This window comes from Oryx dammah, unplaced genomic scaffold (genome assembly GCF_014754425.2).
Source record: "Oryx dammah isolate SB20612 unplaced genomic scaffold, SCBI_Odam_1.1 HiC_scaffold_15, whole genome shotgun sequence".
Lineage (NCBI taxonomy): Eukaryota > Metazoa > Chordata > Mammalia > Artiodactyla > Bovidae > Oryx > Oryx dammah.
In genome coordinates this window covers 25,691,765-25,763,853 of record NW_024070199.1, presented here as the reverse complement: position 1 = coordinate 25,763,853, position 72,089 = coordinate 25,691,765, and the positions used below count along the sequence as shown (strand labels likewise).

The window sequence follows — 72,089 nt, the reverse complement described above, 5'->3', positions numbered from 1 at the left end:
GATCATATGTTATAAAGTTAAAGAGCTTTATAATCATACTATAAGAGAGAAAACATTTGGGAACTTAAATCAGTTTTCTAAATACCACTTCAATTAATGAGATAATTACAGCTATAATTCCTAATTATTATAAAATAATGGCATCTTTATATCATATCTAAAATAAAACTAATCCCAGATGAAGTAAAGATTTAAATAAAGGGGAAAAACTCAAAGCACTAACAAAGATAATACATAAATAAACCTTGAGAATCTAGAGGAAACCTTCATAGTGACTTTTTAAAATTATTTTAATGTAGTTATTTATTTATTTTTGGCTATGCCAAGTTACATGTGGGATCTTAGTTCCCCAAACAGGGTTCAAACTCTGGTCCCCTGCAATGCAAGTCCAAGGTCTTAATCCACTCAACCCTCAGGGAAGTCCACATGGTGACTTTTGATATCTGGTATTGTGAATCTATTAATTTTTACTTCTCTAGATTATCTTGGCCATTTTGGAATCTCTCTCCATTTGAATATACACTATAGGGTCCTTGTGTCTATAGAATAAAGTACAGAGATTATATTTAGAACTGCATTGCATCTATTAACAATTTGAGGAGAATGTGTGTGCTCAGTGGCTCGATTGTGCCCAACTCTTTGCAACCCCATGGACTGTAGCCCCTCAGGCTCCTGTCTTTTCCAGGCAAGAATACTGGAGTGAATTGCCATTTCGTCCTCCATGAGATCTTCCCCGCCCAAGGATCAAACCCCAGGGACGGAGATATCTCTGGTGTCTCCTGCATTGGCAGGCAGATTCTTTAACACTGAGCCATCTGGGAAGCCGTTGAGGAGAAAACAATTTTTAAAATCTACAGAATTGCAAAGTAAAATAAAAAATAAATTAATTAATTAAAAAAAGAAAAAAAAGAAATAACTCCAAAAAAAAAAAAAATCTTGTCTTTCAAGCTGTGAAAGTGAAAGTATAAGTCACTCAGTCGTGTCCGACTCTTTGTGACACTATGGACCTGCCGGGCTCCTCTATCCATAGGATTCTCCAGGCAAGAATACTGGAGTGGGTTGCCATTCCTGTCTCTGGGGGATCTTCCTGGCCCAGGGATCAAACCTGGGTCTTCTGCACTGCAGGTAGATTCTTTACCGTCTGAGCCACCAAGGGACACCAAGCCATGAGCAATTTATAATCCATCATTTCTTCAGCAACTTTTACATGTCTCTCAAAAATGTTTTGCAGTTTCTATTATTGTGGTCTTACACATCTTTGCTTACTTTTAGATCCGGATCAAGTTTTCTCAACCTCAGCACTATGGACATTTTGAGCAAGACAAGTCTTGTGGGGAACTGTCTTGTGCATTTGGAGATGTTTAGCAGCATCCATGACCACCAGACACAGACACAAGTATCAGAGACAATCAACAATTTCTACAGGCATTTTCAAATCGCAGTTGAGAGCCACTGACTTAGATATTTAATAAATGTTTGCCCTTTTAATTAAATTATTTTAATTGTAGGCTAATTACAATATTGTGGTGGTTTTTGCCATACATCGGCATGAATCAGCCAAGGGTATACATGTGTCCCCCCCATCCCAAACCCCCCCTACCTCCCTCCCCATTCCATCCCTCTTGGTCATCCCAGTGCACCTGCTTTGAGTGCCCTGTTTCATGCATCAAACTTGGACTGATCATCTGCTTCACATATGGGAATATACACATTCCAATATTTTGAACCTAATCATACATAAACAAATGGACACAAATAATAAGTTCATAAGCTGTTTATACATGAATTTGCAGAGCACAGATTCTCTTTGATATATTACTATATGTTGTGTGAATATACTACAATTTATTTTTAATTCAACTGTAGATAAGCATTTAAATAGTTTCCAATTTTGTTTATTAAAAACAGAGCTAAAATATTAGAATATATGTTTTGTGTGTATGTATATATGAAATTTTCTTTGGCAAAACTATATATAATGTATCATGGTGGTAGTATAGTCGCTAAGTCATGTCAGACTCTCACAATCCCATGGGCTGTAGTCCACCAGGTTCCTCTGTCCATGAGATTTCCCAGGTAAGAACACTGGAGTGGGTTGCCATTGCCTTCTCCAGGGATCTTCCTATCCCAGCGAAGATCTCCTGCTTGGTGGGTGGTTTCCTGCATTGCAGGCAGATTCTTTACTGCTGATCCACCAGAGAAGCCCCCATGATGTATTACATATAATATTATATATTATATGTTATACAAGGGCTTCAGAGGTTAAAGCGTCTGCCTCCAATGCGGGAGACCTGAGTTCGATCCCTGGGTCGGGAAGATCCCCTGGAGAAGGAAATGGCAACCCACTCCAATATTCTTGCCTGGAGAATCCCATGGACGGAGGAGCCTAGTAGGCTACAGTCCATGTTATATACTGTAGGTTATATATAATATCTCTTCCTTTCAGATACACATTTGGAAATGTATAAACATATACACGTATTTCTATCAGGTATATACCTAGGAGTAGAACTGCTGAGTCCCAGGGAATTTTCATCATCGTTTTAGTAGATTCTGCCACAGAGTTTTACCCGTTTATCCTCCCAGTGTCAGTGCATGAAATTTCCAGTTGTTTCACATATGACCATCATTTGACGTGATTGGTCTTTTTCACTTTGGCCCTGTTAATGTGTGTGAAGTGATATTTTATTGTGGTATAATTTTTCTCTTTCTGATGAAAACTGAAGCTGAGTATTTTTTAATTGTTTGACTTTTGGATGATACTATCCTTTGAAATGTCATTACTATCTCTCATTCTTAAATTTATCATTTCTTTTATTACAAAGATTCATTAAGAGAGTGAAAGACAAGCTGCAGGGTAGGAGATAGTATTTGTAATACAGATAATTGACAAGGAACTTAAATTCAAAAGAAATTATGCCAGCAAATCAATAAAAATGGAAAGCCACCTCTCAACTTTGAAAACTGAGCAAAGAATATGGATCTGCAATACACAGTTGATAACCCAAATGGTCTTAAAAATGATTAAATCATTACTAGTTAGTGAAGAGAGAAATTTGAAGATTGGAATCAATACACACACTCTACCATATTAAAAATGGATAATTAATAAGTACCTACTGTATAGTACAGGGAACTCTTCAATACTTTGTAATGCCCTGTAGCATAGAATCCTCCTAAGAGAGTGTACTTGAGCAGGAGTCAGGAAGGACTCCTTCCATCTCTCTGTATTTTAATTTCATCATCTGTCAATTGAAGATAATGCTGCCATATCCAGTTATCCTATAGAGGTACTAGGGTTGGTATGTGAATGAACTTTAAAGCCAAAGATGCTATTAATACATGGATGTCACATACTAATTATTGTAAAAATGCCCTTTGAATTTAACTCAGATTGAAATAGATGTGTCAAAAATACACAGAAGAACTATACAAAAAAGATCTTCATGACCCAGATAACCACAATGGTGAGACCACTCACCCAGAGACAGACTTCCTGGAATGTGAAGTCAAGTGGGCCTTAGGAAACATCACTATGAACAAAGCTAGTGGAGGTGATGGAATTCCAGTTGAGCTATTTTAAATCTTAAAAGATGATGCTGTGAAAGTACTGCACACAATATGCCAGCAAATTTGGAAAATTCAGCAGTGGCCACAGGACTGGAAAAGATCAGTTTTCATTCCAATCCCAAAGAAAGGCAATGTCAATGAATGTTCAAACTACCATACAATTGCACTCATCTCACATGCTAACAAAGTAATGCTCAAAATTCTCCAAGCCAGGCTTCAACAGTATGTGAACTGTGAACTTCCAGATGCTCAAGCTGGATTTAGAAAAGGCAGAGGAATCAGAGATCAACTTGCCAACATCCGTTGGATCATCAAAAAAGCAAGAGAGTACCAGGAAAAAAATCTACTTCTGCTTTATTGACTATGCTAAAGCTTTTTACTGTGTGGGTCACAACAAACTGTGGAAAATTCTTCAAGAGATGGGAATACCAACCCACCTTACCTGTCTCCTGAGAAATCTATATGCAGTTCAGGAAGCAACAGTTAGAACTGGACATGGAACAACAGACTGGTTCCAAATAGGAAAAGGAGTACGTCAAGGCTGCATATTATCACCCTGCTTATTTAACTTATATGCAGAGTACATCATGTGAAATGCCATTCTGGATGAAGCACAAGCTAGAATCTAGATTGCCGGGAGAAATATCAATAACTTCAGATATGCAGATGACACCACCCTTATGGCAGAAAGTGAAAAAGAACTAAAGAGCGTCTTGATGAAAGTGAAAGAGGAGAGTGAAAAAGTTGGCTTAAAACTCAACATTCAGAAAACTAAGATCATGGCCTCTGGTCCCATCACTTCCTGGCAAATAGATGGGGAAATAATGGAAACAGGGAAAAACTTTATTTTGGGGGGCTTCAAAATCACTGCAAATGGTGACTGCAGCCGTGAAATTAAAAGACCCTTGCTACTTGGAAGAAAAGCTCTGACCAACCTAGACAGCATATTAAAAAACAGAGACATTACTTTTCAACAAAGGTTCATCTAGTCAAAGCTATGGTTTTCCCAGTAGTCATGTATGGATGTGAGAGTTGGACTATAAAGAAAGCTGAGTGTCAAAGAATTGATGCTTTTGAACTGTGGTGTTGGAGAAGACTCTTGAGAGTCCCTTGGACTGCAATGAGATCCAACCAGCCAATCCTAAAGGAAATCAGTCCTAAATATTCATTGAAAGGACTGATGCTGAAGCTGAAACTCCAATACTTTGGCCACCTGATGCAAAGAACTAGAAAAGACCCTGATGCTGGGAAAGATTAAAGGTGGGAGGAGAAGGAGATGAAAAGGGATGAGATGATTGGATGGCATCACTGACTCAATGGACATGAGTTTGAACAAGCTTCAGGAGCTGGTGATGGACAGGGAAGCCTGGCGTGCTGCAGTCCATGGGGTCACATAAAGTAGGACATGATGGAGAGACTGAACTGAACTGAGCTGAGGATATTGCACTTCTACAGGCAACACTATTTCAGGCAGCACTGTCTAGATCATCCAGTATGCAAAGAAGAGACTAAGCTAGATGGAATCTGAAAAACTTGGCAGTCCCTTAAAAATCAAACATATTTAGAGCTTGGATAGCCCTTTAGAGGAGTGACCTAGAGCACACCCCCATCTTACCCTTGAAAAAAAGCAACTTCTGTAGAGAACATAGGCTTTTCCAAATACAAAAGGACATACTGCTTACTTACTGGGTAGAAATCCCACATGAGGCTATGTAAATGCATTATATGGAATCCTCTAATTATGATAATAGAGGAATTTGTAGTTCTGAAATAACACTGGGCAATGAATAGATCAATAAATAGTTGTTAAATATCTTTTTTAGTATGCTTTATTTACTTTAAATCATTGTTGGCATGCATTTTTAGAATAAGTCATTTTATTTTATTATTAATTTCTCCTTCCAGTTTTATTGAGATATGATTGCATATAGGTCTGGGTAAGTTTAAAGTGTACAGCACTGGTAGATAGAGTTGGATCCTAAGGTGGCCAGCTGGGGTTCTAGGGGGCAGAACTGTGTAAGCCAGGGGGTTGGCAAGGCTGGGTCCCTTGTCTTCTGTTGAATAGAACCAAGTCCTAGGGCAGCTTGGGGGCTCAGAGGGGTCTACTGAGGACTTGCAGGTGGTGGACCTGTGTCCCTATGAAACTGGATGGCGGGCCAGAAGTGGTATCAACTGGCTGAAGAGATGCGTCAAGTCCCAGCCACTAATAAACTTGAGGAAAGACTACAAAATGGCACTCGCCAGCATCGGTGTCCTCAGGGTAGAGTGAGCTCCCCCGAATGGCTGCCACCAGCAGGTCCTTGGTAGCTGGGTGAGTCCCACTTGTCTCCCACCTCTCCGGGAGGCTCTCCAAGATCAGCATTTGGATCTGACCCAGGTTCCTTTCAAGCTGTTGCTTCTGCCCTGGGTCTTGGAGCATGTGAGATTTCGTGTGTGCCCTTTAAGAGTGGACTCTCCATTTCCTACATCCTTCTAGCTCTCCAGAAAGCAAGTCCCATTGGCCTTCAAAGCCAGATGTTCTGGCAGCTCATCTTCCTGGTGCCAAGACCCCTGGTCTGCAGAGCTTATGGAGCTTGAAGTTGTAGCTTCTTGGGGAGAACTTCTGCAATTTTGATTATGCTCCTTTTTATGTGTTGCTTATCTGGGCATATGGGTATGGGTCTCCACCCCTTCTACACATTTCATTATGGTTCCTTTTTTACATCTTTAGTTGTAGAAAATCTCTTCTAGTTTTAGGTCACTCTGATCAATAATAGCTCTGGAGATAGAGGTAATTTTGGTATGCCAATGGGAGAAAATGAGCTCTGGGTCTTCCTATTGCACCATCTTGGCCAGTCACCTTTTTTTACACTTTTTTGCTTTTTTAAATTTTGTATTGGAGTATAGTTGATTTACAATATTGTATTAGTTTCAAGTATGCAGCAAAACAAATCAGTCATACATATATCCACATGCTCTTAGGAGGATTCTATACTACAGGAACACTACAAGCAAGCAAGCAAATAAACTTCCTGAGTAGCCACAGTTCATGTTTCACTGCTAACAAAGCCCACTGAGGCTTATTTCTGGGCAAGTTAATAGCCTCTGGAGGGTGAAGCGGAAGTGACATCAGCCCCCTTCCTCTGCCCCATGGGGACTATAGGAAGGAAGAGCCTACTTGCCAGAAAGGGAGGCTCCAGAGGTCAAAGCCTAAGGAGATTGCTGCCAATGTCTTCAAAAAGCTAAAAAGAGGATGGTGAGGCAAGAAAGGTGCACTGAAAGAGTTCAGTGACAAAGCCAAGAAAGGGCATGTCATAGGAGGGGGCCAGGGAACCTGCTGAGCTCAGAAAGGAGCCTCTACAAAGAACAGCAAAGAGCGTGAAAAAGCTGCGGCAAGCAATACACAGTGTCCTCAGGGCAGAGTCATATCCAGGTAGTGGCCGTCAGCAGAGAAGACTCAGGGAGGGAGTTGAGGGCTAGTAACAGAACTCACTGGGAGACATGCATTTATTGGAAGTATGTATGAGACTTTGGAAACAGTGCAGACACCTGAGATCTCTCCCCAGCATTAGGCTTTACAAAGGAGGGAGGGAGGGACCTCCTACTCTGCTCATTGAAGGCCAACTTACCTCTCAGTTTTGGACCCTGGTAAGCTTCAGGATCTATTTCAAGCCTAGTCCAGTTCATACAGACTACAAATGGCCAGATAAAGCTAGTACTCATGTCCTTTTCCCCAAGATTGCTTGTGGAAACTGCTTCTTTTCCCATTACATGGATGAATATATCATATGCTGATAATATGGGCTTCCCTGGTGGCTCAGCGGTTAAAGCGTCTGCCTTCAACATGGGAGACCTGAGTTCGATCCCTGGGTCGGGAAGATCCCCTGGAGAAGGAAATGGCAACCACTCCAGTATTCTTGCCTGGAGAATCCCATGGATGGAGAAGCCTGGCAGGCTACAGTCCACAGGGTCGCAAAGAGTCGGACACGACTGACAGACTTCACCTTCACCATGCTGATAATATGATGTGGTACTGACTAAACTTTATACACCACAGGATTGGAGACGTTTTAACTATCAATAGGAAAACTATCAATAGGGTATTCTCTCTTTCCAGGGGGAAAATGATGATTATTGTGCAGTGAAAGTGAAAGTCGCTCAGTCGTGTCCAACTCTTTGTGACCCTATGAACTGTATAGTCCATGGAATTCTCCAGGCCAGAATACTGGAGTGGGTAACCTTTCCCTTCTCCAGGGGATCTTCCCAACCCAGGGATCAAACCCAGATCTCCCACATTGCAGGAGGATTCTTTACCAGCTAAGCCACAAGGGAAGCCTAAGCAAACACGTATGCATGTACATTATGGGGAATCTGGTGGGGCTGGGAAGAGGCTCTGAGCTATTGTAAGCGAGACCTGGTAGAGACAGTGTGTGTGATTCATGCAGAGACTAGGAGGATGTTCCACTGTTCTTTCATGTGGCATACAGTATTGTGCAGAGAGAACAATAAATTATAAAAATGAACGAAGAGTGAGATGCCAAGGCAACCGGGAGACAAGAGAAAAATTTATAGTACAGAAGAGAACTGAGGCTAGGAGGAAAATTGATTTTCTGTATGTAAGAACAAAACTTAAAGTGTGAACCCTTACTGATATAGAAAAGAGCTATTTCTTTTTAGGTAAGAATCAGCACAAACTCCTCCTTTCTCTCTCACTCTCTCTCTCTCTCTCTCTCCCTCCTTCTCTCTCTCTTAACAAATGAGAAGCCAACACTAGGCATATTAAGAAATTTGCTCTAAACAGTATAGTAAGTAGTGACAGTCTCAGTACTGGAATTCTTATGATTTGGGGACCTAGATTATAAAGACATAATTGATTGTCATCCTAGATTAAGGGTCTAGATAATAGGGAATCCAGACAAGACAGAGTGAAATCCTCGTATTCAATAAAACATAAAAATCTTTCTGTGCAAGATATGCTATAAATTTGGAATCAAAAGAAAAATGAGACAAAGTCCCCATAGGAATTCACAGCCCAATGAGGTAGATCAGGCACACAGAGGGTAAATTGCAACCTGCTTAGTAAGCTTATGATAGACATGTGAATGAAGTACTGTGGCGGCTACAAAGAATGAAAGGCCTTTTGGGGGAAAGGGAGGCAAAGCTCTACTTAGTACATCATACATGAATGAGATCTTGAAAGATTAGTAGAAATTTTCAAGCATCAGTGGAACAGGGCTAGTACATATTAAAGGGACTAATGTATAAGGAAAGGGGGGGAAAATGTTTGACTACAGCACAGATTTGTGGGATGGAGCACAGAGAGGAGGCTAAGGAAGTACGTGGACATCAGGTTATGAGTGTCTCTGTTTCCATAGGGCATGCCGGTGTGTTTGAATTTTCGCCTGGGTACCGTGATGCCAGTAAAGGTTGGTAATCAAGGAAATGCCCAGGAAACCTCTAAGAATTTCCTCTGAAGTTGCTTCAGAATAGATTCTGTAGCTACATGTGGAGAGATTATTTAGTTTCTATGTGGTTTGAAAGTGAAAGTCACTCAGTCATGTTCTACTCTTTGTGACCCCATGGGCTGTAGACCACCAGGCTCCTATGTCCATAGAATTCTCCAGGCAAGAATACTGGAGTGGGTTGCCATTCCCTTCCTTCCCCAGAGGATCTTCCCAACCCAGGGATCAAACCTGGGTCTCCTGAATTGTGGGCAAATTCTTTGCTGTCTGAGTCTGTGTGGTTTGACTCTTACTTAAGGTACACACCTGTCTTGGCTTGCCCTGGACTCTCTTAGGTTTAACAAGGAAAATCTCATGACCTGGGAAATCGCTCAGTCCCCAAAACACCTATCTTCACTGATGAGTCGTCTCTGTGGCACTGATGAAGACTGAAAGGAATAAAGGTTATGGATACACAGTGATTCATGATGTAGAAGGAGAAGATGAAGAGGTCAGCCACAGCTGCCATCTTGGTCCTTTTGCCTGCTAGCTGTCCAGCTGGAAGCCAAATTTCATTCCACACTTTTCGAAGCCTTCTGAGTGATTCTGGGTGACCCTTGAATTCTCAAGAAGGTAACATACTATTTCGGATACTTGCTTCCAGTTGGTAAAAAGACTATTAGAGCTAATATTGGTGGGGAAAGGAGGACACTTAAGAGGATACACCTCCCATAACCCCTCAGTGTCTGAAAGAGCTCTAGCACTCTCTTAGCCACCTTCCTGATTTCTTCCTTTCACTGTGGTTGATGCCTGTCACCAGTAGTCCTGGGAGAAAAGCCTCTTTGTGATGATGCTGCAAATTCTGAGAACTCAAATGTACTATTTGACAACTCACTGGAAGTTACAGGTTCACTTCAGACATGAGGCATAAATGCAATGCCTGAATTTTTCTAATACAGAACCCTGACACATAATAGCTAAAGTCATTGAGGGTTACTGTGAATTATGTAAATTTATTTAATCCTTACACTACAGTTGTCCCCATTTCTAGAAATAGGCAAAGAAAGGTGAAATGGCTTTTCCAAGATCATTGTTTAGTCATTCAATCATGTCTGACTCTGTGTGACCCCATGCACTGTAGCCCGCCAGTGTCCTCTGTCCATGGGATTTCCAAGATTTCCAATGAGTCAAAGTGGAAGAGCTAGGACGTTTAAACCATGTCTGACTTCAGCATCCATGGTCTTAAGATACAGTATACAGTATATTACTGAATGGGCATATGAACAGACAGATGCATGATGGATGGATGGATGGATGGATGGATGGAAAGATGGATGGCACTGAGGCAGAAGCAGAGAGAAGAGATGACAACAGGTATCCTGGAGCTGAGATTTTGTATTGCTTCACTAACCTGAATGATTTTAAAGGGCTTGTGTATTTTTGAAGTAGAATTTATAAAAATAGATATTCCTCACATAATTTCAAAGATTCTGAACATTTTATGTTTGATGTATAAACCAGATAGTGCATTTTTTAAAATACACAGTTTTTTATTTGGCAAACTTACATTAAGAAATATAATTCCAACTCTCGGTAAATAAGCTGTAACCTAATTCTCTAGTATGTAGATCAGAGATCAAACTGAAGGAAAACAATAGAACAGTCATTTTTTCTTAGACTGGTTTAGGTATTATATCATTGTTCTTCCTTCTGACATGACTCTATGTATGGTCTTTCCTTCACTCTCCGGAACTATATACACATAATCTGCTACATGGGTTTTAACCCTGGAGAGAAAACCTGCTGTCTGAAACCAAGCAGAGTCTCAGAATCAGGGGTTGAGGAGAAGGAACGATCATGAACAAGAGCTAGAGAAGATCTCTCTTTGGGAGATCCTTTTCGGTCCATATTTGGCAGTGTCACAGAATATATATCCCGTGCCTACAGAATTTACAGAGCATCGCTTTTTCCCTTCTGCTGCTTCTTTTGGCAGATGTGAACAGCAAGGAGATGCAACGTGGAAATCAGACTTCCGTGTCTCACTTCATCTTAGTGGGGCTGCACCACCCACCACAGCTGGGGGTACCGCTCTTCCTAACCTTCCTTGTCATCTACATCCTCACCGTCTCTGGGAATGGGCTTATCATCCTCACGGTCTTGGTGGACACCCAGCTCCACCGCCCCATGTACTGGTTCCTATGTCACCTCTCCCTCTTGGACATGACCATTTCCTCTGCCATTGTCCCCAAGATGTTAGCTGGCTTTCTCTTGGACAGTAAGATTATTTCCTTTGGAGGCTGTGTCATCCAGCTTTTTTCATTCCATTTCCTGGGCTGCACTGAATGCTTCCTGTACACGCTTATGGCTTATGATCGATTCCTAGCCATTTGTAAGCCTTTACATTACGCCACCATCATGACCCGCAGTGTCTGTAACTATCTAGCTATTGGCACCTGGCTGGGAGGCACCCTCCACTCACTTTTCCAAACAAGCTTCATATTCCGGCTGCCTTTCTGTGGTCCAAACCAGGTAGACTACTTCTTCTGTGATATTCCTGCCATGCTGCGTCTAGCCTGTGCTGACACCACCATCAACCAGCTGATCACCTTTGTGGACATTGGATTCCTGGCCCTCACCTGCTTTGTGCTGATCCTCACTTCCTACGGCTACATAGTGGCTGCTATCCTGCGAATCCGGTCTGCCGACGGGCGCCACAACACCTTCTCCACCTGTGCCGCCCACCTCACTGTCGTCATTGTCTACTACGTGCCCTGCACCTTCATTTACTTGCGCCCTGGCTCTCAGGAACCCCTGGATGGAGTGGTAGCTGTGTTCTACACAGTCATCACTCCCTTGCTTAATCCTATCATCTACACACTCCGCAACAAAGAAATGAAGGCAGCCTTATGGAGACTGGGAGGTCGCAAGGTCGTGAAGCCTCACTGACTCCGTGCATCACAGACATGCAGGAAATGCTAAAATTTAGGGTATCTGATGGGACACCAGATAATTGTGGAGCTTTAAGAGAGAAAGAGAATGAAGAATTCAGACAGAGAGTTGAAGACTCCTAGATATGGAGGTGGGAACCTTGGAAAGTTCTATATTGTAACCTACTTTTGAACATGATTTTTCCTGTTTCCTCCTTGACTAGCAATGGAAATCAATCAAAACAACTCAAGGATGATAACATGCAGAAAAAATCTAAGACAACTGTCCACATAAAAACTCTCTCTGTGGCATCCATCTACATATGTGTTACTGCTTCTAATCCCTGAGTTGATACCCACATAGCTTTTTACAGGTTACAGGTAACCTTCATGCAAACCATATAATTTGACCTTGACAACAATTATATGAGGTAAGCATTATTATTCCCAAGTAACTGTGGGAAAACTGAAGTTCAAGGAAGTAAGTGGCTTTCCCATACTCACTCTCTGCCTTTTACTTTGATAAAAAAAAAAAAATGGCCCATGAACTCTAACTTGAGAGGGCACTTTCACTGCAAAGTAAGGGAGCCATGAAATGTGACTGCATCGTGACCTGAGTAGTTCTGGCCTTCTGAGCTTGCACAGAACTCTACTTTGGTAAAATTGACATGGGTATATCAAGGATAAACTTCCTTATGACTAGATCTCCCTGTTGATTTCCTGGATATTAATTAAACAGACCATATGAGATGGTAGAAGAATGCATGCTACCATATCCTGGCATTTTCCACAGCAATTGAGTATGAGTGAGGAGATGCAAATGGGATGGGGCATATACCTATTTGCAAGAAGATGAGGTCTGCTCTATTAGTCCTTTTTTTGTGATAATGTTGCCAGGGTCCAAGGAGGGCCCCTCAGTCCCAGAGTGCTCAAGATGTTTTGTTTTGATGTTTGAATTTTTGATGTTTTGAATACACATGGGTAAGTATAGCCCATGAAATATGATGATATTCTATTCCAAAATCAACCCTACTTGTTAAAAAGCTGGCAAAAGGAAGAACTGATTTATGTGTACCAGACATTTTCTGAGCCTAGATGTGTGCGTTCAGTGATTTTTCTTGCTGTCTGCTCTAACAGCAGAGATGTAAGGTTGAACATCAAAATATGCATGAATAGGCAATTCCATTCAAGTCAACAAAAACATATTCAGTGTAAGTCCAAAATTATAACATAGTCATCTAACCTAAATGCATCTATGATCTTACAAGAAGAAAATACATTTATACATGAGCATGTAGATAAACTATCAATATATGACTAGAAAGGGCTTCCCAGGTGACACCAATGGTAGACTGTGCCTGCCAAAGCAGTAGATGCAAGAGGTACGGGTTCAATCCCTGGGTCTGGGAGATCCCTGGAGAAGGGAATGGCGACCCACTCCAGTATGTTTGCCTGGGAAATCCCATGGACAAAGGAGACTGGTGGGCTATGGTCCATGGTGTTAGAGCAAGACATGACTGAACACTTGTGCCATCCCATGACTAGAAATTGAAATTTTAAATTCGTTTATAATTCAGTGTACAATAAGTACTGCAGTAGTTCAGGAAAAGGAGTTAGAGAAAGATAACTGGACCTGGAATTTATAAAGCTGTCGCCCTGGAAAGTATAGGATGGTCCACAGTTTGGAAGTCTTGTAAAATCTACTCAGAAAAAAAAGAGTAAATAGATAGAATTTTTCATGTGATAGGAACAATATAAATCCTAAGGATAATCCTAAGAGAAACCCCTAGAGACATTTAATTAGCTATCTTGGGTGGAGTGGCCCTGGAGATGGGAAAAAGCAGTTAGTTACAAACTCTATTTGACAAACATAAAACACCGCCTTACTACACGCACCTCAACGTCCCACCGCACAAACAGAAGCAGAACTCAGTTAATAAGCCTCCTGGGTCAGAACAGAGACCTGAAAGTTGGATTAAAGTAAACAAGCATCTCTTTTCTCATCAAGACCAATGACACACCGTGCAAAAATGGTTTACATAAAAAACTTAATTTCTTGTTTAACTGTTAATCGAGAAACATAAAATATATCTCATCACTAAAAATTAAGAAACCTACCTCATAAAAACAGCAAGCAACGAATTTTACTTTATCCCCTGTGTGTGTGTGTGTGTGTGTGTGTGTGCATGCTCAGTCGTGTCTGACTCTTCGCGACCCTGTGGACTGTAGCCCACCAGGCTCCTCTATGCATTGGATTCTCCAGACAAGAATACTGGAGTGGGTTGCCATCCCCTCCTCTAGAGGATCTTCCCAAACCAGGGACTTTATCCTCTATTCACAGTTAAAACAACTGCAGAGCCAATAAGTGAACTTAAGTCTATCTGAGTCCAAAACTTGAAACCCTCCTTTAGAAAGAATTATGTAGGTTAGTATATACTTTTTATGCAACTTCAACTCTTAAGAGGAAAGTTTATTTTCAAATTCATTTTGAGGTTCTCTAACCTTTAAAGTGAGAAAAAATTAAGCAGAAGAGAAAAAGTAGTTAATCTGAATGTACAACCAGTGTTGAAAACAGTAATTAAGAACAAGGTCTTGTTTAGAGTTTGAATAAAGTGTGCTTAATATTACTTTGGGGAAGTCACTTTTTTTTTTACCAAATTGGTGTTTTAAAATGGATGGGAAAAAAAAATATATATATATATATATTTTTTTTTTTTTTTTTTTACTTTATTTTACAATTATGTATTGGTTTTGCCATACATCAACATGAATCCACCACGGGTGTACATGAGTTCCCAATCCTGAAACCCCTCCCACCTCCCTCCCCATACCATCTCTCTGGGTCATCCCAGTGCGCCCGCCCCAAGCATCCTGTATCCTGCATCGAATTCATGTGAAGATGGTCTAGTTTCAGAAATTTGTATGGGCTATGGTAGGAGTGCGCCCTCTAGTGACGTCAGCAATGACTTGCAAGTGAATAAGCACCTAAGTCTTACATCTTATTTAACTTGAGGAATTTCCAATTTTTCTCTAAAGAAAAGAATTGACCTTTCTGATTTTAACCTTAAAAAAATAACCTGCCCTTCAAACGCTTATACCACCAAGTTCAGTTTATCTTTTTTTAATTAATTTACTTTAATTGGAGGGTAATTACTTTACAGTATTGTGGTGGTTTTTGCCATACATGGGTGCACATGAGTCCCACCATTCTGAATTCCCCTCCTACCTCCCTCCCCACCCCATCCCTCTGGGTCATCCCAGAGCACCAGCTTTGGGTGCCCTGCTTCATGCCTCAAATTTGCATTGGTCATCTATTTTAACATGGTAATATACTATTGGTAATGCTATTATCTCATATCACCCCACCACTTTTAAAGAAGGTTTATTTACAAGAATCGGTGCAGGACTCTATTACTATAATTGTCAATTAGCTCAAGTTAGTGGACAGCATTGCTTCAGTCTTCTATATTCTCCTGATTTATTTTTACATTTTTAATAACTGATGCTGCTACTGCTAAGTCACTTCAGTCATGTCCGACTCTGTGAGACCCCATAGACGGCAGCCCACCAGGCTGCCCCGTCCCTGGGATTCTCCGGGGGAGTGTTAAATTTTTCAAATATAATTGTGGCCTAATGAAAATGGAATTTATGCTTTTAACTGTCTGAAAAAATCTTTACTTCACCTTCATTATATAAGATATTTTAGCTGAATATGGAATTCTAGGTTGATAGTAGGTTTTTCCTTTCATTGCTTTAGAGATGCTCCCTCCTCTGGCTGGCTCAACAGGTTTCTAAGGTTTCATGTCATTCCTATCTTTGTTCCTTTAGCATAATGAGTCTTCTTTGTCTCTGTCCTCCTTTTAGAGTTTCTCTTTTTCAGTGAATTCTGTAGTTTGTGTGGGGTGTGTACCTTCATGCTGCTTTATTTATGTTTATGTTACTTGTTGCTCATTGTGTTTCTCTTATCTGTGGGTCTATTGTTTTCATAAAATTTGGAAATTTTCAGGTATTATGTATTCAAATTTTATTTCTACTTACCTCTCTCCTCTTCTTCTGAGACTCCAATTACATACAAATTAGATTGCTTGATACTGTCCTTCAGTTGATTGAGGCCCTGTTCTAACATTTAAAATTCACGGATCTTTCTCTTCTACAGTATCTAAGCTACTGTTCATCTTACTCTGTGTCTTTTTATTTCAGTTGTTATACATTTCACCTCTCAAATTTCCATTTGGTTCTTTTTATGACTAGGTGGTATACAACAGCTTTTATTCTTGATCTCATAAGCCCTCATACTAAGGCACTAACCTTTGAGGATTTTAACCAATACTTTATGTATTATGGGTTTCTGAATTACAGAAACTGTCTCCAGGCATTAAGTTCAGGCAATCTCAGGACTTACTTCATTTGTTTCCCCTATTTCAGGAATCATAGCCCTATACTGCCTTTTGTCCAATGTCTAAAAAACATTAATGTATAGATTTTTGTCTATTTTTCTAGACTTTTACAGTTAGAAGGCATTTCCTGCAGCAGTTAATTTTGTATTAACAGAGCAGACAGATGGTCTTGATTTTTGAATTGTTGATTTCATACTCAAAATGGTTGCTAAACTATCTTATTTGCCATAATGAAATGAAAGAAAAACCTAAGTGTTTTCTTTCATTTTCTTTTTAAACCTCATATCTGGAATAAAAAGGAAAAAATGGCAAGAAACATTTATAAATCTCCTTTTGCTCAGTCTTATTTTATTAAAGGGAACAATAATTATGAAATATGAAGCACAAGGAAAGAACTATCTCACTGAACTTGTGAATATTGGTTCACTCAGATACAGTGCTGTGATATGAAATGATAAATTGAAATTAAGCAAAATATTTTGGTTATCAGATTAAACAAGTCAAATATTCCATTGAAACTAAATTTAACTACTGCCTGTCCTATAACCTAAATACCATATTTTATTCTTCAGACTTTTCTTTCATCCACCTAAAGAGATAACTATTAGCCAACTGGTTCTATAATGTATAAGACTAAGAACCTGTAATGTATCGTTAGCCCCTAATTTGATATAATTCATAGAGCCTATAGTAATTTTCCCTTTTTCACAATAAATAATAATTTGTCATATATTTATTATTGCATGTGCATTATAAACACACAAAATGTATTTAAACTGACCATTTGCTTTTTATTATTCAATGAATGCATGGCATATCTATATTTTCTGCAAAAAAAAAGTTCTAATTTTAGAAAGAAGCTTCTTGAAATTTTTCAAAGCAACTGCTGATTTTTAGAATCCAGATACAACTCTTATTTGTTCCTAAATTAAAAACAAAGTTTATTTCTTTTCTCTTTTTCCTATTTGATCATGTTGACAAGGATACTTATAAAATGCTAAGTAGTAAAGGATACAGAGAAGGCAATGGCACCCCACTCCAGTACTCTTGCCTGGAAAATCCCATGGACAGAGGAGCCTGGTAGGCTGCTGTCCATGGGGTCGCTAAGAGTTGAACACAGCTGAGAGACTTCACTTTCACTTTTCACTTTCATGCATTGGAGAAGGAAATAGCAACCCACTCCAGTGTTCTTGCCTGGAGAATCCCCGGGACGGCGGAGTCTGGTTGGGTCGCACAGAGTCAGACACGACTGAAGCGACTTGGCAACAGCAACAGTAAAGGATAAAAGAGATGTTCTTTATTTTACCTGACTTTGAGGGGAATACAAGTAAATTGTCACCATAAATATGATTGTCCCTAAAATAACTGTACCCTTTATTTTGTTTTAAATTTTTCATATATTAGGATATTCTTTTCATAATGACTATTGAGGTTTCCTAAATTTATTGGGCAATATTTTCTCCTCCTATAAATTTCTTAATGTGGAGAACTACAATGAATTGTTTCCTGATACTAAAATATCCTTATGCTCTATGCAAATATCACTTTATTTGACATATATTTGCTTCCATGTGATTATTTGCACTCATATTCATAAATGATATTAGTCTATAAGTTTATTTTATTTGAAATTGATACCAAGGTTATGTTCATGTTATAAATAGTTATATAATTTTAAAATCTAGTCTCTGTTATATTTTATAAAGTCAACTCTAAAGTATCTTAAGTAAATCTAAGACACTACTAAATTTCAAATATGAAGATAAAACCATCAAGGACTTCAACCAAATGATTAAATAATTTACAAAAGCAAAAGAATTAACTAAGACATCAGACATTTAAAAAGCAAAATGCACAGCAAAGAAGCAATGGTACAACACGTTTTTAAAAACTCAGTAAGAGAAAGTATAAACCAATGATTTCATATGCAGCACAACTGTCCCTTCAAAGATCAAGGCAATGAAAAAACACCATTCAACACATTAAGTACTTAAGGAATTCTGCATTCATCAACCTTTCCTAAGGAATCTACTAATGAAAGAACATCAACCAATCAAAAGATAATTGAGAAAACTTTAGCAAAAAGACAGATGGTCAATATTTTAAATTATGTAAATGTACACATAAGAATGAAGCAAAGGAGGAGTGAAGGTGGAAGACTCACGCACAAAGGTTATGTATTGTGATCAAGTTGAAATAATACAATTGAAATATGAGAGAAAAATGAAAGGAAAGAGAAAAATTAAAAAGCTTATTGTTGTACAGGTAATAGATGTATTTTAAAAGATACTGAAAATAACTAATAAGCCTAACAAAAAAGAATAAAATAATAAAACAGAAGGCTAAACTAGATTTTTTACATCAGTATAAGAAAGAAAATTGTAGAGAAATGAACTCATAAATGTCAATTCAAAATCACTAAATAAAATATTTGCAAACAGAATCCAATACCACATAAAAGAAAATAATACACCATAACCAAGTGGGATGTATTGGAAGAGGAGGATGTTTTAATGTTAGCTAATCAATTAATATCATACTCCATATTAATAAGTGTCGGGGGGAAAGGTCGTATGACTATATTAACAGATATTTAACAAAGTCTTTGACAAAATTCAACACCCATTATGATCAAAAGACTTAAGAAAACTGACATGAGAAATACTTAACATGATTATATATAATAACATTTTATATGTATAATAAGAAATAAAGGCAGTTTCTTATTTAATTGGACAACACTAGAGGCATTTCCAATTAAAACAAGATCAAAGTAATGGTACACATTCTCTTTTCTTATATTTGATGCTATATTAGAAGTGTTGGGCTTCCCCTAGTGGCTCAGATGGTAAAGAATCTGCCTACAATTAACTAATACAATTAAGCAAGAGAAATAAATTACAGAACTATTAGGGGAACAAATTATATATATTAATAAAATAAATTACAGAACTATTAGGCTTCCCTGGTGGCTCAGACGGTAAAGCATCTGCCTACAGTGCGGGAGACCCGATTCGATCCCTGGGTCAGGAAGACTCTCTGGAGAAGGAAATGGCAACCCACTCCAGTACTCTTGCCTGGAAAATCCCATGGACACAGGAGCCTGGTAGGCTACAGTCTATGGGACGGCAAAGAGTCGGACACGACTGGGAGACTTCACTTTCACTTTCATTAGGGGAATAAGAATGGGTAAAGAATAACTAGAGCTATTTCCATATGCAAGATTGAGATTAACATACACACACTATTATATAGGAAATAAATAACTAATAAGGACCTACTGTATAACTCAGAAAACTCTTCTCAATACTCTGTAATGATCTTTATGGGAAAAGAATATTTAAAAGAATGGATATATGTATATGTATAACTAATTCACTTTACAGTAGAAATTAGCACAACATTTTAAATCAACTATGTTCCAATAAATTTTTAAATATAAATAAAAACTTAAAACTGCATAAGCAATTAAAAAAAGGATTATCTCCATATGCAAATAATAGATAGGACATCTGGAAAATCCCAGAGAATCAATAATAAAATAACTGAATTTAAAAGACCAGTAATAAAAAGGGATTTAATATGCAAAAATCAAAGTCTTCATATACACAAGCCATACAATATTAGGTCCATATCTTTTCCACTACAGAAAAGAATAAACTGCAAACAAATTTGTAATCTAAATGTAAAATGTGAAAGCTTATAAATAATAGAAGAAAACATGGGTGAATTATTCTTCAACCATGACATAAGGTAATAATTTTGTATTTTGTATTTGCAAACAAATTTGTAATCTAAATGTAAAATGTGAAAGCTTATAAATAATAGAAGAAAACATGAGTGAATTATTCTTCAACCATGACATAAGGTAATAATTTTGTATTTTGTATTTGTAATTTTGTATTTGTATTTGACTCAAAATCAAAAAGCAATTAAAGAAAAAAATCTAATATGGAACTGACAAATTTAGGTAATGAGAAGTAGGTTTCTCACTGTTGGAGAAAGAAACAACAAATAAAGAGAGCAAAAGTGGTGTTGGATTAGAATTTGGAAGTATCATTATAAATAAATAGCTTTTAAAATTATGATGATAAAATGATACAGAAATAAGTATAGATGCATATGTTTGGATGGGTTAGTACTCATACATATATTTCCTATTTGTTGAGGGTCCCTAGGAGTAAAGACATCTCAGTAGCAAGGAGTGCACTTAGAAATCAGATTTGGTTTCTAAATTTTAATGCAATTCTCCAATAGAAAGGCTCCTAAGAGAAGTTGTGGCATCTAGGGTTGGAGAAGGGAAAATACAAGAGCAGCCTGGAACATCCTGTTGTGTCAGGAAACAAGGACATGTATGAAAAAGATGAAGCATATCAATAAGATACTGATGACAAACTGAAGGAGCCCCAGATGGTCAAAATAAAACAACTTGAATAACAAAATAAATATTACACTGCATTATGTTTAATCACAGAATAAAATACATATTCATGAATCTCTGCTGATATAAATAATTGAATAAATAAACAGGAAGAAGAAACTGTTCTTCCAGACAGAAGAATTCCAGTTATTAATAATAATGTACAGGATTGATGGAATTTTTTAAAATCACCATTAGACAAATAACAAGATAATAATGTTCCCTGACAAAATGGATGATTCTAAAATTGTTGAGTGAAAATTTGAGGAGATACAAAATATAAGCATAGTCTCAAAGTATCTCCCCTGAAAGACATTTACCATAACCAATAATAAGACATATTAACATCACATACACCCTGAAATGATGTATACCTGGAAAAGGATATAATATCACTTCTATGGTATTATGCCAAAACTGCATAATCTCAGTCTACTCAAGAAAAGTCATCATACGTATCCAAATTGAAATCTATTATATAAAATAATTAATTGGTACTCATCAAAAGGGTAAAAGTCATTAATTACAAGGAAAGAATGAGAGATTGTCACAGATTAAAGGAGACTAAGATCCTCTACTGGGTCCTGGAAAAGAAAAGTGATATTGGAGAAGCACCGGTGAAATTTGAATGTGGCCTATAGTTGAGTTTATGGTATGATACTAATGCTAATTCCCTGATTCTTATAATTTTACAGTGACTTATAAACTGTCAACTTTAGGAGAATTTAACTCAATATATGTCACCTTCTCTATTTTTTAATGTTCTATAAATTTAACATTTCAAAACAAAACATTTTAAAAATTAGAAGGAATTTAAATACTTCATTATACTATCCTTCAGCAAACAGTATTTGTCCATTTATTTAAATCATGTTTTGCATCACTTGGCAGACTTTCTTCCTTTTGATTTACTTCTTCCTTTTTTAGTAACTCATTTCTCTACACCATAAAATTCACCTATTTAAGGATACAATTCATAAGAGACACAGATGTATAGAACAGTCTTTTGGACTCTGTGGGAGAGGGAGAGGGTGGGATGATTTGGGAGAATGGCATCGCAACATGTATAATATCATATATGAAACAAATCGCCAGTCCAGGTTCGATGCATGATACAGGATGCTTGGGGCTGGTGCACTGGGATGACCCAGAGGGATGGTACGGGGAGGGAGGAGGGAGGGGGGTTCAGGATGGGGAACATGTGTATACCTGTGGCAGATTCATGTTGATATACGGCAAAACCAATACAATATTGTAAAGTAACCTCCAATTAAAATAAATACATTTATATTTAAAAAATAAATAAATAAATTGTTAGTAAATTTACAAACTTGTGCAATATAACAATAATCCAATTTTAGAACATTTCCTTCACTTCAGAAAGATTCCTCATGGCAGTCTGTATTCATTCCCTGGTCTCACTCCAGTCTCATGTATCCGCTAACTTTTCTCTTTTTATAAATTTGTCTTACCAGAATGTTTCCTAAGCATATACCTGTGACCTTTTTATGTCTGGCTTCTTGCACTTAGCATCATGTTTTTGAGTACTATCCATTTTATAATCTGCATTAGCATTTTGTTTCTCTGTATTGCTGAGTGCTTTTTCAGTGTACAGATATACTTTTAAAAAAAAATCTATTCACTAGTTGATGACCAACAAACATGATTGTTTCCAGGCACTGACTTACGATTAATTCCATTATAAACATTTATGTTTATATGCTCATGTTTTCACTTCTCTTGTTTATCCCTATAAATGGAAATTCTGGATCATATAGTAAAACTCTTGTTTAAGAAACTTCCACGCTGTTTTCCCAAGTGGACTCTACCATTTTGCATTCTGAATGCCAATGTGTAGAGGTTTCAGTTTCTCCACAACCAATAACACTTGTTACTGTTTGTTTACTTTAAAAATCATATCCATTCCAGTGAGTAAGAAGAGGACAAATCTAAACCTAACTGGTTGAAACATCAAGCATATATATATACAGTTGATGTAAAGGACATTACAATACTTCAATCTACCCAACTTTGGAGTGAGCTCTCTTGTGAAATAGGAAATACTCCATTGCTTAATTTGTTCAAGCAGAATCTATGCAATTTTTCATCAGGAGCATTATAGGAAAACTGAATAAATTAATGAATATGAATAAATTTAAGATCATGTGCTATGTGTCCTACTCTATTCTAAGTAAACTAATAACTGTCACAAATAATAATATCCCCATTTAAAATTTGATGAATGGAGGAACCAAGAAATTTGGCACAATTATGGTTCTCTTGGCTCAGACGATAAAGTGTCTGTCTACAATGCGAGAGACCTGGGTTCGATCCCTGGGTTGGGAATATTCCCTGGAGAAGAAAATGGCAACCCACTCCAGTACTCTTGCCTTGAAAATCTCATGGACGGAGGGGCTTGGTGCAGGTTACTGTCCATGGGGTCGCAAAGAGTCAGGCATGACTGAGCGACCTCACTTTCACTTTCTTTATGGTTCTCTTTCAGCTAATAAGTGATTGACCAGAGACTTAAACTTAAGTTTGCCATCATCACTGTTGTTTAGTCACTCAGTTGTGTCTGACTCTTTTGTGACCCCATGGACTGTAGCCCAACAGGCTCCTCTGTCCATGGGATTCTCCAGGCAAGAATACTGGAGTGAATAGCCATTTCCTTCTCCAGGGGATCTTCCTGACCCAGAGACTGAACCTGAGTCTTCTGCATTAACAGATGGATTCTTTACCACTGAGTCACCTGGGAAGCCCTTAAATGCTGTTCAGTTGCTAAGTCATGTCTGTAGCCCCCCAGGCTCCTGTGTTCATGGGATTTCCCAGGCAAGAATACTGGAGTGAGTTGCCATTTCCTTCTAAACTTAAGCTTACAAGCAACCAAATAAACTTGGCTCCTTGCTATTTCTACTTCTCTATACCAAAAACATTAATCAGAAACTAGATAAGGAGCTGTGTAACACAGGGAGTTCAGCCCAGTGCTCTGTGACAACCTAGAGGGGTGGAATGAAGGGTGGGGAGAAGGAGGCTCAAGAAGGAGGGGTTATATATAATACTCATGGCTGATTCACATTGTCATACAGCAGAAACTAAACCAAACATTGTAAAGCAGTTATACTCCAATTAAAAATAAATTTTTAAAAAAGAAACTAGATAAGGCATAAGACATTTTCTCTATGTTCCTCTTTGAAAGACATGACATACGCACATGGAACACTAAGTCCAAAGAAGGCTAAGTTTGAACATTTATTCCTCTAGAAGCCCCTTATAAATATTTTATTTCACATCACTTTATTCATCCATGAAACATACTGTATTTAGGATAATTATTCATGATACATAGCATGTACTTCGGTATAATTATTATTAATAATTACCCTAATACTATATATTTCATGAATGAATAAAGTAGTATGAGATAAAATATTATTTATAAAGGGCTACTAGAGGAATTAATGTTCAAAATTAGCCATAGAGAGTAGATTAGTGAAGGCAGAGATGAAAAGAATTCCATTCACTTTTTAAGATGGAATGCTGTGATGAGATCAGGGGGAGATTATGGCAAATTGCGAAGAGGTAGACAGCAACCCTAGATAAGAGAAGTTTCTTCCTGGGACTGCAGAAGATAAAGATTTTGTGCTTATAATGAAATCAGTTTGCAGATAATTTTACATATTGAAAAGAGAGTCAATTTATGCCTTAGACAGAGAGGAACAGTGAAGGGGAGAGAGAAATTAAACATGTTGTTTTAATAAAACTAACAAAGTGGAATACAAAACATTTAATATATTAGGGAATTGAGAGTTAAGACATAAAACACCTTTGTGTAAATTTAGGTATGAAATATGCAGAGGAAGTCTTAGGTAAAACCTATAGAACTGAAGATACAGCAGAAATAAGCAGTTAAAGAAAATTTTCATATAATTTAACAGATTGAAAGAATTAAAGAAAACTTAAATTTCATGTTATGCTTAACAAAGTAACAGGAAAACATTTCCCAAAAGGCTGAAATAAAGGTTTACAGGAAGAGCATGAAATGAAACTGAACAATTTGTCCTGATAATTATTAACTCAATTCTCTAAGGCTTCATCATCCTTCTCTTGAGAGTTGATTGTGGGTAGCTAAAGAACTCCCTCTGGATGAAGAATGCATGGGACTGCTGTGTTCCTGGCTGATGTAATAGCTCCCAAACTCTGGACAAGTCTCCCAGAAGATGAGATGTGACTCCCTGATGACTCAAAGCAATAAGAACCTGGTCATCCACATATGCAATATGGCAGAGTAAATCAGGGGAGCAGAGGCACCACAGTTCCCAACTCTGAAAAAAAAAAAAAAATATATATATATATATAGGCTCCATGAGAGTAAGATTTATAATCTGTATTTATCTTGCCATTGTTAGGGAGTGTACTTTTCCCAAATAATCCTTACAGTTCTTTATGTGCCTCAAAAAGATAGTGTTTCCCATATTAAAAGACTCATTTTGAAAGGGCAGCAAAAAAACACCAGAACAGGCCAAAAGAGTGAACTGAACATGTATATCCATGACATGGACCAACTGGCTAATGATGCTTCAGGGAAGGCAAATGGCTACTTATTCTGTCTGCTGATGTCAGTCCTCTGCTGCCTGAGAAGATGATCAGGGAGACAGAAGACCCCAACCAGACCGTGGTGGACTTCTTCTTCCTGGAGGGTCTGAGGTACACAGCTGAACATCCCAGCCTCTTCTTTCTGCTCTTCCTCCTCATCTATAGCATCACCGTGACTGGGAATCTCCTCATTCTCATCACTGTGGGCTCTGACCCTCACCTCTGCTCCCCCATGTACCACTTCCTGGCGCACCTCTCCTTCCTGGACGCATGTCTGTCTACGGTGACAGTGCCCAAGGTCATGGCAGGCCTCCTCACTCCGGATGGAAAGGTGATCTCCTTTGAGGGCTGTGCTATCCAGCTTTACTGCTTTCACTTCCTGGCCAGCACCGAGTGCTTCCTGTACACAGTCATGGCCTACGACCGCTACCTGGCTATCTGCCGACCCCTGCACTACCCAGTGGCCATGAACAGGTGGATGTGCGCAGGGCTGGCTGGGATCACTTGGACCATGGGTGCTGTGCACTCCACACTCCATACCTGCCTCACCTTCCACCTGCTCTACTGTGGGCCTCGTCACATCGCCTACTTCTTCTGTGATATCCCGCCAGTGCTGAAGCTGGCCTGTGCAGACACCACCGTCAATGAGCTTGTCATGCTTGCCAACATTGGCATTGTGGCTGCAGGTTGCCTCATCTTTATCGTCATCTCCTACGGCTTCATCGCCGCAGCGGTGTTGCGCATTCGCACAGCGGAGGGCAGGAAGCGCGCCTTCTCCACCTGCACCTCCCACCTCACGGTGGTGCTCCTGTACTACCTGCCCCCGGTCTGCATCTACCTGCATCCTCGCTCCAGTGGGGCAGGCGTCAGGGCCCCTGCTGTCTTCTACACCATAGTCACTCCCATGCTCAACCCTTTCATTTACACCCTGCGGAACACAGAGGTGAAGCAGGCTCTGCAAAGACTTCTGGGCCAAGACTCCAGAGACTCTCCAGCAGGCAGCCCACTCTGCTAACCTACACTGCACTTCTCTTCATTTACCCGCCAAGAAAGCATCTATTTCCATGTCAAAATGGGAAAGGAGCATCATTCAAGTGGAAATCAGAAAAACTGAGTTTCAGCTCAGCCAAGAAATTTTTTCCCCTCCTATCAGCCAACTGACTGGTGTCAATGTCTGTCACAAACTTTTCATCTTTAAAACCAAAGGGCTGGGAGACTTCCCTGGTGGTCCAGCAGTTAAGACTCCACTTCCACTGAAAGGGGTGTAGGTTCAGTCCCTGGTCGGGGAACGAAGATCTTACCATGCCTCCTGGCATGCAGAAAACTAAGGGCTGGATTGGGTGATCCCCAGAAAATCTCTACCACCTAGCTTTTATGGCTCAGAGGTATGTGAAATGCTATTCACAGCCTCATTTGTTTTAGCAAATGTATCTTTTTTTAACTATGAAATAATTGTATTAAACATAACACATATTTTAAAATGCTGATAACAAAAGTATAGGTATAGACAATTAATGTTTGTCTATGTATCTCCCAGTTTAAGAGAAGAAGCCGCAGTTTTTAGGGTGATAAAATACAACTATTAGGAGAAAAACAACTTGCCCAAGGTCACTTAGAAGGTGTCGTTATCTTCATTTTCCCACTCCAGGTGGTTTATAACTAAGTGATAGAAAGACAGGACCTTAACATCAGGTGGACCTACCAGTATTCGAATCCTGATTCCACTAGTCATTTGATATAAAATCTTGTGCATATTTTATAATAACTTGGTGTTTCAGTGTGTTCTTCTAATATAGTAAGATTAAAATTAACTACTTGGTAGAATTTTATGCAGGCTAAATATTATATTTATGTTGAGTGCTTGCTGAAAAAAGGATGTTCCCATTTCTTACAAAGCAAACTGAAGAAGTCAAGAGCACTTATTATACAAGCTAAGGTTTAAACTAAACAAAAAAATGCAACTCACCAAAATTTATGGGGTGCAGCAAAAACAAAGATCAAAGTGAAATATTCAGCATTAAATGCATACGTTACTAACAGGAAAAGAAAAATATCTTACTAAGCTTCCAATTTAAGAAACTAGAGAAAGAAAAGTAATAGAAACCTAAAGAAAGCACAAGAAAATAAACAGCAAAACCTAGATCAGAAACGAATGAAGTTATAAGCAGTAGAGAAAAAAATTTTTAATCAAAAGTTGATTCTTTGCAAAAATCAATAAAATTGATAACTCTTTAGCCAGGATAACCAAAGGAAGACAGAAATAACCAATATCAAAAATGAAGGGGATATTGTCACTACTGATGATACAGATATTAAAAGAAGATTATATATAACTCTTTCTCCACATATTTGATAATGTAAATGAAATGGACTACTTCATATAAAGACATAAAGTACCAACACTCATGTAGGACAAATGGATAACCTGAAGAGCTCAACATCTCTTCTTAAAATTGAATTCATAATTAATAACCTTTCCAAAAAATCATACCTAGATGGTCTAATTATTAATTCTATCAAAACAGTTAAGGAATAAATAGTATCAATTATCTTCAGTCTCTTACAGATGGCAAAACCAATACAGAATTGTAAAGTAAAATAAATAAATAAATTAATTAATTAATTTTTTTTAAAAAGTGGGCAGAGGAACTACTTCTTAAATAATCCAATGAGAATTATCCTAATTCTCAGGATAATCCAATTCAGAATTATCCTAATTCTAAAGTCAGATAAAGACATCAAAAAAAAGAAAACCACAAACCAAATAACTCTCATGAATATAAGCATGAAAACTTCTGAACAAAATATAGGAAATTAAATCCAACATATGTAAAAACATGCATATACCATGATCAAGTAGGATTTACTCCAGATATGCAAGACTAGTTCAACATGCAAAAATCAGTGTAACAGGATACAGAAGAAAAATCATATAAAATCATGTATCAAGTGACTAAAAAGGCATTTAACAACATTGAAAACTGATTCACAAAAAAAAAAAAAACTGATTCATGATAAAAACTCAGCAAACTAGGAATTAAGAGAGCCTACCTCTCTATATTTGATAAAGAACTTGATAAAGAACAGACACAGGAAAACTAAAACTAAAATGTTATAATTACTGGTGAAATAATGAACTTTCCAGCTAATATCTGGTGGATACATGACACTGTATTTGTCAAAACCCATAGTGATTTACAGTACAGAGTGAAATAGTGTGTGCAAATATACAAATTAATTTAGGAAACCAGAGATCCTAGGAAGGAATGCACAACATGACGAAACAACCTCTGTTACAGATGTACATGGCAGCTCCATGGAAGGGGACAAAGATGCTGACCTAAGTAAAACAAATGTAAGCCAAGGTTTACTGAGATTGAACAGATCGGTAAATCAGTGGCTGATGGTGAGGCAGATATCCCACCATGAGAATGGCAGAATAAACAAGCTAGGGGAGAAAGGATATGGTAATGGATTATAGATGGAGTCATCAGTATGAAGTCATGTTTAACTTATTATAGCTACAGATGGTTACATATAAACATATTTATAGACAGGGATATATACATACATTTCCTTGTTCTCTCAGTTTAGAGGGCCTAAAAGCAAGAAATACACCTAGTGCTCAGGTATGAAGTTTCTAGTAATGTTCTCCAATAATAGAAACCAGGAAAGGAACTGGAGAAAGAAAGGTAAAAGAAGAGACCGGAGCATCTATGCTAGAAAGCAAAAAAGCGCTAAAGTACACACATACACACACACACACACACACAAAGATGGGGTTATGACAGAGAAACAAGAGCCAGTGAAAGGGTTCTCAGTGGTCAAAACTAGAATAACTTCCACCAATATATTAAATGAAGTAGTAATGAATTATTATTTAAAATATAAAATAGCCATGAGTCCATAGTGAAATAAATAAATAATTGAATGACTAAATAAGAAAAGAAAAACAGACAAATCCCTTTTGCAGAAGCTTAATGAAAATAGAAGAAAAGAAATAATAAATATAAGTGCAAAAATAAGTGAACAATATAAGAAAAAATAAATGAAAAATAAGTGAAAGGAACTCATCTGGCTCCTCTGTCCATGAAATTCTCCAGGCAAGAATACTGGAGTGGGTTGCCGTTCCCTTCTCCAGGAAATCTTCCCAACCCAGGGATTGAACCTAGGTCTCCCACATTACAGGCAGATTCTTTACCATCTGAGCCACCAGGGAAGCTCAATCAAAACTATACTGCAATATAAAAAAAAACAGCATATATATAGACAGAATTATATACTACAACCAAGTAAGGTTTATTTCAGGGATTCAAAGATGTTTGTATTTGAAAAAAATCAATAAATGTACTGTATCATATGAATAGGCTAAAGAAGAAAAAAATGTGATCATATCAGTTGAGACAAGAAATATCTAAAACCAACAGCAATTTATAATTTTTTTATTTTTTTTATTTTTTTTAATTTATTTTTTATTTTACCTTACAATTCTGTATTGGTTTTGCCATACATTGACATGAATCCACCATGGGTGTACATGCGTTTTTAAATTATCAAAAACTAGCAATAGAGGAAATTTTCCTCAGCTTGAAAAATAATGTCTACAAAAACACTCCCATGAACATCATACTTGATGGTGAAAGACTGAAACTTTCCATTTTTGACTGGGAATAAGACAAGGATATCCATTTATCACTTTTACTCATTATACAGAAAGCATTGTTTTTTTGCATTCTACAGAAAGCATTGTTCAAAGGAATAAAGCAAGAAAAGAAAATGGATTACATGCAGGTCAGAAACAAAGAAATGATACTGTCCTTAATTTCAGGTACCATAATTTTCTGTGAAGAAAATCCCAATGCATCTGTTTTAAAACTCTTAGATTTTCCAAAGAAAACAAACACTGATTGGAAGATCCCCTGGAGAAGGAAAATGGCAACCCATTCCAGTACTTTTGCCTGGAGAATCCCATGGAGGGAGGAGCCTGGTAGGCTACAGTCCATGGGGTTGCAAAGAGTCGGACACGACTGAGCGACTTCACTTTCATATATATCCCTGTGTTTATTGCACTACTGTTTACAATTCTCAATATATGAAAATAACCTAATTGTCCACTGACAGATGACTGGGTGAAGAAGATATGTATATACACATACATTCAATGGAATATTATTCAGTTATAAAAAATAAAATCTTGCCATCGTGACAATGTGGATGGATCTAGAAGGTACTATGCTAAGTGAAATAAGTCACATGGAGAAGGACAAATACTGTATGATCTCATTTATATGGGGAGTCTAAAAAATAGAACAAATGAACAACAAAAAAAAAAAAAACAGAAAACAGACGAGTAAATACAGAGAGGTGGTTGCCAGAAGGGAAAAGAGTGGGAGGGTTGATCAAAATAGGTGAAGTGGATTAAGAGGTACAAGCTTCCAGTTATAAAATAAATGTCATGCACATGTGGGCTTCTTTGATGGCTCAGTGGTAAAGAATCTGCCTGCCAATGCAGGAGATGCAGCTTCGATCCCTGGGTGGGGAATATCCCCTGGAGGAGGGCATGGCAACCCACTCCAGTATTCTTACCTGGAGAATCCCATGGACAGAGGAGCCTATTGAGCTATATAGTCCATAGGATCACAAAGAGTTGAACCATGACTGAAGCAACTTAGCACACATGGATGCAGGGAAGTATACAATATGTTCACATACTCTAAATTAGGCAATAAACTGTGAATGAAATGTGAAGATAGTTTTCATTTTTCTTAATTTAAAATTTTGCCTTTGTCTGTGTTCAGATGCATTTTACTCACTAAAATCATTGTTTATGTGTCACTGATTTTTGAAAGTATATAGTAAACTCTGCATATTTTTTTAACTTTACACATTTAGAATCAAAACAAAATACCCAAGTCCTAGTCTTAGCTCTACCACTTATAAATTGCAATTTTGGAATAAGCATGAAGATCTCTGAGCCTCAGTTTCACCATCCCTGAGATGGGAACTAGGATCCCCTTCCCTAACTCCCTCACTGTCCTTCCCTGAGGAACACACAGCCTGATAGACGCAAAGGTTCAGAGGAAACTGCAACAAGACTTCAAAGAACAATTGTGACACCCTGCAAGTTGTCTCTATTAATGTGTGAAGTGGGTCTACTGAACTTCATGTCACAGGGAGACTTCAAACAGCCCAGGTGATTCCACCAGCCTCCTACTCACTGAGCAAGAGGGTGTCTCTGCTTCAGAGTGTAAGACTTCTCCACTGAGTGAGCTTTAATGTTTAAAGGTACTTATTTTGTACACCAGACCCAGCATGTAAAGCAACAACTTCACCTGGTGCCAGGCTGACTACACAGGGAAATGTCCCAGTGCTTCAGAGAAAAACCAATTGTGCCAGCTTTGGGGAAACACTGTGTCTGTCCTCAATATGTACATCAATTTACCAGAATCAAATTTCAGTACGAATTTTGAATACAAACAACTGATCTCACATTCAACCCATGGGTAGCCTGCAACTCCACTACATTTTAAAGAGAAAAACAGCCTCAATGACTTTCTCTCACTTGTGACATACAGCCCATTGTACATATCACCAATAATGGATATTAAATGCATGTTTTGTTTGTTGTAGTCACATAATCAAATGGGTGAATGAATCAACACCCATTTCCTCTTGCTAGATGCAACAAGTAGTTCCTGCTCAGCCTTGCCCCTCAGGCACTGGAGTAAAGAACCACTTACCTGAATGAGCTTGCAAAGAATAAAAGTGGGTTGTGTATCATGAATTGATGTCAGGCAGTGATCTCATAAAATACAAAACTTGAAGACATTGTGTGTGTTGGGGGCAAGGCCGTATAAGGAGAAGTATATAATGGGGTTCAGTAAAGCTGGGGGTTCAGGAATTATCAGAACCATTTTACTTCTGGTTTTCTTTAGCCCTTAATCACAGTGCACCCTTGTCATACTCATTCCAAACCTGATCCTGACAACGGTAGCCCACTTAGAGAATGTTCACGTTAAACACATTCATGATGTTGTCAGGGAACTTTCTGGTCCGTAACTAGAAAGGCCACTTTTGTTAAGCCTACAATATCAAAGCTTTTGGACTGATCTAGAAACAGCTCCATCCCAGTACACAGGCACAGGAGAATCCCATGACTTACCTGTTTGATTCTCAGCTGTGCCAACTTCAATAGAATCATACTTTCCCTCATAACCCCTTTTATCCCATTTCAAAATTCTATGCTGTGTATATAAAATAACTGACTTGTTTCCTCAGATGCATTCCTCCTTGTTAAAAGAAGTCCACATAGCTATATAGTACTTAAAGTCACTAACTAAAAAACTAAATTGCCTCTATTAACACTTAGCCACCCTTAACTTTTACAATCTGTAGGTATATCTGTTTTTCTGATTAATGATTTGCAAAATAATCCGAAGGAATGAGACAATTTTTATTGAAGTCTAATTACTGTAAAATGTTGTGTTAGTTTCTGCTATACAGTGAAGTGAATCAGCTGTATGTATGCATATGAATATATCTCCTCCTTCTTGATCCTCCCTCCCACCACACCCCATCCCACCCCACCCCTGTCCCACCCCTCTAGGTCATCACAGAGCACCAAGCTGAGCTCCCTGTGCTACACAGCAGCTTCCACTAGCTATCTGTTTTATACACAGGGTGTATATGTCAATGCTACTCTCCGAATTCGTCCCCCCTCCCCATCCCCCTCTGTGCCCACATGTTCACTCTACATTTGGATCTCTATTCCTGCCCAGCAAATAGGTTCCTCTGTACCATTTTTCTAGATTCCACATATATGTGTTAATATATGATAGTTGTTTTTCTTTTCTGACTTACTTTACTCTGTGTGACAGACTATAGGTCCATCCACACTCTACAAATGACCCAATTTCATTCATTTTTATGGCTGAGTAATATTCCATTGTATATATGTACCACATCTTCTTTATCCATTCCTCTGTCAATGAACATTTAGGTTGCTTCCATGTCCTGGCTATTGTAAAGAGTGCTTCTGTGATCATTGAGGTGCTTAGATGTGCAGTCATGTCCAACTCTGAGACCCATGGACTATAGCCTACCAGGCTCCTCTGTCCATGGGATTTCCCCAGCAAGAACACTGGAGTGGGCTTCCATTTCCTTCTCCAGAGCATCTTCCCAATCCAGGGATCAAATCAGTGTCTCTTGCATCTCTTGCATTGACAGGTGGATTCTTTACCACTAGCGCCACCTGGGAAGTTCAAACATTAGGGTACATGCATCTTTTTGAATTATTAAAACCTAATTTTAAAGATTTTTTTCTGAGATTGAAACAGGTTGAGTCTCATCAAATGAAAGATCATTTGTATTTTGAGTCTCATCAAATGAAAGATCAACCATCAGTTTTAACCCACTCTTTGAGTCACCTCAAATGCTAGTAAAATATATAACATATTGAACACAATCTGCAATGTCTGCAAAGGCTCCCAAATAGCAAGATACTGTTTGCCTATGAAATATATTTTTCCTTCAATATGGAAAGTAATTTTATCAGAACAGTTACTAAAAGAAAAGCAAAATGAAAAAAAAAATCCAACCAAGATCAATTATTTCACATACATAAAACTAGTTAAGTGAAAATCAAACATACTAATATTGGATCAGGGGATGGGATATGAATGGTCAGTAAAACTATAAGTCAAGAATTTTGCAATGTTGAACATCTAAAAACAAGCCAACAATCTAGCTACACTAAATTTCAAAATATCTAAATACTGAATGGAGACTGGAAAACAGTAAAGTAGTAAATGTTGCTACAGTTATTTTAGGACATGTTTAAATTGTCTCAACACATCACATTTTTGAGTGGTTTTCTTTTTCCTAGTACCTCAAAAGAAAAAGACATCTTGTTCAAAATTTAATTTATTCCCCAAATATTTCTTTCAAACAGTCATTGCTCTCACAGCTGAAATTTGAGGCTTTTGTACTTTAAAATCCACATAAGAGTAGCATGTGGGAGCCAAGAAATAGGAATGTGTGTTCAACATTTTATAAGTACCAAATAACTTAAGCTAAAGGTTTTCCAGAGAAATCCTGTGACCTCCATAATATTTCTAGAGCCTTCTAGAAAGGAGAAGAAAATCATAGAAAGAGCTTTCTTTTCTCATAATTTTGTTTTCTATTCTTTCTTTCTAACTTGAGTTTTGATTACCAATCACTATGTTATCTCCTTCAGATACTGTCCTCTCTCTACCTGATTCCCAACAGACGTGGCCATAGCCATTGGTCTTCCTCCTCCAAATTACTATTAATGTGTGGTCATTGTGTATTATAAGTTTTAATAAAAACTTTATGGAGGAGAAGGAAATGGCAGCCCACGCCAATATTCTTGCCTGGAAAATCCCATGGACAGACAATCTTGGCAGGCTACAGTTCATGGGGTCGCAAAAGAGTCAGACACAACTTAGCGACTAAACAATAACAAGTGATAGCTAGTACTCAATCCTGTTTAGCCAACACTAGCTTCTGTCTCCAATTCTTAAATTAAAATTCTTTGCAGTGCCAACTTTCCTTCTTTGCCTCTAAAAGCCTTTGATTTTACTCCTGAGCTGGGACACTGTTTGGGCTGCTACCAGAATCTATTTGCCCCGAATTGCAATTTTTTTATTCAAAATTAACTTTTTTTGCTTTTAAAAAAAAGCTTTATGGACAATGGAGGATAATTAAGGTACTCTACAGATAAGGAAACAAATTCAGGACGAAGTGTGACTTCTAAATCTCATTGTCCATTCCTTACTGAAGGACCTCTTATTTATTGGCCTTCTTTATTAGACCATGGACTAATGACACATTCCTAAGAAATGTTTTACTTATTTCTTAGGAATGCCTGTTCTCTGAATTATAAGATCCTTAAAATATTTCTTTTTTTTTTTTTTTGCAGAAAAAGTCAGTTTTCAAAACAAATGTTTTCTCATATCTTATGTTTGCTGTGTTATGCTTAGTCTCTCAGTCATATCCGATTCTTTGTGACCCCATGGACTGTAGCCTGCCAGGCTCCTCTGTTCATGGGGATTCTCTATGTAAGAATACTGGAGTGGGTTGCCATGCCCTTCTCCAGGGAATCTTCCCAACCCAGGGATCAAACCCAGGTCTCCTGCATTGCAGGTGGATTCTTTACTATCTGAGCCACCTTGGAAGCCTTACCTTATGTTTACTAAAATACAAATAAAATGAAGTAAACAGAAAGTATACTAGAAAGAGTAGTTCATTTGAAATCAAAAGGCTAATAGTTTATTCTAGATTTTTTCATAAAGAAATTGTGTGACTTTAAATAAATCATTACACTTCTCTGAGTTTCAGTATTCAGTATTGTATTCATGAAATAAATATATTTTGAAAATCTGATGTGCTACTTTGAATATAGAAAATAAATATGAAATACTGGAGATAAACATGAAAGTAGCTTAATGACTAGTGTTTACAGCAGCAAAGTGGAGTTATCTTTGATAGTCTTTATGGAATCTCCTATAAGGGTGAAACAATGGCATTTGGAGAAATCACATGCCTAGCCACTGTATGGAGAAAGAAAAAGGTAGGACAGATTGTCTAATTCATGCTTCCAGGGCCATAGGTGTCATTTAAGAAATGTTACTTTATTGAACATTCAAAATCAATGACTTTAAAGACTTTAAAGTCACACTGCAGCTGCTGCTACTGCTAAGTCGCTTCAGTCGTGTCTGACTCTGTGCGATCCCATAGACGGCGGCCCACCAGGCTCCCCCATCCCGGGGATTCTCTAGGCAAGAACATTAGAGTGAGTTGCCATTTCCTTCTCCAATAAAATCACACTAGTGTTACTTTATTGATCATTAGCAGAAATATTCATCTTTTTCCAAGTGAAAAAAAAAAAGTCCATAATAACAATAGGAAAAATAAATAGAAGGGAATTCTCTGGTGGTCCAGTGGTTAGGACTCTGCAGTTCCACTGCAGAGGGCAAGGGTTCAATCCATGGTTGTGGAACTAAGAGCCCAAAACCCATGCTGGGTGGCAAAAAAAAAAAAAAAATGTTAGTTTATTTATGTTATTCTTAAATGGGAAACATAAAGAAAAGGAAAGGATATTGCTAAAGTAGTAATAAAAGAAAGATGATCTACTCTAAGAAACTGGAAACGACTTGAGGGAAGACTAAATTTCCTTCCCTATGATGAGAAATAAATAAGGTAAGAAGGCTGCCACTACAAATATTGTAAATAAACACACAAAATCTCTCCCATCCTATGACCTGGACATAGAAACTGATTCTAATCAATACTCTCTTCTCCTCAGGGTTTTTCTCAGAGCATTTTTAACATCTTTGTTCCTCAGACTGTAAATTAAGGGGTTCATCATGGGAACCACATTGGTATAAAAGATAGAAGAGATTTTTCCCTCATCCAAAGATCCAGTAGAAGATGATTTGAGGTACACAAATGCCCCAGATCCAAAGAACAGAGAAACAGCAATGATGTGGGAACTGCAGGTGCTGAAGGCTCTGGACCTGCCCTCCGTGGACTTGATGTGGAGGATGCTGGACAGGATGAGACCATAAGAGACAAAGATGGTGAGACTGGGCACAGTGATGTTGATGCCCGCCATGATGAAAACTACCAGCTCAATGACGTAGGTACTTGTGCAGGAGAGCTGGAGCAGAGGGTGGATGTCACAGAAATAATGGTTGATGGAGTTTGCTTCACAGAAGGTCAGTCTCAGCATGCATCCAGTGTGAGCCATGGCACCAGAAAATGCCATCAAGTAGGAACCAAGCATAAGGCTGGAACACACTTTAGGGGACATGGCAGTATTATATAAGAGTGGCTTACAGATGGCCACATAGCGGTCATAGGCCATGGATGTCAGCACATAGCATTCAGAAACGACAAAAAAACAGAAGAAGTAGAGCTGGGTCATGCATCCCATGTAAGAGATAATATTCTCCTTCGATAAGAAATCTATCAGCATTTTGGGTGTAAATACTGAAGAATAACAGAGGTCTGTGAAGGACAAGTTAAAGAGGAAAAAGTACATGGGGGTGTGTAGATGTGAATTTATCCCAATTAGGATTATCAGGCTCAAATTTCCTATCACAGTGACCATATACATTAATAGAAACAGGAAAAACAAGGGAACTTGGAGATCCAGTTGGTCTGTTAACCCCACCAGGATGAATGCAGTCACAAAAGACCCATTCCCAGGAGCCATTCTTCCCTAAAAGAATCTGTGGACACACGAGAGAAGATTTACACTGGGGAACAGCTCAGTCCTTCTGACAATATCTCATCCTACAAGAGAGTATACATACTGAGCATGTCTGAGACTAGGCCAACCTGGGCCCATAGAATCTGCCTTTACCATGAGCTTTCCCTTTCTAGAGTCTTGATAAGCTAAATAAAACAAAGATCATCACAAACAGCCTACAGAGAGAAGGCAATGCTGCCATATGGATACATGCCTGCTGGAAAAACAAAGGGATAAAAGAGAGGGATCAAGTTAGAAAGTCCTTCTCTAACTTCACCTTTTCTTCATTCACTTGAGCCTTCTCTTCATCAACAAAATTGTAGGCAGAGACCCCAGCTACATGGTGCTGGCTTCTGGTGCAGATTAGATCTGGTGTGAGTTGGAACCAAGAAGATTGTCTCTAACCAAAGACTAAGGGACCGAAGGCTAGAGGAGGTTTAGTTATTGCCCAAGTAGAAGAGTGAGAGTCTGTCCATAGAAAAGGAACTTACTGACTGAGATACTTCTGCACCTCCCAACCTCTGAACACTCTCTGATCCCCTTCAGTATAGTCTCCTAAGAGTTTCACTCGAATCTCATGACTGCACAAAATGGTGGGGAGAGGGGGAGACAGTGGCAGATCCGATGTCAACAGAATTCAGAAACTCACCCTTATGTGGCCAGAAACCTTAGAGCTCTCCCTTGGTGTTTGTCCCGGAAAGGCAGTGTCCTGTCTGAGGCTCTGGTTCATTTGATTCTAAAATGAAAAGTCTGAGCAGCCCAGACTTAATTTCAGATATGCCCCGGAAATCTTTCTGAACTACAAATATTGATTTCTAATTATGCCTTTGATTCTTCTCACTCAGCAAGGAAAATTTCACAGCGTTGTTATCAGGTTTCCCACTTGATAATAAACGGAAGATGGACTGTGAGTTTAATGATGTCGCACACTTGGTTATAAACAGGGTGGAAGCTTGCTCAGTCTCTCCCCAGGGAATAGATTCTATATGTAAAAAAGAAGTAAGGGAGTTACATTTACCATGTTCTCTATCTAGGTCCTTAGGGACTCAATATTTTAATCCAGTTTAACATCACTCCAGGGATTGTACATCCCCCAAGGAAGAGGCAAAAGTAAGCTCCCATCTTCCTATCATCTTCATCACTTTAGAAAAATCTATTGTACAGGTTCTTTCTCTGTGTCTTCCCAGATCCTAAGAGGAAATTTTCCAGAGTCTACCTATGGGTTTCCTCCCATCTTTACTTGAAATTTTACAAAGCCTGTAGTAATTCACTTCACTTGTTGTCTCTCATGGATTATCTCGAAAAGAAAATGCTAAATGCCTTTCTCCCTACTAAATTTTTTACATTTTAAACACCTACTGGAAATATCTACCTAAGGTTCCAGCTGGGTCCTTAACTGTATTATTTCATTAACTGAGGTCATCAATCATTTCTCATAGAAGAAAAGAGTGGGGGCTATAGAGTTAGAGGGTATGAGTTTGAAGCCTACCCCCATGCTTACTAACTTGGACACAGTGATTAACTCTCCATGCCTCATGTTCATAATTCCTAAAATATTGATGATAATAATAGCATCTCCTTCATTGGGTTATCTTGATGATTAAATGAAAAAAAAATACAAAAAAATGGTTAGAACAGTACCTGGCATGTAGTATACAGTCAAATAATGCCAGCTGTCTTCATATATGTTCTCCAAACTTTCTGTGAATCCTCCATCATAACACTCACCATTTTTCTCTTTAATTCCTGTGTCTCCTTGTAAATTATAAATGAGGACTAACATCTCTTCTGTCTTATTTACCACTTCTCTTGTACTGCTGTGAATAGTGCAGGGACCTCCCTTGTGGCTCACCTGGTAAAGAATCCTCCTGCAATGTGGGAGACCTGGGTTCGATCCCTGGGTTGGGAAGATCCCCTGGAGAAGGAAATGGCAACCCACTCCGGTATTATACTGGCCTGGAGAATTCCATGGACTGTGTAGCCCATGGGGGTCACAAAGAGTCGGACACGACTGAGCGACTTTAACTCACACAGTAGGCACTGCATAAATAACTCTGTAAGTTACATTGTTCTCTCGTGAAAGCCTTCCAAGTGTTTCTCACATTTCTTACATGCTCAGCATTAGGGTCTACAGCCACACTGAATTCCATCCTTTTCCCTCAGCCACCACACAAGTTCAGGTACTTTTGAGGTTTTTAATGCTGAAATGTAATGATTCCAGTAACAATTCTAGCTTTTCTCACATACTCCCTCTTATTTGGCCATTTACACAACTGGAGGATAAGTTCTGGAAGCACACAACTCTTCCTTCCTTCTTTAAAATTTCAGAGACCTTCAGTTACCCCAGGACACCTGAATCATTGTAATAAAACTATATGGCAGCATTGTAGTAAAAATATAAGTAACTATGAATACTGGGCATATACCCTTTGAAAATCTAACTGAAAGAGACACATGTACCCCAATGTTCATGACAGCACTTTTTACAATAGCTAGGACGTGGAAGTAACCTAGATGTCCATTGACAGATGAATGGATACAGAAATAGTGGTACATATATATACAATAGAATATTAGTCAGCTATAAAAAAAATGAATGCATTTGAGTCAGTCTTAATGAAGTGGATGAACCTAGAGCCTGTTATACAGAGTGAAGTAAGTTAGAAAGAGAAAGACAAATATTGTGCATTAACACATCATATGGAATCTAGAAAGATGGTACTCACGAACCTCTTTTCAGGGCAGCAGTGGAAATGCAGACATGAGAACAGACTTGTTGACACAGTAGGGGAAGGAGAGGGTGGGACAAATTGAGACAAACATGGAAATATACATATTACCGTATGCAGAATAGATATATTTTACATGAAATAAAACATTACCTTTTTCACTCCTGACTGCTGTAAATGGTTATCTGAGTTTTTTTGTCCTTAGGAACTGAGATCAAAAGACAATCTCCCTTTACCTTGTTTTCTTAAGACTAAATTGATAAGATAGAGACAATGGTGAGAGAAGCATTTTCCTAGTCTTCTTTTCTGAGAAACAAAGGAATCTACCAGTCAAAATCCTCTCCAGCACTTTCAATAAAGGTTTATTAAATAAATGAGTAACTTACTGAATCTGAAATCCACAAAGTCCAAATATCCTTCACAAAGCTTCACAGGAGTTCTGGACATACCTTAGTCAAAAATCTCACAACCTTACTGTTTCTGGATTCATCATCATTCACTTTTTTCTACTTAAAACCTTATAATCTCTGAAAATAAGCTGGAGCATGACAGAATGAGTTAAAAATTTGTCCAACCCAATACTTTCCTACTTTCTATGAAAGGATGAATGGCTGATTCTCCTCTTCTTTATACTGTCTTTTCCTATAAAATGGTTTTCATAAAAAACTTTGCTTCTCTTTTTATTTAAATCACCTGCTTTTTTAATTCCTTTCTGTTTTATCCATATCATCATACATTGTGTGCCCTTACTAAAATTTGACATCAACAGCTAACACAATTTCTATTCAGAACACCCTTTTCCTCAAAGTCTTACTCAGTGCAACTTGGACATCTTTGTTCCTCAAACTGTAGATGAAAGGATTCACCATTGGCCCCACAATGGTGTAAAAAACTGTGGACACTTTATCTTCATCCAGAGACCCAGCAGGAAAAGGCTTGAGATACATGAATGCAGATGATCCAAAGAAAAGAGAAACCACGGTTATGTGGGAGCTGCAGGTACTGAAGGCTTTGGACCTGCCCTCTGCAGAACGGACGTGGAGGATGTTGGAGAGGATCAAGGTGTAAGAAACGGAGATGGTGATACTGGGCACTAGGACATTGACGCCCCCCACAGTGAAAACCTCCAGCTCACTGATGGAGGCGCTGGTGCAGGAGAGCTGGAGGAGAGGAGGGATGCCACGCATGTGGTGATTGATGATGTTTCCATCACAGAAGGAGAGTCGCAGCATGCACCCAGTGTGGGCCATGGCACCCACCAGCCCCATCGCGTATACACCCACCGTCAGCATGAGGCAGACCTGATGGGACACGGAGACCTTGTACAGCAGGGGCTTACAGATGGCCACGTATCGGTCATAGGCCATTGACGTCAAAATATAGCACTCATCAATAACAAAGAAGGAGAAGAAGCAGAGCTGAGGCATGCACTCTGCATAAGGGATGATGTTCTGGCTTACAAAACTCATCAGCATTTTAGGGCTAATGAGAGAGGAGTGGCAGAGATCAATGAAGGAAAGGTTGAAGAGAAAGTAGTACATGGGAGTGTGCAGGTGAGGGTTCAGACCAATAAGAATAATCAAGCCAACGTTCCCCACCACAGTGACCACATAAATTGCTAAGAAAATGAAAAAGAGAGGCAGCTGGAGTTCTGGCTGCTGTGTTAAACCCAGCAGGATAAACTCAGTCACAGAAGATTCATTCCCTGGGGCCATTCTTCCTAGGACATACCTGTGGGAACAAGACAAAGGGTAACGTTAAAATGAGTACCCCGCTCTCTCCACCCAACCCCACTCTAATGAGACAGACCCAGAATGCGAGAAGGAACCCCAGCCCACCTCTCTGTGTCTTTTTTTTTTTTCTTCTTCTTCTTCTTTGTATAAAGGCTGAGGGAATTTTTAAAGACGTGTATTAAAAACACTACCGGGCAAATTCTACAGGGTAAGATTCAGTGACCCTGAACCTCATGACAACAACATCTCTGCTCTACTTCTGCTCTTACAGTTCACCAGGCCCACCCGATGATCAGTGGTCATCTCAGCAGAGAGAAAGCTGTCATTTCAGGGGATCCTTGGCTTCCACAGATGAGGTTTGGAAGATAAGTAACTGGACAGATAAAATTCAACACTCACCCTTCTGCACAGAGACTTCAGTGTTGGGACTTGCTAATTCTGCTTCCTTATTCTCAAGTGGTTCTGATGAATTTTAGAGATGAACATCCCAGAACAGAGATTCTTCTTCTTTGCTGTCTTTTATTGTTTGTTTGTTTTGAGTGTGTTTTGGACTGAGAGAGTCAGAGCACAGACCTCAGTACACCAGGCTCTAAGGTGACATGAGTTACAGGTCATGATTTCTGGTGGTGGCTCTGCCAGAGTGTCCTCTCCAGTCTAGGGGGTGGAAATAGCATCTGCTGGTGCCCAGGGAACCATCTGCTAATATGACCCAGGGGTTATTGTGAATTGGGAAATCCTAGGGACTTGATTAAGAAGTTTTAGGTTTTCATTGTGTTTTCCCCAGAGATATGATTTGTAAGAAAGAGAAATTACCCACTCTGCATTTAAGCCAAGTTCTCTAGAATAACAGTGTGTATTGGAAGTAACCCATTTTGCATACATTTTGGTTTGTTGCCAAATGGAGCACATCCTCAAATGGAAAAGCAGTGACTTTTCCTGCACCCACAGCTCTTAAGAAACACTAGTCACTTATTTGTTTATTTGGTGTATCTTCTCACAACATAAACACATACATTCATACATTCACATGCATTTGAACCTAAATTCCATAAGGGCAGAGATTTTGTCTGTTTTGTTCATCACTGTTTTTGTAGCAATTTAGAGTAAAACCACACATATACAGTAGGTATTAAATAAATATTCATTTAATTAAAAAATGAATGAATGAGAACACCTTTTCCTCATTTCCCTAGGGACCAAGACTGGATACCACAACAGAAGTACTGTCCCATGGGCAAAGGCTTATATAGTATCAGTGATTTTCCTCATAGGCCTAAGTGTGGGACTGGACAAACACCAGTGAGGTATGTGAAGATCACCGGTAAACTCTTAGTGGCCATCTATAAGCCTTGTAGATCAAAGTTACTGAACTCAGAGAAAATACAAGTTTATGTCCTCCCTGAATGTCACACAGATGACTTCCACAGCTCTTACAGAGGCTCCAGTGCCTCTTCTTGGAAGTCTGCAGCATAGACTCAGATCAGAAAGCAGATTCGGATCAGTACAGGAAGCTTCCAAATGCTCAAATCAAGGTCAGCTCATTAGGGAGATCATTAGGAACCATTAAAATCATTTCTTTTTTGACACAGGTTTGAAATAATCAAAATGCCCACTTAGAAAGAGTAATAATGTGGGCACTGGCAGGACAGACTAGAGTAAGAAAGACTGGAGGCAGGTCAGCGATAGGAGGCTATTACAGGCCCGTTTGGCCGGCAGCAAGGGGGCGGACAGGGGGGTTGGGTCCGCGTGGAGGAGTTTCACCGGTTGAATTCAGAAATAAGAATGTGAAACGGAAAACGTGGCGACCTAATCATCTGCAAGCCTTCGCGGGGAGCGTTCACGAAGGACAGGGCTTTGCATTTCGAAGAAAACTCAAGATTCAGCAAACTTATAAGAAATTACTCCGGAAGGAAAAGAAGTCTCAAACCCCAAGTGAATCCCCCTTCATAGATTGGTATCCTGATCATCTGAAACATCTTTATTTAGCTGAAGAGGAAAGACTCAGGAAGCAGCTTAGAAAAGCTGACCAGCCTCTGTCAGAAGAACAAGTTGATCAGCCTTTGCCAGAAGACCAAGGTAGCAATGACCAGGCTTTGTCTGAAGAACACTGTAGCATTGAGCAGCCTCAGCCAGAAGAGCCCTGTAGCATAAGAATAAACTCCATTAATGTTCCAAAGAAAAATAAAAAGAAAACGTCAAATCAAAAAGCGCAGGAAGAATATGAGCAGATACAAGCTAAGCGTGCTGCTAAGAAACAAGAATTTGAGAAGAGAAAACAAAAGAGAGAAGAAGCTCAAAGGCTCTATAAAAAGAAGAAAATGGAAGTGTTCAAAATACTGAGCAAAAAGACTAAAAAGGGGCAACCAAACTTGAATTTACAAATGGAGTATCTTCTAAAAAAAATACAAGAAAAGAATTAAGTCAGACGTTGTTGCCTGACTAATCAACCATTAAAATATATGCTTGCTATTGAGTTCTTTTGTATATGGAGTATCCCTCCTAACATTTAACTAAATTTGTCAACATAAACTGAATAGCTAAGCTATATTAAATATGAGATATCCAAATATTTTTGTTTTTATAAAAGAAAATTTTATATATATGCTCTACATTATATATATGATTTGATTTTTATTTATTTGCCACTGAAGGAAGGTTGCCCTTAAGAATTGAAAGAACCTGCTATTTGCACAACAAGTTCAAGCATGTGATAATTTTGTACCGTATGAAATTCAGATGAAATAAAGTGTTTTGAAAGTAAAAAAAAAAAAAAAAAAGGAGGCTATTACAATTGTCAATCAGTTCAGTTCAGTTGCTCAGTCGTGCCTGACTCTTTTCGACCCCATGAATCACAACACGCCAGGCCTCCCTGTAGATCACCAACTCCCGGAGTTTACTCAAACTCATGTCCATTGAGTTGGTGATGCCATCCAACCATCTCATCCTCTGTCGTTCCCTTCTCCTGCCTTCAATCTTTCCCAACATCAGGATCTTTTCAAATGAGTCAGCTCTTCACATCAAGTGGCCAAAATATTGGAGTTTCAGCTTCAACATCAGTCCTTCCAATGAACACCCAGGATCGATTGCCTTTAGGATGGACTGGTTGGATCTCCTTACTGTCAAAGGGACTCTCAAGAGTCTTCTCCAACACCACAGTTCAAAAGCATCAATTCTTTGGTGCTCAGCTTTCTTTATAGTCCAACTCTCACATCCATACTTGACTATTGGAAAAAGCATAGCTTTGACTAGACAGACCTCTGTTGGCAAATTAATGTCTCTGCTTTTCAATATACTATCTAGGTTGGTCATAACTTTTCTTCCAAGGAGTAAGCGTCTTTTTATTTCATGGCTGCAGTCACCATCTGCAGTGACAACGGAGCCCAAGAAAATAAAGTCTGTCAGTGTTTCCACTGTTTCTCCATCTATTTGCCATGAAGTGATGGGACCAAATGCCATAAGCTTAGTTTCCTGAATGTTGAGTTTTAAGCCAACTTTTTCACTCTCCTCTTTCACTTTCATCAAGAGGCTCTTTAATTCCTCTTCACTTTCTGCCATATCTGTGTCATCTGCATATCTGAGGTTATTGATATTTCTCCCTGCAATCTTGATTCCAATTTGTGCTTCATCCAGCCCAGCGTTTCTCGTGATGTACTCCCCATATAAGTTAAATAAGCAGGGTGACAATATGCAGCCTTGACATACTCTTTTTCCTGTTTGGAACCAGTCTGTTGTTCCATGTCCAGTTCTAACTGTTGTTTCCTGACCTGCATACAGATTTCTCAAGAGGCAGGTCAGGTGGTCTGGTATTCCCATCTCTTTCAGATGGATTCACATGTCCATGCAATTCTCTGGGCCAGAATATTGGAGTGGGTAGCCTTTCCCTTCTCCAGGGGATCTTCCCAACCCAAGGATAGAACCCAGGTCTCCCGCATTGCAGGCGGATTCTTTACCAGCTGAGCCACCAAGGGACATCCAAGTGAAAGTGTACAATTGGGCAAATGCACAACTGAAGCTAAAGCGCTTTGTAGGATGGCATCATCGACTCAATGGACATGAGTTCGAGCAAACTCCGGGAGATAGTTCAACACAGGGAAGCCTGGTGTGCTGCAGTCCATGGGGTGGTAAAGAGTCTGACATGACTTAGCGGCTGAACAACAAAGGCTAAAAGTAAGAAGAAAGGTCAGAACATGAGAAGGTTTGAGCATAGTTTCCATAGAGATTAAAGCCATGGGGTTAGGTAAACTAAATAAGAAAAAGTAAAGAGAAAAAGAACAGAGGGTAGAAGAATACTTGGGAAATTCCCCAAATTGTGAGTATTATACTTAGGATAATCTCTTAAACCTAATTATCACTAAAATGAGTCCCAATCATTTTTCTCAAACCCTTCAAAATTACTATGGTACCAAAAATTCCTCAAGCCAAAGTTGAACTCTATCCCACAAGGTAGGCATTCCTTAACCTCAGCAATGATAAAGAACTTGGAACTTCATGAAAATGTGTTTTCTATGGAAAGTTAAAAAAATCTTATTTAGACAATACAATAGACAGAAATACTTCCTCTAATCTTATAGTATATCAAATCACATTGCAAGAATTATATGCCAGGGTTCTAAACTAGAGTTGAAAAATCATTCTTTCATCTTTGCCACTGTAAATATAAGCAAACATGGAATTAATATAGAGCAATTCTGAGCTTATCCTTACACAGCAAAATTCTCATTCCCTTTCTTTCTTCTCTCTCCATAACCATCAGGTTAGCCTAATTCAGATGTAACTCTCAAATGGTCATCCTCTCACTGAGATATATTCTAAGGAAAGATTCATCAGAACTTTTCACAAAGATGATAGAAGACAAAAAAATTCCCAAAAATAGTAGCCTAGATGTTTGGATAAACTATGATGTTACTACAAGCAGAAGAAAAACTCAGAAAATAGTGGAAATATTCATAAAAATTATACATTCAGTTTTATTCATTCTTGACTCCTTTTTAAGTATCTCAACCCCAATATGTTCTAACTTGTCAAAGTCAGTGGTAATAAAAAATTTATACTATACCATAAAGATGCATAAGACATAAAGATGTATTTTAACTAAATGGATTTTTAATTGGCAGGATTATGTGATATTAAGCTAACAAGCTACAATCACCCAGAAATATTAACTAATATATTTTCAAAATTAAATGTATAACTGAGGTTATATTATAATTTTTAAGCAAAATAAAGCAAGTTATCAGATACTAATTTTATACAGATGACTGCTACTAATTTTTTTCAAATATCACAAGTATGTCATTGACATTGATTCAGTCAAAATACTGACTGTTTCTACCATTGCCACAAGGCTTCTTCATGTTCCCTTCGACACCCACTTTTTCTCTCATCAGTTGCTCAGTCGTGTCCAACTCTTTGTGACCCCATGGAGTGCAGCACCCCAGGCCTATCTGTCCATCACCAACTCCCAGAGTTTACTCAGACTCATGCCCATTGAGTCAGTGATGCCATCCAACCATCACACCCATTTTTTCTTTCAAAGCCACACCCAATTTCTTCCTATCCTGCTGCTGCTGCCGCTGCTAAGTCACTTCAGCCGTGTCCAACTCTGTGCGACCCCATAGACGGCAGCCCACCAGGCTCCCCTGTCCCTGGGATTCTCCAGGCAAGAATCCTGGAGTGGGTTGCCATTTCCTTCTCCAATGCATGAAAGTGAAAAGTGAAAGTGAAGTCGTTCAGTCGCTCAGTCGTGTCCGACTCTTAGCAAGCTCATGGACTGCAGCCTACTAGGCTCCTCCGTCCATGGGATTTTCCAGGCAAGAGTACTGGAGTAGGGTGCCATTGCCTTCTCCATCTTCCTATCCTACTCTTCTCTAAACCTTTGGCAACCATGACCAACCAGGTTCTCCATTTCTACAAATTTATCATTTCAAGATTTATGTTATATTAATTAATAGAAGTATACACAGTGTAACATTGTATCTTCTATTTTTTGGCTAAGGTTTTCTTTTACAAAATTTTGTTTCACACGTTTGTAATTGCTCAGTGAAGAATTTCTACAATGACTGCTTTGAAATCTTTTTGTCAAATAATTCTAACATCTCTGTCATGTAACATGTATTTCTTGTCCTTTTTGCACTGAATTTGAGATCTTCTTTATTCTTCATGTAAAAAGCATTTTTTTCTGAAACCTGGGCACTTTGCAAATTATATTATGAGACTTTAGATTTTATTTAAACCTTTTTCTTAGCTACTTTTCTTTGATATTGCTCTGCCTGGAGGAACAAGTCCACTCACTGCTGAGTGAGGGTTGTTATTTTGCTTCCCCTCATGGTCTCATCTAACAGGCAAGGGTGTGTGGATTAGTCACTCAGTGTCCAACACTTTGCGACCCCATGGACTGTAGCCTGCCAGGCTCCACTGTCCATGGGATTATCCAGGCAAGAATGCTGGAGTGGGTTGTCATTCTATCTCCCCTACCCAGGGGTTGAACCTGGCTCTCCTGAATTTCAGGCAAATGCTTTACCATCTGAGCCAACAGGCAATAGGATGTCAGTCATTGCAAGCGGACAGTGATAACAAGCCTGATTCCCCTTAAGTCCTCCTCTGACATGACCTCATGGAGGACAAGGACTCCCTCATTACTGATGAGTATTGATGGAAGATCAGACTCCCTCAGTGGCCTCCGCTCACACCACGTAGGGAGCTCTTGTCACCCAGCAAGAATCTATGCCCTGACTCTACATAGCATTCTCTGATTCTACCACCAGAGAAAGTATTGGGGCAATCATTACATCCTGTGAGGGAGGGAGACTATGGATTCTTATTTGAACTTTGCTGTCATGGAGGGGGAGCCTCAGGTTTTCCCTGGGGTTGGTCTATGGTATGGTGGTTATTGTACTAAAATTTTCTCTTACTTGGCTGCGCCCTTCCTGGTCCTTGGGCTAAAAAATGTACACTTGTTTTCTCAGCTTTATTGAAGCATGCACAAGTGCATCCTCAGTCACTCAGTCACGTCCGACTCTTTGCAACCCCGTGGCCTGTCGCCCACCAGGCCCCTCTGTCCCTGGAATTCTCCAGGCAAGAATACTAGATTGGGTTGCCATTTCCTTCTCTGGGGGATCTTCCTGACCCAGGGATTGAACCCACATCTCTTAGATCTCCTGCACTGACAGATGGATTCTTTACCACTGAGCCAACTTTTGTTGTTGTTGTTGTTGTTGATTTTTTTTTTTAACCAAGACTTCCCTGTTTAGGTTAGGAAGAGGGATTATTTCTAACCTAAAGAGGGAAGTCTCGGTTAAAAAAAAAAAAACACTTTATGATAGGATAGGGGCTCTGAACAGTCCAATCCAATGTGGCTCTCCGGCTGATTAACAAAAATAAAATCTGTAAAGACACTGAAAACCCAAACTTTTATTCTATTATTTTTATATTAAGCCAGGACACAGAAGGACTTCAAACACTAAAAGAAGAGTTCTTAATACCAATAAGATTTTCCTCAAGGTGCATTTATTCTGTAAGGTGTTCTCTGACCCCTCTACTCTTCTTGATTCCCCTAAATCCACAGTACTCTTGTCGTCCCCGGCCTCAGTGAAATAGGTCCAGTAGTATGTGTACTGGAGCCAGAGACTTGGCATGAAACCATGCCTCTGACTCTGAGTGATCATAAAAGAGTTCCTTAAACGTCAGTCATCCTTTCCTTATCTGCAAGATAAGCACAGCACTACCTGTCTTTAAGGGCAGATGAGAGAGGAGATACTGGCTGTAAATTTCCTAATAAGTAATTGGTGCTCAATATCATCTGTGTTATTACTGGTATTCTGGTTGCTATCACAATCTGTTTCTCTTTTTGTAAGTAACCCACAGGCAGAAATACAGATTAAGTGTCAGAATGTAAGAAATTGCTAAGCATGAGATATTATGTCATTGATTGATTAAAGGATTGGTAGCTGTGGACCAGTTATGAATTTCTGTTCTATTTACCCTGTGGATGACTGGAAATGAGCCCTAAAAACTGGACTCAGGTAACAGGGTTTGTCCCCCTGGGTTTCCCCAATAGCCATATTCTGCAGTTCCTGTTTTCCTAAGGCCACTGGTGGTCTATGTTGTAACTACCACAGGCAACCTACTCATCACTGGATTCAGCTGGATGGACCAATGCCTGCACACACAGGCGTCCTTCTTCCTGTGAAACCTGTCCTTCCTGGAGCTGCTGCTTGTGTCTGTTGTGGTTCCCAAGATGCTTGTCATCCTCCCAGGGGACCACTCCAACTCATTTGCAAGCTGCATCATCCAGTCCTACCTCTACTTCCTCCTAGGCACCACCAACTTCTTCATCTCAGCTGTCATGTCTCTGGATCGTTTCCTGGCAATCTGTAGACCCGTTCTGCTATGAGACCCTGATGGGTGGTCATGTCTGTTCCCAACTTGAGCTGGCCTCCTGGCTAGCTGGGTTTCTCTGTGTCCTCTGCCACTCCATCCTCATGGTCAGCCTACCGCTCTGTGGCCCCAGTGGTATTGTCCACTTCTCTTGTGACGGTTGGCCCTTCCTGAGGCTCTCTTGTGGAGACACTTGCCTCCTGGAGCTGCTGGCTTTTGTGCTATCCGCGTCAGTGTTGCTGGGCTCGCTGGCGCTGACCTCAGTTTCCTATACCTGCATCCTTTCCACTGTTCTCAGGGCCCCCACAACTGCTGAGTGAAAGAAAGTGTTCTTCATTTGTGCTTCACACCTTACAGTGGTGATCATCTCTTACAGCAGCTCCATTTTCCTCGACGTCCATCTGCCAGAGATTCAGTCCATGCTGTTCAACAAAGGGGCCTTGGTCCTGAACTATATCATCATGTCCCTCCTGAAACTGTTCATCTTCAGTCTCTGCAATGAGAAGGTGAGGTGAGCCCTGAGAGATGGCCTCAGGTGGAACTGACCCATGGCTGCGAGACACCATGAGGGTCAAGTGTAAAAGGAGATATTCCTACTAGACTGGGCAAATATTTGAAGTTCAGGTCATACAAGGCAATACCTTGTATGTTTCTCAGATAATGAAATACATCTTCATAAATATGCAATGTGGAGATTAGCCTTCGCTTTCTTCCCTCGAATCTTCCTTATGCCTCCACCTTCACACAGAGAAAGCTGATCCATTTGGTCAAGTTTCCAACTTCTGGTGATGACATGTTTCTTTTGAGGTGCTTAAACATGTAGCCTCCATTCACGGAGGCTGCTCCTCTTTTCCTCACGTGTGTGTGCTTAAGCACACCTATTACTGCTTCAAGATCATAAGTCATAAAGCCAAACGGAAATGCTAAAATATGGAGATTCAGATTTGCAGCTTAGAGGGGAGTAAAGACCCTCTGAGATCTTGCCTCTAGACTGGATATGACAAATAAGATTACCCAGGATCCCAGTATCAGAAAATCAAATTCTAGCTGTGGTAACAAATATTTATTAGCTGTTCGATTCTCCTGTGTTATATTCTTTATGTGACTAGCAGCTCCTGAAACAATCTCACATAAGAAAAATGCTGAGACCAAAAAACTATTTATTGTTGTTGTTCAGTCACTCAGTCATGTCTGACTCTTTCTGACCCCATGGACTGCAGCACACCAGACTTCCCTGTCCTTCACCATATCCCAGAGCTTGCTCAAACTCATGTCCATCGAGTCAGTGATGCCGTCCAACTATCTCATCCTCTGCCATCCCCTTTTCCTCCTGCCTTCAATCTTTCCCAGCATCAGGGTCTTTTCCAGTGAGTCAGCTCTTCCTATCAGGTGGCGAAAGGACTGGAGCTTCAGCTTCAGCATCAGTCCTTCCAGTGAATATTCAGGGTTGACTTCTTTTGGATTGACTGGCTTGATCTCCTTGCTGTCCAGGGAACTTTCAAGAAATATTTAGCTATTTTTAATTCCCAAGTCAAATTCTACCTAATAGACTCCAAATATGGGGATAACCATTTATTTAAGAAATATTATTAAATAATATGTTTTGGGCACTGAACTAGGTAGGGATAGGACCAGGGTGAGCCAAGGGAGATGTCTAGGGCACACATTTTAAAGAGACACTTGCCCACATGATGGAGCAAGGCTAGGGTCAGGCTGTGCCCAAAGCTGAGACTAAACGACTCCTCACTGCTGCACCAAAGCCACCTCCGCTGCCGCTCCCTGATCTAGGCTCTGCGCTAAACCTTGGGGGATACTGTAGAAAACAAGGAAGACATAGCTTCACTTTGATGGAGTTTATAGTATCATCGGGGTGGTTGACAAAAAAAAATCTTAAATGCATAAGTCAATATGTAGTTGTACGTTGTGAGGAATGCTTTTGAGAAAAAGGCTGAGTTTTGTAAGAAAGTAATAAGGACAAATAATTTGGATTAAAGATCAAGGAACAGCACATTTCTGAGGAAGTGATCTTTAAACTGAGGCCTGAGATTGAGAAGGGGTTAACCAGGAAAATCTAATAGAGGAGCATTCAGAGAAAGTGAGCAGTATTTGCAAAGAAAGAAGTGGCTGAGAGAAACAAACGTTATAAAGAAGTGGAACTGGGGAGGTGGGCTGAGATCAGTGCAGACAAGATCTTATCAATAAAATTTACAGGCATCTTTCTTTCTTTCTTTTTAAAGGACATGTAAAGCCTTTGAAGAGTTTTAAACAAGGGACTGCTCACATCATTTTTTATATAAATTTATTTATTTTAATTGGAGGTTAATTACTTTACAATATTGTATTGGTTTTGCCACACATCAACATGAAACCGCCACAGGTATACATGTGTTCCCCATCCTGAACCCCTCTCCCCCCTCCCTCCCCGTACCATCCCTCTGGGTCATCTCAGTGCACCAGCCCCAAGCATCCAATATCATGCATCGAACTTGGACTGGCAATTTGTTTCATCTATGATATTATACATGTTTCAATGTCATTCTCCCAAAGCATCCCACCCTCGCCCTCTCCCACAGAGTCCAAAGACTATTCTATACATCTGTGTCTCTTTTGCTGTCTCACATACAGGGTCATCATTACCATCTTTCTAAATTCCATATATATGTGTTAGTATACTGTATTGGTATTTTTCTTTCTGGCTTACTTTACTCTGTATAATAGGCTCCAGTTTCATCCATCTCATTAGAACTGATTCAAATGTATTCTTTTTAATGGCTGAGTAATGCTCCATTGTGTATATGTACCATAGCTTCCTTATCCATTCATCTGCTGATGGACATCTAGCTTGCTTCCATGTCCTGGCTATTATAAACAGTGCTGCAATGAACATTGGGGTACACGTGTCTCTTTCAATTCTGGTTTCCTTAGTGTGTATGCCCAGCAGGGGGATTGCTGGGTCATAAGGCAGTTCTATTTCCAGTTTGTTAAAGAATCTCTACACTGTTCTCCATAGTGGCTGTACTAGTTTGCATTTCCACCAACAGTGTAAGAGGGTTCCCTTTTCTCTACACCCTCTCCAGCATTTTTTAAAAGATCAATCTGCATTGTGGGAACCCTTGATTAGAGGGAGGCAAATGTGGATTTTCAAGAATTAACTAGGTAACAACAACAGATGGGCTAGTTAAGACTTTAGACTTGACAATGGAGGTTGAGAGAAATGAACAGTACACATGTAATTTAGAAGAGAGTTCATAAATACACTTCCTGCCCACAGATCTTGCAGCCTACAGTAGAACCAGGGTAGTAAAAAGAAACCACAGTGGTTATAAGCATTACAATGTGAAAGCCAAGGGTTCTATGGGAAAAAGAAGAAGAGAAGGGCACTTAACGCAGAGGGAAAGGGACAGTGAACACTTCCTGAGGTGTTATCTCACCTTAGATCACACAGAAGTACGCCAGGTTAAGAGGGGTGTTGGGTGGTCTCTGTAACACTTCTGCAGGTACAGAGTCCCAGAGGTGCTCCAAGCATATTCAGGAAAATGAAAGATACACAACATGGTAGTCTTGGGGCAAAGAGAAGGAAGACCTGAGAATGGAAAGATAAGTGGGAGCCAATCAATGCAGCTCTGTTCTTACTATTTTTAAGAAGTGCCATTTGGTGGGGAAGCGGGGAAAGTATAGAACCAGAAAGCAGATCAGTGTTCCTGTTGTTCCACCTTACTTGCCCAGTGCTCTTGACAAATGATTTTCTCATTTTCCTTATTTTCCTCATGTGTAAAATAAAATAACTGAATCAGATGGTTTTTACTATTTGGAGGAATCATGCATCTGTTTGAGAATCTCTTTTTAAATCTATATACCCTCTTCACTCCAAATAATTTATACAGACATAAAACCTAGTATATAATTTCAGATTGTTTATGGAGCACTTAAGCCCATCTCTGGAACCATAGATTAGATAATTTTTAATATCTTTTCAGCTCTAGCAATCTATGACTCTGTATGACTCTGAAAGAACCTCAATTACATCTAGGTCTATTCAAACACACTTTTACTAACACATTATGATTACAAGTATCATTGTTAGCATCATATTTTGGTGATAATATTGATAGATAAAAATACATGATAGATAAATAGAAAGAAATAGATGAGAGACAAATTGATGTAGTGCCTGACACTATGTATAAATATGTGTAAGCATACATTGTGGGAAGACTCCTGCATATTACAGGAAAGACCAGAAATATTCTCCTTGTCTCAGGCAACTCATCTGAAGAACCAGCAGGCACTCTGGACATGGCAGGCTCTTAAGTTGCACATGCTGAATGGCATAGACATTTAGTCTGTTTCAAGAACAACTCACTGTTCTAAGTTCCAAATACTATCACTACCCTTTGGGCAACTTCGGCCATAACAATCTATTATGGGAACAAGGGTTATTAAGGATTTTTGTAGGAACAGTAAGAGGAGAGTGTCAACATGTTGCTTATTGCTTTACCAGTTGTGCTATACTAATTATTTCAGCTAACCCTAGAAAATACATTCCCCAACACTCCCTTCCTAGAGGAAAGAAATAATAGACATACCACATCTGTCAAGTATCTTCAAAATACTATTTTTATTATTAAAATGTCTTTAGTTCTCTCAGCCTGCTAAACTCAAGTGCAAGTCATTGTGTGCTAAATCGCTTCAGTCATGTTCGACTCTTTGCATCCCTTTGGACTGTAGCCCACCAGTCTCCTCTGGCCAGGGAAGAATATTAGAGTGCGGTGCCATGCCCCCCTACAGGGGATCTTCCCAACCCAGGGGTCAAACCCAGGTCATTTATGTCTCCTGTATTTGCAGGCAGGTTCCTTACCACAGGCACTACCAGGGAAGCCAGTGCAAGTAAATTCTACCTGAACACTTAGCATATGCCAATAGACATGCTAACACTGAGTAAGCCATTTGCTTCCCATATTATCTCTGTACTCTTCCAGAATTTTTGCCATTCTACTTAAAAAAGAAGAACCCATCAGTAGTACAAAGGGAAAATAGTCTATGAACAATAAGCTGAAGCATTTAGATTCCTTCCTTAAATCATGGTTTCATTAATCTTTCTAATCCAAAGGCTTCCCAACAAGACTCATAGACAGATACACAGAGAAAACACAGAAACAAAGAAGACACCTATTAGTTTTTATTCTTTTGATTTTTTTTATCAAGATAATAGTCATGAAACTTGAGTTTGGCAGAGTGCAAAGAATTTTCTGTTTTTCTTTGATGTCTCTTTGACACACTGGGATCTAGGCCTGATTACTTACCAGAACCTAGAGTTTCACCTATGAAGGTCCTGGTCAGAAAGAGAAAGAGCAAAATATTGAAAGGAAACAAAAGAATACATAGGTAGAGGAGGCAGAGGGTCAGAGGGTGTCTCCATATTCCTTCACTGCATTGCCTCTGAGAACAGACTAAAGGGAATGCCGAGGGCAGAAGCCCTCGTCCTGTTCACGTTTAGGGCATTGAATGAGCTGGTCCCACAGGCTGTCCACAAACCAAGCTGGTATGTGGTCACATTAAAGTCATCTGAGAGAACCAGGGTAGTAAGGCAAAGGATGGGCTGGCAATATAGCTTTTCAAGCACCCTCAATTTCCTTGTGATAATGGATGGACCCCAAGATCCCATATTCTGCCAAGGAGGGATTCAGTTTGGGTCTGAGCTGACAGCAAGTGAATGTGTCCTGGGTTCACAGTGACCAGGGGTCACATGATTAAGCTCTGTGGGGTGAAAAGCTTGGCCTAGGAATGGGTGGAAAAAGAGCAACAGACTCAATGGGATCTATGACCCAAACCAGAGATTAGGTGAGACTAAGCTACAATGGGAGCATCACTCAGCCTGACCAAACAGAGAAACCAAATGTCAGCCTGTTAGTCACAGACTTCAGCATTGGGGTCAGCAGAACATTCAGACATGGAGTTACTCTGGTGTCCAGCCACAAGCCCAGAAAGCAGTCCAGGTTCAGCCACTCTGTAGCAGAGGACAGCGTGTACATGCAAGGCCCCTCTTGCTTCATCACCATGGGATCAGGTAAACTGCACTCCTCCTTTGTGCACTTTGATATCACTTTACAAAATGAAAGGGCTTTCCGGTGGCTAAGTGGTAAAGAATCCACCTGCCAACGCAAGAGACATAGGATGGATCCCTGGTCCGGGAAGCTCCCACAGTGGTGGAGTAACTAAACCCATGCACCACAGCTACTGAGCTCGTGCTCTGGAGCCTGAGCACTGCAGCTGCTAAAGCCTGCATGCCCTGCAGCCCGTGCTCTGCAGTACTAGAAGCCACTGCCACGGGAAGCCTGCTCACCGCAACTAGAGAATAGCCCCCAGCCGCCACAAGTAGAGAAAAGCCCAAGCAGCAATGGAGAACCAGCACAGCCATGAATAAATAACTTTTTTTAAGGGACAAAATTGGAAAGAAGGAGAGGCCACAATTCTAAAGGACTGAGTTATTTTCTGGAAAAAAAAAAAAAAAACAAGACCACTTCTTTAACGGAACTATTTGACTTTATACATAAAACTAAGTGTACTAAACTGGCCTAAATTTTAGCTATTTTTCCCTACTATTGGCTAGAGGACACTTTTAGGAAAATTACATTGATTGTTGAGAAGCTACAATCTATTTGCACATATAACTTGTATAATTAAAGTTTGCTACAAGTTCAGAATATAATAAAAAGAGAATTAGATTTTTGCTACTAAATTAACGTGCATTGAAAGAGGACTCTGGCTTAACATCTCCTGATTCTGAAATTCTCTTTCCGTTAAAATACATGCTCTGTAAATGGTTTGTTTGCTCTATGTTGGCATTACAATATGCCAACTTCCTCTTTTCTAATCCTTTGCCTTTCCCCTTTCAAGTCTGACCCATGATCTAGGCCCTGTTTGCCTATTATTGTGGAGGGGAACTATACTTACAGTAATTTACTTACTAATTTAATTTAATGAACTTAGTAAGTTAATCTGTCAGTTAATTTAATTAATTTACTTACTAAGCAATGGATAATGACTTAATGCTAAGATCACAGACACATGTCATCCTCATCTCATCCCACCTCCATGGAGGATATCACTGATGGATTAAATACATTCAAGAAGTTAAACAAGCATTGCTTTGCTTTGTTTTCAAATTGATCCTTAGATATGGATATGAGTTTAAAAATGCACAGGTCTTCTGACATAGATGAGAAGCCAACTGATTACCTTGGTGACAGGAAATGCAGGAACCTGGATCAAGGAGATAGGGAACTGGGGGGAAACAAAGGTGATGAAGAAGAAGGCCATAATAATTTCTCCACACCTTCTTAATTTGAAGTAGAGCTAGTAGGGGTGCTTATGTATTATTTTATACTACTCTTTATTTAGCGACCAGAGGATAATCTCTCTTCCCAATTTATATCCTAATTTTGCATTCTTTCCTGGGTTTCAGATATGTTTGCTCAGTCGTGTCGGACTCTGCGACCCCATGGACTGTAGCCCACCAGGCTCCTCTGTCCATGGAATTCTCCAGGCAAGAATACTAGAGTGGTTGCCATTGATATGCTCTCATATCTGAGAGTCTTAGATATTTTCAAGAACTTGGGCTCAAAAGTTAAATAAACAGAAAAATTTCAGAAACAAGCTCTGGGGCTTTAAGTAAATTATTTTATGTCTCTAACCTGCAACTGATTCACTTTTGAAATGCAGAAGGTACCAACCTCATAAGAATGTTGAATGAATGAAAGTAGACAATAAAACTAAATCACTTGGTGCAATGCCTGGCACACAGTAAGCTCTTAACAAATACCACTTAATGATGGAGATGACGATGACTTTAAGAAACTGTGAGGAAGAAAGAACTTTGCCCAAGATGATTCCTTTTCATCAACATTAAATTCAATCAGCCTCCTGAAATCATGATTTAACTTCTGACATTTATTTTAACCTACAGATCCCTCCTGTCTCCTGGAAGTTTAGAATCATTTTGAGCTCCTCAAATGTATTTTGTGTCCAAGAAGCAAAATCAGAAAAGAAAACACAGATGCACCACCTCCATGCACACTGCAGTTTGAATGTTCTCAGCAGGGCCAACAACGTAGGGGAAAGTGCCATCAGAGCTAAACATCATTTCTGAATAGCTCTGGAGGCTTTTTCTCTAGGGGAAACTTGGGAGAAGTTCTCAATTCCACTTTACTTTTTAAAAATTTTTATTTGTTTGTTTGTTTGTTTGTTTCTGGCTGTGCTGGGTCTTCGTTGCCACACAGGCTTTTCTCTAGCTGTGGAGAGTGGGGTTATTCTCTCGTTGCGGAGCATGGGCTTCTGTTTGCAGTGGCTTCTCTTGTCGACACTCGGGCTTCCATAGTTGTGGCTGAGTAGTTGTAGCTCCGAGGCTCTGGAGCACAGGCTCAATAATTGTGGTGCATGGGCTTAGTTGCTCCATAGCATACGGGATTTTCGCAGATCAGGGATCTAACCCATGTCTCCTGCATTGGCAGGCAGATTCTTTACCACCAAGGAAGCCCTCGATTCCATTTTCTAGCTTTGTTAAAAGTTCAGGTCAGCAGAAATTAGCTGAAGTTAAAGCAGTAAAGAAGCAGCAGACGTACTCAGCTCTGGCTACCTCGTGGGTCTTCTCGGGCAGGTTGCTACCCTGAAACATAGCTCAGATTCTCAGCTCCCTGCTTCTGCTCATCTGGAGGTCAGTGCTCCAGGGGACCCAGAAGGTCCTTTTGCCTCCTCCACAGCTTCTTCGTGGCCATGATCACTTCTTTGTTTCTCAGGGTATAGATGGCAGGATTCAGCATGGGAGTGACCATTGTGTACAGCACAGAGACCACCTTGTCCATGGGGAATGTCCGAAATGGCCGTGCATAGATATAGACACAAGGCACGAAGATTAAGGTGACCACAGCAATATGGGAGGCGCAGGTGGACAGGGCTTTGCCACGGCCCTCCCGCGAGCGGCTTCGGAGCATGACTAGCAGCGCTGTGTAGGATCCCAGAAGCACCAGAAAACACATCAGGGTCACCAGACCATTGTTAGACACCATCAGAAGCTCTAAGACAAAGGTGTCTGTGCAGGCCAACTTGATCAGCTGAGGCACATCACAGTAAAAGTTGTCCAGCTTGTCAGGCCCACAGAATGGCAGCTGGACAGTCAGTCCAACCTGTGTAATGGAGTGGATGAAGCCCCCCACCCAGGAGGCCGCCACAAGGAGCCCACAGACTGTCCGATTCATGATAAGCATATAGCGCAGGGGCTGGGAAATGGCAACATAGCGGTCATACGCCATGACTGTCAGCAGGAAGATCTTGATGCCTCCGATGAAGTGGAAGAAGAAGAGCTGAGTCAGGCAGCCACCAAAGGAAATGACAGGCTTCCGCGAGAGCAAGTCAGCCAGCATCCTCGGTGCCGTGATGGACGAGTAGCAAAAGTCCAGGAAAGAAAGATTGCCTAAGAGAAAGTACATGGTTGTGTGCAGGCGTGGGTCAGAGGTCACTACGGCCACAATCAGGAGATTTCCAGTCACAGTCATAAGATACACAACTGAGAAGATGATAAAGAAGAAAAGCTGGAGCTCCCATACTTGAGAGAGCCCCAGGAGGACAAAACCTGTCACCTGGGAATGGTTCACTGCGGTCATCTGCTTGGTGTGGCCTGGCAAGTGAGCCTAAGGAGGAAAACAGGTATATTCACTGTGGGCTCCACAAGCTTCTCTGGGACAATATCTTCTGGCTTCCCTGGGGAATAGTTTTCACCTGTCACTTAGTACAAGAAGAAGGTTGTAAGTGGTTCTACAGGACACCCAGCATTTGAACAGCATGTACTGGTATAATCAAACACCAAGACCATAAAGCACAGCATAGCACTGATGGTATTTATAGTTCATGAGGATCACAAATCATCAGTCCTCAAAAATTAAAAACTGGTACTGGAGGCAATATTGCCAAACTGGGAGTGAATTTTTATTCTTCAGTAACTAACTGTATAAACAATAACAATCTTCAGAAATTCTCTAAACCTCACTTCCCACATCTATGATATAAAGTACCCATAATGTCTGCAAAATATTCTATAGTTTATAATTATATGTGGCATTTATGTAAGAAACCTGATAAATTCCCATGGCAGGTATTTAGAGTTTCCATGGTGTGACAGATTGCTCATTTATATCCCCAGACAAAAAAAAAAAGTGCAAGTTCCCATCACATCCCTGGAAAAATATTGTTTCCTTTTGAGTTAGCTCTAACTTGTATATATATTTCCTGCTTTAGGATTTTCATCCTAAAAGGATGTTAAATCATGGGCAAAGGACAAAATAGAAAACACTGTTCCTCAGACTCACAGACTTAAAAGAACGAACTTAAGCTTACTAGAGGGGAAGGATGGGGGAAGTGAGAGTTAGGGAGCTTGTAATGGACATGTACACACTGCTATGTTTAAATGTACACACAATAATGTCCTACTGTACAGCACACAGAGCTCTGCTCAGTGTTACGTGGCAACCTGGGTGGGAGGGCAGTTTGGTGGAGAATGGATACATGCATATGTTCAGCTGAACCCCTTTGCTTTTCACTTGAAACTATCACAACATTGTTAATTGACATACTGTATATACAAAATTAAAAGTTAAAAAAAATACTGTTCCTGCACATTATAAAGATAATGACCTACTGCTTCTAACATCTGACTAGAAAACACATGGAAGAAAAGCTTTCTATCATGTGTCTCTGGGAAACCCAGAGAAATGATAGTCCCCTGGGGAAACGAAAAGAAGGGTGACTAGAACAGAGTGTGATTATCAATATTAATCTCAGGGTACTTATCTAAAGTGTAATTTCTTACACACATGAAAAGTTTCAAGAGATCACAAATACTGATTTAAGTTTTAAAATCACTATCAAAATACAAAGCTGCCTCAACACTTGAAAACCTTGGAAATAAAAGAGACGTTTCATATATTTAAGCATTTTAAAAGATACTAAGAAAGCTAGCTATTTACAAGACACCTGGAATGCATCTCTTCACATCCCATAACAGAATGATCACTTATCAATTCAAGTTTAACTTAACTAGTTTTGCACTAGTACATGTGATCTTGGGAAAGTTACTTAACTTTTCTCAACTTTAATTTTCCTGCCAGTAAAATGAAAATGATGACAATATACCCAGTTTGCCTCACTGAGATATTTTAAGCATAATATGTAAATTAATATATAGGTATGATTTTTCCCCAGCCTTTGTATGGTTTTAAGCAGATTCTGTTGCTGATGAGCCTAAGATAGGAAAGAGTTTACTCTCATTTGTCATACCTGAAATGTTTCTAAATGGGAAATTCACTGTAATATATCTTATATCTAGCACTGTAAATGTGAATTTTAGATTTTTAACTGACATAGTGGATTGTTCCTCAGCATACATTTTTAGGTATTTTTAGGTATAATTCTAGGCAAACATGCAATGCAGGGAAACTGGGTTCCATTCCTGGGTCAGGAAGATCTCCTGGAGAAGGAAATGGCCACCTGCTCCAGTCTTCTTGCCTGGGAAATCCCCTGGACAGAGGAGAGTGGCAGGCTGCAGTCTACGGGGTCACAAGAGTCAGACACAACCAAGCGACTAACCCACCAAACGATCACTAGGCATACATTTGTGAATTTTCCATTCACTCCAATCAGTGATCATTTATTCTCAGAATATTTTATGTAAGCAAAGAGTACTAGCAACTACAAAAATAGTGAAGAAGTAATATGTAATATCTCTACTTTCTTGTATCTTATTTTAGATGGAAAGATAAGAAAATCATTTTGTAAATTAAGAACAAAATAAAAATTTTAAATAAACTTAAAATGTGATACACGTCTCTAAAATGTTATAGATACAGTGCTGTTGGGAGGAGAAAAAACTCCTTCTCCTTGAAGGAATGAGCAACTGTGAGACCTCAAGGAGAGAAGTCTATTTCATTCATTTTAGGATCTCTACTTCCAGATACCTGTGATGCTCAATAGCCATAACTTTTGCCAACACAATAAAAACCAGCTTGGAAAGAGAGGAAAGCATATTCCCCACATCACTAGTAGACCTTGGATTTTGGACTCATAAACTGATCTCCTGGTTAAAGAATCTGAATTGTTCTGAATCTAGTCTGTATGGTGTGGGCAATGGTGCCTACATCGCAGTTTTCAATATTGCAAAATGAGGACAGCAACACTTCCCCTGTAGGGTTGATTTAAGCATTAAATTAGACAATGTATAGAAAGCCTTAAGCCTAGTGCCTAGAAGAACATTAGATAACAATATCTTGAATGTAAATAAATAGTAGCTGTATCTTGAAATTTAGAAAGTATTCTTAACTCAGAAACAGGGAGGGAGAGAAATGATGCATTTCTGTGGGAAGAAACATTAAGAAAACACAGCGTGCTTGCTTTGGCAGCACATATACTAAAATTGGAACGATACAGAGAAGATTAGCATGGCCCCTGTGCAAGGATAACATGCAAATTCGTGAAGCATTCCATATTTTTATAAAATACATTTTGTATAATGACTGTGTAACTGTTTTTGTTTAGCTTTTTTATATTTTTGTAAGAAGCTAATTAGAGAAATAATTTTGGAAAATCTACTCTAGGACTTCCCCTGTGGTCCAGCAGCTAAGACTCCTTGCATCCAATGCAGGGGACCCCTGATTAGGGAAGTAGATCCCACTTGCCACAACTAAGGGTTCCCATGCTGCAATTAAGACCCTGTGCAGCCAAAATAGATAAATATTTTTAAAACAAAAATCTAGTCTAAAGATTTATATAATGTTGTCAAATACAAAGATGGTAAATGGAAAACCCCGCCCAAAAAAAAAGAAAAAGAATGTCACAGAGATGTGACAGTAGAGGAAATATCTGGATAGAGTCCGAATGTCTTTCTTGAAATAGAAATAGCAGTAAGAGATAACATAGGAAAAGTAGACAGAGGACTCAGATCATAACTTCAGCTTTAGGTAAATGTCAGGTTAAGAAGTTCCTGTTTTAGATAGAGTTTACAAGCAGGGGAGTAAGGAAATCAAAAAGGCATTAGTACTGCTTAGCTGTGCCATTTGAACACCCTATTTAAGTAAACATTTAAAATTTGTGAATTCTCCTTGTTCAGTGGAATTATAGATACTTAAACCTTTTGTCTACTCACTCCATTTAAGTGAACTTCCAAGAAGGAGGGAATATAGGGCTGATATATATATATATTCATATAGCTGATTCACTTTGTTGTACAGTAGAAACTAATACAACATTGTAAAGCAATTATATTCCAACTAAAAAATAATAAAACCTACAAAAAAAGGAAATAGTCTAATTTTAAATCTTATTTCTCATCCTAAAAGTAGAGAGACCGCAGAATGAAAAATGGTCTTAGACTTTAATGCAAAGTCACTCCAGCAGAGTTGAGGCTCAGAGAAGAAAAATGACTTGTAAATTCTCAAGGTTAGTTAGTAGCACAGACTAGACCATGCTCTACATCATATCCTTTCAATGGAAATTTCAGGATCTACATCTCCAAATGGATGAGAAAAAGCCAAAGAACACACGAAATAGCAGTGGTTCACTTACCTGCAGCTTCCCATTTAAGATATGCCAATAGCAAATATAGATTTATAAATATGGGTCAAAATGTTTGAGTGTAAAGATTCTGCCGAGCCCTTGAGAGGGCTTTGGGGAATGGAACTTGGCTAATTTTAGTGCAGAAGGATTATTGGCAGAACAGGAGGCAAATTTCAGGTATGGCACAGGCAAACCTGCCTGGTGCTCTCCAAAGTCAAATGTCACCGGAGACCACACCAAGAACCAGGGCATGGAAGGGCAATGGCTTGAGTAAACCATCCCTGTAGGATAAATGAACTGCTTTCCCTCTGGCTTTAAAGATTTTTCCGCATCACCATATCATGGCACCATAATTCAAAAATTAAATTTGCAATTATTTGTCTCCGGTTATCTGTTTTCCTATCTTTCTCCTACCCTGTTTTATAATGTTTCTCAATTACCATACAGATCAAAGATTTAAATGCATAAAATAAATCAATGTGAGTGTTCACTGAGAAAATCAATGTGAGTGTTCACTGAGAAAGTAAGAGTTCAGCCAACTACCACAAACCTGCTGCTCCTCAATCTGCCTTTATTGTTCCCAACCAATTGCTTTTTGTATCATTGTCCTTATTAAAGATTTTTAAGGTCATCTGTGTATTGGACAATATTTTATGCATATCAATAAGCCAAAGTACATAGTGCAAAAAATCCTCAAATTTATAGATGTTTTGGAACTCTCAGATATGAAAATTTTACTGAAAGCTTGTTATATGTTTATTTTCAAAAATTTATTCCAATTGATATATGTATGCATACTCTCAGATATGAAAATTTTACTGTTTGTTATATATATATTATATATTTATTGTTTATATTTATTTATTTTAAGAAAATGTATTCCAATTGATGTATGCGAGATGTTCAATCTCACCATATTTTTGCCAACAATAATTATCAATCTTTGCATCATTTTCATTTTGAAATGAAATTGAATATTCCAGAAGTCTGATTTTAACATGCACTTTTAAAATTATTGAAGGTAATTATTTTTTGCCTTAAAAATTCTTCCATGACATTCATATTGATAGTGGTGTTTCTTTATTCTTTGCCCAGATGTTCCACGCATTATCATTTTTGTAGTTTTGTTTATCTTATTTGTGAACTATTTATTAAGAATAGAAATTCGACCTTTTACACTGTTGGTGGGAATGTAAATTGGTACAGCTACTATGGAGAACAGTATGAAGTTTCCCTAAAATCACTAAAAATAGAGTTACAATATGACCCAGCAGTCCCACTCCTGGACATATATTCAGAGAAAATCATACTTCAAAAATATACATGCAACTCTATATTTATAGTGGCACTATTTACAGTATCCAAGACATGGAAGTAACCTAAATGTCCATTGACAGATGAATGGAGAAAGAAGTAGTGGTACACATATATGATGGAATATTACTCAGCCATAAAAAAATGAAATAATGCCATTTGCAGCAACATGAATGGACCTAGAGGTTATCATTCAAAGTGAAATAAGTCAGATAGAGAAAGATAAGTATCACATAATATGACATATCTTGAATCTAAAAAATATGATACATGTGAACTTGTTTACAAAATAGACATAGTAAACAGCTTATGGATACCAAAGGAGAGGGAGGGAAAAATTAAAAGTTTGAGATTAACAGATATCTACTACTACATATGACTTCCCTGGTGGCTCAGACTGTAAAGCATCTGCCTACAATGCAGGAGACCCAGGTTTGATCCCTGGGTTGGGAAGATCCTCTGGAGAAGGAAATGGCAACCCACTCCAGTATTCTTGCCTGGGATATCCCATGGATGGAGAAGCGTGATAGGCTACAGTCAACGGGGTAGTAAAGAGCTGGACACAACTAAGCGACTTCACTTCATGCCCTACTACATATAAACAACAAGGAACTACTGTATAGCACAGGGAACTATATTCAATATTATGAAATAACTTATAATTGAAAAGAATCTGAAAAAGAATATATTTGTATACACATATAATAACTAAATAACTACAGTACACTTGAACCTAATACAACACTGTAAATACACTATATTTCAATGAAAGAATTTTATCTTATTTTTTTTTAATTTTTATTTTTACTTTATTTTACTTTACAATACTGTACTGGTTACATGAGTTCCCAATCCTGATCCCCCCTCCCACGTCCCACCCCATATTATCTCTCTGGGTCATCCCCGTGCACTAGCCCCAAGCATCCTGTATCCTGTATCAAACATAGACTGGCAATTCGTTTCTTACATGATAGTATACATGTTTCAATGCCATTCTCCTAAATCATCCCACCCCCTCCCTCTCACTCAGAGTCCAAAAGTCCATTCTACACATCTGTGTCTCTTTTGCTGTCTCTCATACAGGGTTATCATTACCATCTTTCTAAATTCCATATATATGTGTTAGTATGCTGTATTGGTGTTTTTCTTTCTGGCTTACTTAACTTCGTATAATCGGCTCCAGTTTCATCCACCTCATTAGAACTGATTCAAATGTATTCTTTTTAATGGCTGAGTAATACTCCATTGTGTATATGTACCACAGCTTCCTTATCCATTCATCTGCTGATGGACATCTAGGTTGTTTCCATGTCCTGGCTATTATAAACAGTATTGCGATGAACATTGGGGTGCACGTGTCTCTTTCACTTCTGGTTTTCTCGGTGTGTATGCCCAGCAGTGGGATTGCTGGCTCATAAGGCAGTTCTATTTGCAATTTTTTAAGGAATCTCCACACTGTTCTCCATAGTGGCTGTACTAGTTTGCATTCCCACCAACAGTGTAAGAGGGTTCCCTTTTCTCCACACCCTCTCCAGCATTCATTGCTTGTAGACTTTTGGACCGCAGCCATTCTGACTTGTGTGAAATGGTACCTCACTGTGGTCTTGATTTGCATTTCTCTGATAATGAGTCATGTTGAGCATCTTTTCATGTGTTTGTTAGCCATCCATATGTCTTCTTTGGAGAAATGTCTATTTAGTTCTTTGGCCCATTTTTTGATTGGGTCATTTATTTTTCTGGAATTGAGCTGCATAAGTTGCTTGTATATTTTTGAGATTAGTTGTTTGTCAGTTGCTTCATTTGCTATTATTTTCTCCCATTCTGAAGGCTGTCTTTTCACCTTGCTTATAGTTTCCTTTGTTGTGCAGAAGCTTTTAATTTTAATTAGATCCCATTCGTTTATTTTTGCTTTTATTTCCAATATTCTGGGAGGTGGATCATAGAGGATCCTGCTGTGATTTATGTCAGAGAGTGTTTTGCCTATGTTCTCCTCTAGGATTTTTATAGTTTCTGGTCTTACATTTAGATCTTTAATCCATTTTGAGTTTATTTTTGCATATGGTGTTAGAAAGTGATCTACTTTCATTCTTTTACAAGTGCTTGACCAGTTCTCCCAGCACCACTTGTTAAAGAGATTGTCTTTAATCCATTGTATATTCTTGCCTCCTTTGTCGAAGATGAGGTGTCCATAGGTGCGTGGATTTATCTCTGGGCTTTCCATTTTGTTCCATTGATCTATATTTCTGTCTTTGTGCCAGTACCATACTGTCTTGATGACTGTGGCTTTGTAGTAGAGCCTGAAGTCAGGCAGGTTGATTCCTCCAGTTCCATTCTTCTTTCTCAAGATTGCTTTGGCTATTCGAGGTTTTTTGTATTTCCATGAAAATTGTGAAATTATTTGTTCTAGCTCTGTGAAAAATACCGTTGGTAGCTTGATAGGGATTGCATTGAACCGGTAGATTGCTTTGGGTAGTATACTCATTTTCACTATATTGATTCTTCTGACCCATGAACATGGTATATTTCTCCATCTATTAGTGTTCTCTTTGATTTCTTTCACCAGTGTTTTATAGTTTTCTATATATAGGTCTTTAGTTTCTTTAGGTAGATATATTCCTAAGTATTTTATTCTTTTCGTTGCAATGGTGAATGTAATTGTTTCCTTAATTTCTTTTTCTACTTTCTCATTATTAATGTATAGGAATGCAAGGGATTTCTGTGTGTTGATTTTATATCCTGCAACTTTACTATATTCATTGATTAGCTCTAGTAATTTTCTGGTGGAGTCTTTAGGGTTTTCTATGTAGAGGATCATGTCATCTGCAAACAGTGAGAGCTTGACTTCTTCTTTTCCAATTTGGATTCCTTTTATTTCTTTTTCTGCTCTGAAACTCCAGAACTATGTTGAATAGTAGCGGTGAAAGTGGGCACCCTTGTCTTGTTCCTGACTTTAGAGGAAATGCTTTCAATTTTTCACCATTGAGGATAATGTTTGCTGTGGGTTTGTCATATATAGCTTTTATTATGTTGAGGTATGTTCCTTCTATTCCTGCTTTCTGGGGAGTTTTTATCATGAATGGATGTTGAATTTTCTCAAAGGCCTTCTCTGCATCTATTGAGATAATCATATGGCTTTTATTTTTCAATTTGTTAATGTGGTGTATTACATTGATTGATTTGCAGATATTAAAGAATCCTTGCATCCCTGGGATAAAGCCCACTTGGTCATGGTGTATGATCTTTTTAATGCATTGTTGGATTCTGTTTGCTAGAATTTTGTTGAGGATTTTTGCATCTATGTTCATCAGTGATATTGACCTGTAGTTTTCTTTTTCTGTGGCATCTTTGTCAGGTGTTGTATTAGGGTGATGGTGGCCTCATAGAATAAGTTTGGAAGTTTACCTTCCTCTGCAATTTTCTGGAAGACTTTGAGTAGGATAGGTGTTAGGTCTTCTCGAAATTTTTGGTAGAATTCAGCTGTGAAGCCGTCTGGACCTGGGTTTTTGTTTGCTGGAAGATTTCTGATTACAGTTTCAATTTCCATGCTTGTGATGGGTCTGTTAAGATTTTCTATTTCTTCCTGGTTCAGTTTTGGAAGGTTGTACTTTTCTAAGAATTTGTCCATTTCTTCCAAGTTGTCCATTTTATTGGCATATAATTGCTGATAGTAGTCTCTTATGATCCTTTGTATTTCTGTGTTGTCTGTTGTGATCCCTCCATTTTCATTTCTAATTTTATTGATTTGATTTTTCTCTCTTTGTTTCTTGATGAGTCTGGCTAACAGTTTGTCAATTTTATTTATCCTTTCAAAGAACCAGCTTTTGGCTTTGTTGATTTTTGCTATGGTTTCTTTTGTTTCTTTTGCATTTATTTCTGCCCTAATTTTTAAGATTTCTTTCCTTCTACTAACTCTGGGGTTCTCCATTTCTTCCTTTTCTAGTTGCTTTAGGTGTAGAGTTAGGTTATTTATTTGACTTTTTTCTTATTTCTTGAGGTATGCCTGTATTGCTATGAACTTTCTTCTTAGCACTGCTTTTATAGTGTCCCACAGGTTTTGGGTTGTTGTGTTTTCATTTTCATTCATTTCTATGCATATTTTGATTTCTTTTTTGATTTCTTCTGTGATTTGTTGGTTATTCAGCAGTGTGTTGTTCAGCCTCCATATGTTGGAATTTTTAATAGTTTTTCTCCTGTAATTGAGATCTAATCTTAATGCATTATGGTCAGAAAAGATGCTTGGAATGATTTCGATTTTTTTGAATTTATTAAGGTTAGATTTATGGCCCAGAATGTGATCTATCCTGGAGAAGGTTCTGTGAGCACTTGAGAAAAAGGTGAAATTCATTGTTTTGGGGTGAAATGTCCTATAACTATCAATTAGGTCTAACTGGTCTATTGTATCATTTAAAGCTTGCATTTCTTTGTTAATTTTCTGTTTAGTTGATCTGTCCATAGGTGTGAGTGGGGTATTAAAGTCTCCCACTATTATTGTGTTATTGTTAATTTCCCCTTTCATACTTGTTAGCATTTGTCTTACATATTGTGGTGCTCCTATGTTGGGTGCATATATATTTATAATTGTTATATCTTCTTCTTGGATTGATCCTTTGATCATTATGTAGTGGCCTTCTTTGTCTCTTTTCACAGCCTTTGTTTTAAAGTCTATTTTATTAGATATGAGTATTGCTACTCCTGATTTCTTTTGGTCTCTATTTGCATGGAATATCTTTTTCCAGCCCTTCACTTTCAGTCTGTATGTGTCCCTTGTTTTGAGGCGGGTCTCTTGTAGGCAGCATATATAGGGATCATGTTTGTGTATCCATTCAGCCAGTCTTTGCCTTTTGGTTGGGGCATTCAACCCATTTACGTTTAAGGTAATTATTGATAAGTATGATCCCGTTGCCATTTACTTTATTGTTTTGGGTTCAGGTTTATACACCCTTTTTGTGTTTCCTGTCTAGAGAATATCTTTTAGCAATTACTGGAGAGCTGGTTTGGTGGTGCTGAATTCAGTCAGCTTTTGTTTGTCTGTAAAGCTTTTGATTTCTCCTTCATATTTGAATGAGATCCTTGCTGGGTACAGTAATCTGGGCTGCAGGTTATTTTCTTTCATCACTTTAAGTATGTCTTGCCATTCCCTCCTGGTCTGAAGAGTTTCTATTGAAAGATCTGCAGTTATCCTTATAGGAATCCCCTTGTGTGTTATTTGTTGTTTTTCCCTTGCTGCTTTTAATATTTGTTCTTTGTGTTTGATCTCGTTAATTTGATTAATATGTGTCTTGGGATGTTTCACTTTGGGTCTATCCTGTTTGGAGCTCTCTGGGTTTCTTGGACTTGGGTGATTATTTCCTTCCCCATTTTAGGGAAGTTTTCAACTATTATCTCCTCAAGTATTTTCTCATGGTCTTTCTTTTTGTCTTCTTCTTCTGGGACTCCTATAATTTGAATATTGGAGCATTTCATATTGTCCTGGAGGTCTGAGATTGTCCTCATTTCTTTTAATTCATTTATCTTTTTTCCTCTCTGATTCAATTATTTCTACCATTCTATCTTCTATTTCACTAATCCTATCTTCTGCCTCCGTTATTCTACTATTTGTTGCCTCCAGAGTGTTTCTGATCTCATTTATTGCATTATTCATTATATATTGACTCTTTTTTATTTCTTCCAGGTCCTTGTTAAACCTTTGTTGCATCTTCTCAATCCTTGTCTCCAGGCTATTTATCTGTGATTCCATTTTGATTTCAAGATTTTGGATCATTTTCACTATCAATATTCGGAATTCTTTCTCAGGTAGATTCCCTATCTCTTCCTCTTTTGTTTGGTTTGGTGGGCATTTCTCCTGTTCCTTTACCTGCTGGGTATCCCTCCGTCTCTTCATCTTGGTTATATTGCTGCGTTTGGGGTGGCCTTTCTGTATTCTGGGAATTTGTGGAGTTCTCTTTATTATGGAGTTTCCTCATTGTGAGTGGGGTTGTATCAGTGGCTTGTCAAGGTTTCTTGGTTAAGGAAGCTTGTGTCGGTGTTCTGGTGGGTAGAGCTGGATTTCTTCTCTCTGGAGTGCAATGAAGTGTCCAGTAATGAGTTATGAGACATCAATGGTTTTGGAGTAACTTTGAGCTGCCTGTATATTGCAGCTCAGGGGTGTGTTCCTGTGTTGCTGGAGAATTTGCGTGGTATGTCTTGCTCTGGAACTTGTTGGCCCTTGGGTGGTGCTTGGTTTCAGTGTAGGTATGGAGGTGTTTGATGAGCTCCTATCAATTAATGTTTCCTGGATTCAGGAGTTCTCTGATGTTCTCAGGATTTGGACTTAAGCCTCCTTCTTCTGGTTTTCAGTTTTATTTTTACAGTAGCCTCAAGACTTCTCCATCTATACAGTACCGATAATAAAACATCTAGGTTAAAGATGAAAAGTTTCTCCACATTGAGGGACACCCAGAGAGGTTCACTTAGTTACATGGAGAAGAGAAGAGAGAGGGGGGAGTTAGAGGTGACTGGAATGAGATGAGGTGGGATCAAAAGAGGAGAGAGCAAGCTAGCCCGTAATCACTTCCTTATGTGAGCTCCACAGTCTAGACCGCTCAGAGATGTTCACGGAGTTATACAGGGAAGAGGAGAGGGAGGAAGTAGACAGAGGTGGCCAGGAGGATAAAAGAGGGAAATGAAAAGGAGAGAGACAGATCCAGCCAGTAACCAGTTCCCTAAGTGTTCTCCACCATCTGGAACACACAGAGATT

At 38.9% G+C, this 72,089-nt stretch overlaps 6 protein-coding genes, 1 non-coding gene and 1 pseudogene across 7 annotated transcripts; 5 read left to right on the top strand and 3 right to left on the bottom strand.

The window, feature by feature from the left end:
• Window positions 1–10,967: 10,967 nt before the first annotated feature.
• Window positions 10,968–11,936, top strand: LOC120874393 (olfactory receptor 10G6). The gene has a single exon (XM_040255763.1). It carries the CDS (start codon window positions 11,001–11,003, stop codon window positions 11,934–11,936), a length of 936 nt encoding a protein of 311 aa, XP_040111697.1. The 5' UTR covers window positions 10,968–11,000.
• A 13,437-nt stretch (window positions 11,937–25,373) lies between these two features.
• LOC120874873 (olfactory receptor 10S1) lies at window positions 25,374–26,342 on the top strand. Its single transcript, XM_040256556.1, has one exon. It carries the CDS (start codon window positions 25,374–25,376, stop codon window positions 26,340–26,342), a length of 969 nt encoding a protein of 322 aa, XP_040112490.1.
• Window positions 26,343–36,632: 10,290 nt separating this feature from the next.
• Window positions 36,633–37,565, bottom strand: LOC120874361 (olfactory receptor 8B3-like). Its single transcript, XM_040255737.1, has one exon. The coding sequence runs from the start codon at window positions 37,563–37,565 to the stop codon at window positions 36,633–36,635; it is 933 nt and encodes a 310-aa protein (XP_040111671.1).
• Window positions 37,566–41,115: 3,550 nt separating this feature from the next.
• On the bottom strand, window positions 41,116–42,051 carry LOC120874401 (olfactory receptor 147-like). Its single transcript, XM_040255771.1, has one exon. The coding sequence runs from the start codon at window positions 42,043–42,045 to the stop codon at window positions 41,116–41,118; it is 930 nt and encodes a 309-aa protein (XP_040111705.1). The 5' UTR covers window positions 42,046–42,051.
• Window positions 42,052–43,691: 1,640 nt separating this feature from the next.
• On the top strand, window positions 43,692–44,840 carry LOC120874872 (thyroid transcription factor 1-associated protein 26-like). The gene has a single exon (XM_040256555.1). The coding sequence runs from the start codon at window positions 43,692–43,694 to the stop codon at window positions 44,481–44,483; it is 792 nt and encodes a 263-aa protein (XP_040112489.1). The 3' UTR covers window positions 44,484–44,840.
• Window positions 44,841–50,060: 5,220 nt separating this feature from the next.
• On the top strand, window positions 50,061–50,984 carry LOC120874871 (annotated as a pseudogene).
• Window positions 50,985–59,153: 8,169 nt separating this feature from the next.
• Window positions 59,154–60,098, bottom strand: LOC120874350 (olfactory receptor 4D5). The gene has a single exon (XM_040255726.1). The coding sequence runs from the start codon at window positions 60,096–60,098 to the stop codon at window positions 59,154–59,156; it is 945 nt and encodes a 314-aa protein (XP_040111660.1).
• A 2,771-nt stretch (window positions 60,099–62,869) lies between these two features.
• On the top strand, window positions 62,870–62,976 carry LOC120874900. The gene has a single exon (XR_005723741.1). It is a non-coding gene; the product is annotated as a U6 spliceosomal RNA (small nuclear RNA).
• The last annotated feature ends 9,113 nt before the right edge of the window (window positions 62,977–72,089 follow it).

Excerpts from the sequence above, each read along its gene's own strand:
- LOC120874393 (XM_040255763.1), top strand. The coding sequence starts at position 11,001 with ATGCAACGTGGAAATCAGACTTCCGTGTCTCACTTCATCTTAGTGGGG.
- LOC120874873 (XM_040256556.1), top strand. The coding sequence starts at position 25,374 with ATGATCAGGGAGACAGAAGACCCCAACCAGACCGTGGTGGACTTCTTC.
- LOC120874361 (XM_040255737.1), bottom strand. The coding sequence starts at position 37,565 with ATGGCTCCTGGGAATGGGTCTTTTGTGACTGCATTCATCCTGGTGGGG.
- LOC120874401 (XM_040255771.1), bottom strand. The coding sequence starts at position 42,045 with ATGGCCCCAGGGAATGAATCTTCTGTGACTGAGTTTATCCTGCTGGGT.
- LOC120874872 (XM_040256555.1), top strand. The coding sequence starts at position 43,692 with ATGTGGGCACTGGCAGGACAGACTAGAGTAAGAAAGACTGGAGGCAGG.
- LOC120874350 (XM_040255726.1), bottom strand. The coding sequence starts at position 60,098 with ATGACCGCAGTGAACCATTCCCAGGTGACAGGTTTTGTCCTCCTGGGG.